The sequence below is a fragment of the Dreissena polymorpha genome, chromosome 14 (genome assembly GCF_020536995.1).
Source record: "Dreissena polymorpha isolate Duluth1 chromosome 14, UMN_Dpol_1.0, whole genome shotgun sequence".
Lineage (NCBI taxonomy): Eukaryota > Metazoa > Mollusca > Bivalvia > Myida > Dreissenidae > Dreissena > Dreissena polymorpha.
The window spans coordinates 39438518-39510606 of record NC_068368.1 but is presented as its reverse complement, the minus strand read 5'-3'; the positions used below and the strand labels follow the sequence as shown (position 1 = coordinate 39510606).

The window sequence follows — 72089 nt, the reverse complement described above, 5'->3', positions numbered from 1 at the left end:
GAAACATTCTACATAAACATGATGAAGTTGGGGTGAAAGAAAGGAAAATGGGCAGACTTCATCGGCGTAGTAACCATGTGCAATGTCCTAGCCACATTTGGCATGTTGATACAAATCATAAACTTATCCGATGGGGCTTTATAATCTTTGAAGGAATTGATGGATTCAGTGGACTTGTGACTGCATTAAGATGTCTAAACAATAACAGATCTGATTCATTACTGCAGGTGTTTGTCGAAGCTACAGGAAAGTACGGTACACCAAGATGCGTGCGAACAGATATGGGTTTGGAAAATATTCAAATTGCAGAATACATGCAAGAAGACGGGGCGATCGTTGTATTCTTACAGGGAAAAGCACACACAACCAAAGAATCGAGAGATAATGGCGTGATGTGTATGATGGGGTTCTATTTCATTATTACTCGTTATTTGGTTTCATGGAAGATGAGCATATTTTAGATGTTTTTAATCCTGTACACCTGTATGCTCTTCGTTTCGTGTATATGCATAAAATAAACGAAAAACTGTTTTTCTGGAGAGAAGCCTGGGCTATACACAGAATTCGGAAGATAGGATCATCTCCTTTGCGAGTATGGACATCTGGCGTACTAAATAGTGCACCAGATTCATTCGACAACCATATTGTCTTTAATGAAATTTACAGCAATCAACAATCGCCAGGTATCAAACGCCCCTTTTTGTGGCAGATCACCCATTATAAGTGAAGAGTGTTTACATCAACTATCGCAAGAGTGCCCTCGTCAAAGGAATTGTCCCAACTTTGGAATCAATGTGTATCAAAATGCTTTAAGGATTCTTACAGAGAATAACATGAATGCGCATTGACGTTATTTAATTGAAGATTGAATCACTAAGAATACACATAGAGGATATTTGTTCCAATCTGTGCAAGATTGTTTGTTTCTTTACGAATGATCATACAAATTTGTTTTCACATCATCACAAGTGAAATAAAATAGATCTTACACTGATTGGAACAAATTTTCTGTTTCTTTTATGCTTTTTTCACCGAAAAATATAAAATGTTATTTTCACCTTGCTGTTGTTATTTTCACGGTGATATACCACTGCAAAAAAATGATATTTTGCTACAAAGTATAAAAGAAATACATATATTATTTGCTGCTGACCCCTATTGATATATTATTTGTTCAGGCTTCTTGATAAATTCTTTACTACTGGATGTAATAATCTTGTTTTCCTGAACAGAACATTTATTAAAAATGTAGAACTGGGTAGCAGGGTCACTTATTTAAAGCGACATGAAGATTTGTTTCGTAACTTTTCATTAATAATTCGATAACTTTTTGGAACACTGAATAAGTGGCCATTTCCATCCAGTCGGAAATAGTTGGCAATATTTTCATGTTTGTTGTTATGATAGGAAATTCTTGCCAGTCTGTTAATATAGACATGAAATGACAGTATCGTACCCCTAAAATTTAATTATTCTAATTACATCGCAGAATAATAGGACGACAATTTGAAATTATATTTAAATAGATTTAATTAAAATAACATGGAAGATCTTCAAAATTACTAGTTATGCAATCTTTTTTTCACGCCTCTTTCAATGAGCAACTGGACGCTAAGTTAAACAAAGAAAATGCTCCTGCCCAGCATGCTTGACAGGAGATATTGAGTCTGCATAGGATCAAGGTCAGACTGAGGTTGCCTGACAAAAATGGATTCAGTTAAAGGCAACAACTGTATCAGTATCAAAGCATTCTACTGAGCAGTATTGGTGATATCAACCAAGAAGTAGCCAAGAAGTAACCATTTTTTGAAACATTATATAAAGTCTACATCATGTCAAGGTCAAATTGAGGTCTGATCATAAGAGGGTATTGATAATAATTCAAGGGAAGTACCAAATCCTTCTTGCAAGCAGTATTCAGGCTAGATAAAATGGTAAAATTTATCTTACCAGAGGTGGGCTGGACGGAAGGCAAATTTCCTTACAAATGGGCATTTGTTGGGTATTTCTTTTGTTATTTTGTACCAAACAAGCAATTAACAAGAGCTCCACGGTTGGAAGCAGACAGACAGACAGACAGACAGACATACAGTGCAATCACTATATGCCCATCTTCGGGGGCATAAAAATGTGACTCCTATATCTGAAAAAATTGTGAAAATGTACTGTAACCAGTGACACACAATTTATCTATGCAAGGCCGTAATGGGCATTTGCAAAAGCGTAGTCAAATAAATTGAATTCTTGTGGTGGTAGTGGCACTGATTCATTTCCACGTTCCAGGTTAGCTGGTTAATGCATGTGCTTGACTTAGGAATAAATTTGTTTTCTACAACTTCATCGAATGCAAGTGTTGGTGACAGCTCGAACCCCAAAGCTGGCTCTTCATCAGTTGAAGTAACAAATATGAGGACATTGGCAAGTGTAATGTTCCCTCTTCTTCCAGCTGAAGATCAAACGAAACAAATGCGAACAAAACAAATTGAGATAAACATAAATGTCACAAACTCTTTTGTGTAAAATTTTTGCACTTGTATAAGTTGAGACTACTGTGTGATTTCTAGTTCCTAAAATAATATGTGATAAAAAAACAAGACTATTGCCAGGCAATAAAAGTCCCCTACCGGGATATCAGCAATATTTGTAGTTTATTTGTTGCCATAGCAACCAGAATTCTTGACGTAGGAACAAAATGAAATGACGTGCATAATCTCCATATTGCCATCTATCCATGATTCAAGTTTCATGAAAAATATGAAGAACTTTTAAAGTTATCGCAGGATCCACCATTTTCAGAAATATTTCTAGTCTTTTTTTTGCCATAGCAACCAGAATTCTTGACGTAGGAACAACATGCAATGACGTGCATAATCTCCATATTGCCATCTGTCCATGATTTAAGTTTCATAAAAAAATATGAAGAACTTTTAAAGTTATCGCAGGATTCAGAAAAGTGTGACAGACTGACGCACAGAGCGCAAACCATAAGTCCCTCTCCGGTTTCACCGGTAGGGGACTAAAAAGCAGAAAAAAGCATAAACGTAAAAAAGCTTTCGATATCTGCTCATTTATATTTATTTGGCTGTCACCGATAGACACATACATGTTTGGTCCGAGGTTTTGAAAATTTAACAAAGCGATACCTTCCGGAAACAAAAGCATTTGATAAGGCTTTTGATTAACTTTTTTATTACCAAAGGAATTTATTTCAATTTGGTAAAGTGGTGAACTTTAATGGGTAAATACCCAGATACCCTTCTTATCTGTAGCTCTGTATTATAATTCTTAAAAGTGACTCAAAGCGGCATTTAAAGCAATCAAAGCATGTGGTTTCTATATACTGTAATCAGGGGTAAATAAAGTTTTACCTGATAACTCTCTGAGATAGTTAATGAACATCTAGTACACATCCTTTTCGAAACGGTTTGCATTGCTTCCCTCCTCAGAAATAGGGGTTTCAACATGTTCGAGACCCTTTTCATTGTTAAGGGCACATTTGATGGAATGAGAAGATATTTTAGCTCTGGAAGTCCCACAAATAGCTGTAAATGTAAATGCAATACTTAAATGTCAGTAACAGGTGGTTAATTGAATACATGTTCATGCAATATTTGCCACAGTATAAACTTTATGTTCTACACCTAATGTTTGTACTATTGGAAATTTCTTAAGGTATGACCCATCTAATATGAAGTGTTAAAAAAGTATTTTAAATTGTGCCATTCTATTGTTTAACCAAACAGAAATGTACAGGTGATTTAAAACAAGGCCTAAACGCAAAACGTAAACGCAAAGTGTGACGGAATTTCAGACGGAAGGACAAACGGACAGTGCGATCACTATATGCCACCCTACCGGGGGCATAAAACAAACTTTTACTGTCAGTTAAGAGAGTTATGTTTATTTTTATTCCCTTACCCTCTAAGTAAAATACTACCTAAAAAAACAAATCAAGACACCCTATGACAAAATTGACCTTTCTCTCTGATGACAGACTAAATGCAAGAAATGTGTTTAAGTCAATGGGTACACATTATCTAGTCAATCCAAATTTTATATATGATGTTCAGTTTGGAACAAAGTTGTTGCAGAATAAATGAAAAATGTAACCCCAAACCCATTCAAATTAAGTTAAGTTTTTTGCCAATTAGTAAAAAAAAGAACCAAATTGATAAAAATCACTAAAATAAATTCTAAAGCATCACTAAACAAACATGTATGTATAATGTCTACACCAAAAGTAAACAAGTTTTACAGTCCGGTTAAAAGAAAATGTGTCAGAAATGCAAAGGTACTTGGTTTTCATTAATAAACTTAAGTTTATTTTTATAACATGGGGTACACTTACTAAGTGTACTGCATGCGATACCCAGTAATAATAAACTTAATCTTAGCTCAGAAATATCTTCAAAATCTGGTAACTAGGCATCACAGAACAATTAATACCATTTATTACTATAAAACACTATAAGCAATATTTTTTTCCTAGGAAAACTAGTTAAGTGCATGCATAAGTGAAGACAGTTCATTTACTTTTATTTTACACTTTTACTTCTAGAAGGTAAATGTACTTGCATCGAACAATCCTAAAACATTCAGGCCTTGTCGGAGATAGTATATGGCAGAAGACTTTGGCTCTGCTACATCAAACACTTCTTCCAACTACTCAGTTTTCAGGAACACGGGCATCTTACCATTGTGTAGGATACTCAAAGCTATAAATAAATAATACAACCTTAAAGACAAGTGGACCATTGTGATATTTCATACCTATCATGTACCGCCTGAATCATGGGGTGGGGTAAATTTAACCATTTCTTCGCTGATACCAGTAGCCCAGTCCCCTTGGGGCCAAGCTTTCATGAGGAACATGAAACTTGTCACAAAGGACAGAAGTAATCACACGTCACATTATATAAATATTGCTCTCACAAGAGGGTGATATGAAAAATGTTCACCCCAAGATATATGAATATCAACCAAGACAAGAAGTGATGTACAACTAAGGGTTCGGCCTGTACAAACTATATTATGTGAAATCAATAATGATAGACAAAACAAGCGATCTGGTTTTCATCGACAGACATAAAAAACATGTTTTTTCAAGAATGTCTGCCAAACGTTTTTGATGGTGCTCGGCTGACAAGAAGTGATGTACAACTAACATTTCTGCGCATTCAAACTGAAAAATTTACTACTTCAAAGAGTATAATTACTTTATACTGTGTATCACGGTAAACAGGCAATATTGTCGCCGTGGCGTAGTGGATATGGTGTCCGCCTAGCGATCTATAGGTCACGGGTTCGATCCTTACAGTGGGAGCGTTCTTTAGATCTCCCCCCAAAGACACCAAGTACTGGTTCTAGTCCCAGGAATCGGACTCGAGAGCGTTTCAAATAAGCCTTAGGCTTTCGATGCAATCGAGCTAAAATAAATAGGTTTAAACTCAACAGGCCATATTCAATTTTCCAAATACATAGAAGATACTAGATACAAGACTTTGTACAAATTAAGAGATCTAACTTCCGATCGGTCCTCAACATCTGTATTATCATAATAAACACGTTTAAGCAGAGCTGTCACAAAGGTACTCAGCAATCCGCTAAATTTGATGTACTGACAGATGAAATAATATTAACAAACCCATAAGGATCCCAACATGATAATAATCAGCATGCAGTAAATCTCTGATTCCATTATCAAAGTACTTCTCTTTGATTTCTTGCAACACCAGTCTAAAAAATTCTTTCCGAGGCCCACCATAATCTGCATAAACCTGAAAAAAAATGAAATTTTGTTTTTGTTGAAACACTTCCAACAGGCATTTAAAATTGCAAATGCCTTTATTCGTCAAAATAAAATTAGAATAAGAAGTGTAATCTTTACTTGTTATCTCTTTCCTCTGTAAGTCAAGCTCCATGTAAATATAATAGTCAGTTAAAGGTATTTACACAGAGAAAACAACTTCTTAATGATAATCAGTACCGGTATTGTTATTTGCAAAATATTACATTTATAATTGTGATGCAACACACAAAAAGGGACAGTCTCAGGGAAAATATTTTATATGCTGACACATAGTAAAGTGTGAGAGAACATTAAACACCTGCACAAATGGAACAACAGTAACCCTTAATCTGAACTGTCCATCAACTGTCCATCATGAATTATTATGATATAAAGATGAAAGATGTGCAGTCTGGCCCGGCTCCATACTGGTGAGTGGTGGCAAAGCCTTTTTAAATAACGCCTCCAACAGGCGGAATTTCCATAGAAAAATAATTTCAATTATGTTTCAAATATGACCCCCCCCCCCATTCTAAAAATTGTCCAAATTTAAGACTACGCAGCTTGATGGTCCCTTTCTGTGCATCACAGGTATAAATATAAATGTCAATTGCAAACGTTGATGTAAGAAAATTGAAACCTAAGGATTCTTTATCTTATTTCTATAAAGAAGATATAAAGGTACGGTACCTCATTATAGAACTGAACTTCTAGTGTATGTCGAAGTTCATGCGGCGTTAATCCACTTATTTCCTCAAGACTTGTCACCAGTACATTATCCCGGTTCACAGTAATAAATGTGGTTTGTCCATCTATACTTGTGTCAGTGTCCTCTATCTCTAAGGACCTGTTAGGACAATCTCCTGCTGACATTTTTTCAATATTTCAACTGGGTTGCTGATGTCCCTCCCTTTGCAATATTGTATAATGTTATTGACAACTTGAGGCAATGCAGGTCTATTTGTTATCATTTCAGGCAAATGTACTTCAGGTTCTTCAGGTTTATCTTCGCTCTCCTGCTCTTCATGTACCTGTCCATCATAGTACACAATGTATTCATTGTTTGCCAATGAATCTGTGCGAATGATCTGATTAATACCAGTAATTGTTGGATTGTTTTCAGGCAATTGATTTACTGTTTTTGTATCACTTTCACCACAAGAGTTTATATGATCTCTAAGTTTGTGAACACTGATTTCAACATGACACGTTTCACACGGAACTTTTACAGAGGGTACTGTGTCTGACAGAATAGGCACCGTTTCAAGATCATGTTGTATTTGCCGAATATATATGCGGGCCTGTGGTCCGACATTAAATTTTAAGTCCTTTGATGTCCATGGAGATGGAATGCATGTTAAAGTTCTCCATTTTGCAGAGTTCTTAATAGTTCAAAGCCACCAGAACTCTTTAACTTACTGAAACCATCTTCACTCTCAAGAAGAGAGATGACCTGTCCTTCTGACATACAGTTGCTTAGTTTAATTTTTTTTGTCCTAACTCACACTTGGGGCCATAAATATGTCAAAATGCTTGATACAGTGGTCTGCTCTTGTTTATAAGTTGGGTCATGTTGGTAAACAAGTATGCAAAATATAAAAGCAATATGTCAAAGGATATAGGAAATATTTGGGGTAGTACACAAAGTTTAACAAAGCTTTATCAATAATATGCATATTCTAAGCATAAAAGGGGCAATAATTCTGTCAAAATGCTTGATACAGTTGTATGCTCTTGTTTATATGTTGGGGTCATGATGGTAAACAAGTATGCAAAATATGAAATCAATATGTAAAGGGACATTGAAAATATTTGGGGTAGTACACAAACTTTAACATTTGCTGCATATTCTATGTGGAAAAGGGGCCATAATTATGACAAAATGCTCGATAGAGTTGTCTGCTCTTGTTTATAGGTTGGGGTCATGTTGGTAAACAAGTATGCAAAATATGTAAGCAATATGTCAAGGGACAATGAAAATAATTGGGATAGTACGAAAACTTAAACATTTGCACGCTAACGGCACGGAACGGAACGCCGACGCCGGAGTGAGTAGGATAGCTCCACTATTTATATTTCAATATAATAGTCGAGCTTAAAATGCGAGTAAAAGTTTTAACGACTCGCAATTTTTTGCTAGTTGATAAAAAAGTTTTTCACGCCCTGTAAGCAGACGTTTAACTCAAAAAAATATTGCCTTTCTAACTTCAATTTGACAATATTTGAGGTACATGTAAAGATGGACTTCTGAACTAAAACTTTAGAGTTGGTTATGTTATTTTGCAATGTTATCAATTTGTTTTCAATTGATGAAAATTTAAACTTTCTAGTTTCCACCTCGTAATTGGTCCATGGCCAATAATATGTTCTAAAGAATTTAGCCTATAAAAAAAGTCTCTAAATTCTTTGCGTGTAAATAATACTAGGCCACTTACATCAGCCTTGCTGTTGGGTTAACCCTTTAGCGAGACAGTTGAGTTATTACGTATATGACGATAAAAAAATGTTTCACTATCAAAGGTCAGTGTAAGATTTCATTAAATAGTTCTTCCCTGAAGTTTATGTGTCAGGTATGTATAAGGTGATTAGCGTCGACTTTCGGCACCATACAGTCAAGTTACCATTACCGGATCATTACCCATAGCGGATCACTTTGATGTTCAAGACATCGTATCGCCATTAAAAGTCGACATTTTAGAAGATTTTTTGCATACGGCATCTTCAAGATCTGTTCTTGAAAACGCATAATGATTATGTCGTAATCGGAGCTACTTTTTGTCAAACATTTCCGTATGTTTTGCTGACATGTGTATACGCCGTTGTTGACTTCCGTCTCGTTTCCAAATCGAGGTTGAACAATATTTGCAGCCACACGCTATAACTCTTGTGGAAAGTAAGAAGTTTACACATTAATTTAAAAGCCATTAAGTAGTCTTTCTGACTGCAAAAGTCCATTTCAGTTTCGAATCGTGTTTAAGATTTTGCTACACCTTAAATGAAATGAAGAATTAGGGCAATAACGGATCAAGCATGATAATATGCGTTTTCATAATATTTTTTATTAAAATATATGAAAATCTTGTTGATTCTTTCAATAAATGATCTCAATCTTAATGTTTTATTTATGTTCAATGTTCAATATCGATGATTAGATATGATTATTCAACAGATAATTCACACAAGAACGTCATGCTTAAAGGGGCCTTTTCACAGATTTAGGCATGTTTTGAAGTTAGTCATTAAATGCTTTATATTGATAAATGTAAACATTGGATCTTAAAAGCTCCAGTAAAGAATCAAGAATAAAATTTAAAAAAGGAAAAAAAGTAGCCCTCACCAGGGATCGAACCAGTGACCCCTGGAGTCCTGGAGTAAAAACGCATTAACCCTCACGGCTATTCTGCCAAGAATTCATAGAGGACGTAGTTTATACGTTATAAAAGCAATCTTCGTAGTTTCATAAAATTTAACGACAACAACAGAACTCTCCAAATTATTCAATCGTTTCGCGTTGCAACGCTTTATAATTTTTAGGTTTTTAAATCGTCAAAAGATGCATATAATGGCTATATTAGACCATGGTAAATGTTCAGTAATACTGATTCCTCATAATTAAAACGAAAATTTGCAAATCTGAAACAACTTTTTTCAATTTTGTCACTTAACCAAAACGTGAAAAGGTCCCTTTAAAGTCTTGATACGAGATAACATATAGCAAATAATTAATAACGAAAAAAATAAATATATTTTATAACTGGCAATGTTCTTGGTCATTGTAAACAACACAAGTCATGTTTCAACATTTCAAATAGCGTATTAGATGCCCTCCTGAATTGTTTAGATCATGTGATCCATTATGGCTAAAACTGATCCGTTAATGCATGGTCTCTGAGGCGAAAAAGGGTATCACAAATACATTTTGCCTTCGCTTAAAAATAAGACTATTCGCTGAAACAGTAATCAAAGGTAATATTTAATCGAACCGGTATTAAAGAAGTCTCAAAGTATTAATTGCTTTTCATCAGAATAACTTTATTACGCTACTGATCCGGTAATGGTAACTGGACTGGGGTGGCAGATGTTTCCCCCCCCCAGACGTTTCCTCTTGTGTTTGCTAATTTCTATTAAAATAGTTCGTAAAAATCTGTTCTGTAGCTTTATATAATCAGATCATAAAAATAACAAGAAATATCTTTAAAAAAGTGCATGATGACTAGGTTTATATATACTGTTTTCTGTAAAACTTATATATGTCATATTTTTGCATTTAAAACATTTTTTAATTCGTAAAGTTATTAATTTTTCCTTCAATTCCACAAATTCATAAAATAAAAGTTTTTTTTTTTGCTTTTTAATATTAATAATATCATTGAGTGAAATTAATAAAATATCAATAAGCTTTGACTTAATTTGCTAATTATATTATTAATAATGCGCAAAGAAAGTGCAATTCTGTTTTAATTAGTCTAAATTAGTTATTAGTAGAAATTAAAATATCAGTGACATCCAATAATTTGATTATAAATATATGAATGCATGTCAAAAATAAAATTGTTGACAATTACATACATGAAGTTTATTTCTCATATTTAACTGTTAAAAGGAAAACAGTTTTGAAATTAATATAAATGTGATTTTACCATTTTTCAATTCACAAATTGATCCTATTTAATTGGATTAAAAACAATAAACAACTACAGATCCACAAATCTGCCCAGGTTTACTCAAACTAAAATAAGGTGTTAATTATGTATTCAAAACAGGTCTGGATTACACATTATTATTAGTTGCATTTGCGCTCCCAAATGAGCAACATGTATAAGATACTCAGTAAGATTTTGAGAATATTCCATTTAATCCACATGTACACCAACATGCACTTACTAATAATATACATGCATTCCTTACACAGTTAAATAAAAAAATATGAATTCTAAAACCAAACAAAACAAACAAGCTGCTTCATAGATTGGGGGGAAACGTCTGCACTAAAACTAAAATGGGGGGAAACGTCTGGGAAGAAAACGTATTGGGGGGGGAACGTCTGGGGGAGGACACGTCTTGGGGGGAAACGTCCGGAAACCACTGGACTGTACCTCATGCTTTCTCCTCCAGAATTACTTCAATATTTAAATATGCTACCGTAGGTAGCAATTACTTAAAGAATATATAAAAAGACAAATCCCCGTTTCAGACAGTGCCAATATTTATATTATTGATAATTTATAATTATTAGTACGATATATTTTGAGTACGAATAATATACCTGTAATAGGTTTGCACTTTCCCTGAGCCTTATACGATCCCCTATGGTAGTGACGCCCAATCTAATCATTTCATCGTCAGAAATATTAATTATCACTGTGGCCCGTCTACCCTTTCTCTGGCAAATCTTCCCACCAAAGCCATGCAACCGGCATGAGACAAAATCTGTTAAATTTCGGCTGGACTGCTTTCCGCTATTTTCGTCACAGGAAGTGGTTATAAACCACTATATTTTGGTCAACAATACAGAAACGAACATCATGAAAGTGAACAACATCACCGATTTGAACGACATCACTGACTTTGACATAATAAGACAGTATCTCGACAAATCATTACACATGTTAACAAAATAACACTATTATTTGACATAATAAGACTGTGTTTTGACAAGTCAACACCACATTTGGACAATTTAACATGACGGTTTGACAAGTCAGCACATGATTTTGACAAGATAACACGACTGTTTGACAAAATAAGACGGTATTTTGACAAGTCAACATCACATTTGGACAAGATAACACGACGGTTCGACATAATAGGACTGTATTTTGACAAGTCAGCACATGATTTTAACAAGATAACACGACTGTTTGACAAAATAAGACTGTATTTTGACAAGTCAACATCACATCTGGACAAGATAACACGACGGTTCGACATAATAAGACTGTAATTTTACAAGTCAACATCACATCTGGACAAGATAACACGACGGTTCGACATAATAGGACTATATTTTGACAAGTCAGCAAATGATTTTAACAAGATAGCACGACTGTTCGACATAATAGGACTGTATTTTGACAAGTCAGCACATGATTTTGACAAGATAACACGACTGTTTGACATAATAAGACTGTATTTTGACATGTCAACATCACATCTGGACAAGATAACACGACGGTTCGACATAATAGGACTATATTTTGACATGTAAGCACATGATTTTGACAAGATAGCACGACTGTTCGACATAATAAGACTTATTTTGTTTAGTCAGCACATGATTTTGACAAGATAACACGACTGTTTGACATAATAAGACTGTATTTTGACAAGTCAGCACCAGTTTTAGACAAGATTGCACGACGGTTCGACATAATAGGACTGTTTTGACAAGTCAGCACATGATTTTGACAAGATAACACGACTGTTTGATATAATATGACTGTATTTTGACAAGTCAGCACATGATTTTGACACGATAACACGACTGTTTGACATAATAAGATTGTATTTTGACATGTCAACATCACATCTGGACAGGATAACACCACGGTTCGACATAATAAGATTATATTTTGACAAGTCAGAACATGATTTTGACAAGATAGCACGACTGTTCGACATAATATGACTGTGTTTTGACAAGTCAACACCACATCTGAACAAGATAGCATGACAATTTGACAAGTCAACACCACATTTGGACAAGATTACACGACGGTTTGACATAAAAGGACTGTATTTCTACAAGTCAACACCTCAAGTGGACAAAATAACACGACGGTTTGACATAATACGACACCTTCTTAAGAAGACAGAAAGAAATGTGACAATGTAAGACAGCTATGGCGTTCCATAGTGTCAATAACTTTCTGTATTTGTTCAGTAATCTGAGTACAATTTAAATTTCTTAATAATATGACGTCTTCGTTTAATGCAAGGCTATTTATCATGCTACAACATTATGAAGAAGAGGCAGCAAGCCCCCAGCCTCACTCCACATGTAAGCTCATGAACATAGTAATCACCGTTTGGCGTGTCGTGTGTTTTGTACGGGGTATTATACAGAGTGCTGAATTTTTAACGCATGATTGGTAACAACAACAATACTTTAACGGATATGCGTATCGCGCAGATCCAGATCATATCTTGAGGTAGGATTTTACAATCCAACGCCAATGATAAACATGTACATATGTTAGGGTATTCATTAATTAATTCAGTAATAGCCCAAATTAAAGTCGCAAAAAAATGCGTAAGTAATTTCTACGTATTTTCGGACGGGCGTTAAGCAGTTCATGTTCTCCTTGAAATCTTCTTAACTCAATAAAAGTTTGGATATGCGGTTTAATACCACAAAAAATAACATTAAATGAGAAGATAATATATATTGCTACCAGAAGATTTTATTGACATTTTTTAACAAAAGGCTTTGCAGAAATCGTTAGGTATGATACATGAACTAAAATATGCTTAAATATGCTTACTATGCTTTTGAGTTAGACCAAATATTTCCAACGGTGGAAGGTGCTCTGAACTAATAAAACATATTTAATATGTTAAATTGGCCGCATCATATAACCCTTCAAAAATGTACAAATAATGATTATAATTATAACGTTAACACTTACTCATAATTTGGGATACGATTCAAGTCTACTGGCGAAAATATTGCGACACAATAATATATAACACTAAAATACGATATGTTTCGAATATCGTTACATGATTAGATACCGATGACAATAACCAAAATGTATTACATTTTATGTTTAATATGCTTGACTTACTAAACATGTAATATGCTTACCATGCGTTTTGGTTTGACCATGATAAGAATTACGATGGGTCTTCTGACTCACCGATTTCTACACATTAATATGTAATACTAAATTTCGAAATGTCAAATGTCTCGGAACATATGAGAAAATACCGATAACTTTTACAAAGCATTGAATTGTATTTGAAGCTTATTGATAACTCATCAACATTTTTGGAAGATCATTTTCTACGTTGTTCTCATTTAATTTATTTTGAAATTAAATTTTGAATATTACAGCGTCACCCTTAATCATATGCATAACTTGACTAGCAAAGTAATGTAATGCATTGTATAATAATTAAATAATATAATTACCAAACGCAATAGTATGGGAGATAACAATTTTTATTTTTGAATGTCAATTGAGGCTTTTACAAGCCGAGTTTTGTATGAGAAACGTATATATATAACGTTGTTGCTGAGTACAGGTTTAATATGTCTTATAAGATATTGTGTAGATCAATTAATTGCGCGATAAAAGCTGGAAATGTCTAATGAGTTATGGTGTAGAACACTGGTTAGATATTTCTTATTACCTACAGTGACGTCACTTTAAAGACACCATAATTTGCAATTATTTAAATACATAATGATAAACACATTTGACCAGAAATAAACACTGCAACATACTAGACATTTGTCTGTAGAAATCGGATGCCCCGCATTCCAAGTTTTTCTTAAATTGCTACTCATCTTATGTCGAACTACTGGTGTTTGAAAGTTCACATAATGGTTAAAAGGTATGTGAAGTTTCATCAATATAGCAGCATTTTTCGAGCTATACACGATCAACAATTCACAAAAAGTCAGTTTTAACTCAATTTAACTAAATGGTCATTACTCGTGTAATGTATAACAAAAACGTGAAGAAAAAAATGGAGATGCGCAGTGTTACAAGCAAGTGTGTTAAGTTTAATTCTTCTACCATCTTTTGAGTAATGCGTGACAAAATGTAGTCTTTAATCAAACGGGCCATAACTTCGGACTCGCAGACAAGAACAGTACCAATATATATAGAGATGCTCAAGTTCAGATGCTCGTTGAAATAAAATTAACATGAGTAAGCCTCATCTTACTAGGGAAAAACGTTTAAAGTACCGAGCGATGCTTTGCCAAAATTGGACCATAAATTCGGCCATGAAAAAAGATATTAACCAAAATAGGGACTTATGTCATTTTATGTGCTAGATAAATATTTCTGAAACTAGAGCAATCATTTTATAAAATAAATCATTATATTTTTGAAATTATACGGTTTTTACATTACCATCTGATTTGCGTCATGTGACAAAATGTATAGACAAAGTATCCCGTATGTTTTTTTTTCACATGTTAATAAAGTATAGAATATAAAAGAACACAAAAATCTACCGCGCAATACATCTTATGATTTTACAGTTGTGTTTTAACATATTTTTTCATATTTGAAAACTTGAACATATTGAATGTATTATTGTTTCAAGGAATGTTTGAATTGGATTGATAGTTAATGCAATGAAAGAACATTTAACGAACAAAGTCCCTATACCTAAAACAAAAATAAAAACTGACAAGATTTTTAAATAATAACTGTTTACACAATGCTCATTTTTATAAGAGAGATGTCAATGTTTTAAGTAAGCTGCTAGCAAAAGACGACAAACAAGAACTGTTCGAGTTCAAGTGCTGTAATCAAACTAACGTGTGTATTTTGAATTAGTGAATATAAATTGCCGCGATGAATCATGTAACTTATTATATAATGCCGCGATGAATCATGTAACTTATTATATAATGCCGCGATGAATCATGTAACCCATTATATAATGCCGCGATGAATCATGTAACTCATTATTAATCATATATGTCAGCAATTATATAAAATGAAGCATAGGAACATAAATTCATGCAAACCATATATATTATATTGCAATAAATTATTTGTTGTGAAAATATTTACACACATGCAATAGTTAAAGGACAGTATATAAATGAAATAACAATAATATAACTCAAAGAAGCACAAATAGTTCGCATAAGTAATGCACTAAAAATAAAATACAGGGTCCTTTGGCAAAAATGTATATGTTTATTGTGTAAATATTGGGTATTCTTCTTACAGGACCCTATGGAAATTTTATTAAGAACCCACATGTGCTTTCATTGAATAGTATTATCTTCAATTAAATAATGAGTTGGGTGTTATTAGTTGGAGTTATAATAATACACAATATTATTTACCAATTAACAAGCATTATAAGTTGTTTATGACAGCTTATGAAAACGCTTGATATATTTAACGCCTGTAAATAGATGTACAGCGACAGATAGATTGACAGCGAATGAGACACGAACAGCTGTTGTTTGTTTACATTTTGTGATTGGCTCCACGCAAATTGCGACACTTACCGTACTATGTAATATAATCGGGCACTAAATCGCACAGCCAATCCAATTTCGCGTAACAATTTTCTGTTCTCTGCATATGGCTGCCGGCAAAACTGCACAAACGTGAAGAAAGTTATAATTGGTTTTTTAAACAAAAAAGGCTACAAATATAAGACGATCGGCGTATGATATAATGCTTTGAACTTTATTTACGTTAAAAAACAGGTAACACTGTGATTAAACGAAATCAAAAGGGTAAAAAATACAAATTTATGGATAATCTTATGTGCAGACCTGTGTCCAACTTGCCTTATTACGTTGATTTACTTTTGTATGGTTTTATACCTAAATCATGTCAAATCCATTGATTGTGATGTTTTTTAAGGAGATAAATGTGTTGACTATCGATATTCTGTGTGCATATTTCGTTGATTGCATTCGTTTGAGAGATATGGACCTTTATTCAGACAAGGGTGTTAAATGAGATTTTTGACAGTTGCATCCCTTGTATATATATGGTATATATATATATTTTATTTTTTTAAAGATCCCTCTGTTTGGCACATGTCTGTCGATAGATCTATCCAGTCGGTAATTTCCGTTACTACTCGTTACATTATAACAGACACGAGTTTGAATCAAAATGATTATGTTTTACACAAATATTCTACCACTTTCTTGCTAATTACTAATACATTAATGATTTAAAGTAATATTCTATTGTTTTCAGCCAGGAACACTGTCTATAACCGCGAAAAAAAAACAACATAAACGTTTTAGTTTACGATATTTATTTTCTAAGTAGCTTGCATGTGGCATGCATTGTCTACACACCGGTCTAACTGACCTGTGTACTAACGCGAAAGAAATTGTGGGTAGCACTTTTTTTACGCGTAAAAAGTGAAAGCGAAAGTATGTCAAGCAATCGTGCTTCTGATAATCGCTATCAGTCTTAATAGAGATTCAAAATCACATTTAAACATATTTAAATACAATTTCTTTAAACAATATTCCGTTTAAAATACGCAATAAAAACGATTTTTCTTTTATTATTAACATTTTCATTCCTACGCAGAACTACTTTTGCGGAAGCATAATTCCCCAAACCAGGGGAACGCGCTGCGTCTTAGTATGGAGGCGACAATAACGTGTGACGTCTAAGGTGTCTTAAAGGTGACATTCACTCCTCTTTTTTAAATTGCACTTCTCTTTTTTCTATCTCGTGGCCACGAGTTAGCTAAATCGGGATCTCGAGATCTCGAAATAGAAAAAAGAAAAAAACACTCCTCTTTTTTCTATCTCGTGGCCACGACAAAGCTAACTCGTGGCCACGAGTTAGATATGTCGTAGCCACAAGATAGAAAAAAGAGGAGTGCAAAACTAAAAGAGGAGTGCAATTTAAAAAAAAGAGCGGTGCAGTAAACAAAGGCAGGGTGCTTTAAATAAAAGAGGAGAGAATTTTTGCGATCTCGAGATCCCGAGTTAGTCAGCAAATCAAATTGTGCGTGACCTGTGTAAATATTCTGTACGCATATATTCTAGTTCCCAGCTTCTACTGTAAACAATTAGAAGCCTGGCATTTGCGGAATCATGGTCGACGCGATGATAATGGTGAGTTAACCAAATATTTAAAAATGTGGTTCGTCGGGGTATCATTTATTTTTCAATCGAAATGCATATATTTCATTCTGTAAACGTTCTTCCTTTTTTCGAGTTCTTCCGCCTATTAGAGTTAATTAATGTTCCATAACCTGAGTATGTTTCGGACAAGTACACAGATAGTGTAATTTCGGATGTTTGAGTAAATTTGTAACATACTGTATTTGTGATGTATTTTTGAGTAGTGTGACAAATATGAAAGCATTGCGGTGTGGTTATCTTTGATTAACAGTAGTAATGCATTTTTATGTATTCAGGCCTTTTTCCAGGTTTACCACAGTCAGAATTTCAGACCTGCTTTTCCCAGATTAGCAAAATGCTTCTAAATATCTTTTCTAAACTCCATTAAAAATGGTTCGTGGTTTTCAAGACAAAGTTGTTCATAATTCATAATTCAAATCATAAATCATATTTCAGATGGATCATACTTGGTGTCAAGTAATTGAGAGTAGGTCTGGCCCAGATCACACATACAGTGCCTGTGCCCCAAAAAGCTCAAGTACCCCTCATAAACGAGGAAGAAAGAGGGCAATATCAACTCCCACAGGAAAAACACCTAAACATAAAAGGATTAACTGGTGATTATTTTTCACTTTCTAGTACTACTTTCTTTTCTATAATAATTCAATTGTATTTTTATAATTGTGAAATCTCTTCAACCAATTGTAAAATTTGTTAAAAACACAATATATCACTTATTAAGTACCAACATTTAGTATATATCACTTATTAAGTACCAACATTTGGTATATATACTATGGATTATATATTTGTTTAACATAGGCTTGCTTAATAGAACACTGTCTTGTTGTGTGTATATTTTATTTTTGCCATAAGTATTAAGTTCTTTGCATTGGGACATGGGCTAAAATGTTAATTCAAAGATCAAATAAACCACTCTTCAATCATATAAACTATTTTGGCACAAGCCCATCAATCCTTTTATTAAGCTTTGCCATTAAACACTCAAATTTTCATGCTTTATCACTGATCTAGGATGAAAAAACAGACACAACAAAGGGTCCATCGAAGAGAAATCCTTTCTGAAAGAATACAGTCAGAAATTACGAAAAGATGGCGAGTCAGAAAACAGTTTCTGGAACAACTGTGCAATTGCCATGAACAACATGTTTGGTGGAAAAAACAGAACAGGTACATAATGATTCTTAAACAGTGATAACATGAGTATATTTTCCTTATTTTGCTGGCAGAGCACTCAATTTTATATTCAGGTATGATACAATGTCATATGAACCATGCTTATTAAATTGAATTTAGAAAACAGTCATTACCATATGTCATAAGCTGTACATATGTACACAACAGATACAGTGGGAGATGATAAATGTAGTAAAGGGGTGGGTGATTTTATAAAATAAAAAATCTAAAACGGCTCTCAATCAGATATTTTGTTTTTGTAAAATATATGACTAATTTTTAGTCAATTTAAACAAATAATTTTTTTGAAATGACTACTTATTATGTATAAAACACTTTTGAAGATGTCTTTGATATAGAAACATAGATTATTAATGTTTGCTAAAATAACATTATATTGTCATTCTTAAAAAAAAAAATTATCAAGCAATATTATCATATATTATTATTTCTGTTTTTTTATTTTTATTTTACTTTTTTGCTTCAATCAGGTTCCAGCTCTCCAAGAGAAGTAGCAGGGCATATATTGTCTTCTCCATTGAGAGGAAGTATCGTTGTAGAACTTTTAAATGAAATTGAATATGCAGCAAACGAAGGCTACAACATGGACAGTGTTTTAGCCCACAAGGATTTCTGTGACCTGGCTGAATTTAAATGGCATGAACTCATTGATGAACTATTAGAGCAACAGCCACTGCAAGCTGATGTGCTATTGGCTGTATCTCTACCAACCTCTAAGATAGGGAATACAAAATCTGTTCAGAGACTAATACTGGTCATATCTACCGTGTTTGGAATGTGGATGAATACAGGATACCAGGAGTTGTGGTTACAACTCGTTAGTTCAAAAGATAATCGCAATGACTTTAGCTAATGAACAAACATGCCAAAAATTATATTTTGTTTCAACTGTGTTTCTTTTTTCTTCAAATGTTATGTTAAAGCCCAAAAGCACAAAATATGAACTTAACACCTTGTGTATAGAATGGAATATTGTAAAGTGTGCAATTTATATTTAATCATTTTATGAGTAACTCAAGAGAAAATTTCATTAAACAGTTGCCAAACTCAGCTGTGAATGAATGTTTGTTTTATAAAATATTCAATGTATGTATTTTAAATATATCTTTATATGTTTTAAATATTTCACAATATCTAAATACACATACAGTAAAAAACATACCAGGTATTTAAAAAAAATCTTTTTTAGCCAGAAATTAGCAATATACATGTATAGTTTCTTGCAATTTGATAAAAAAACAGTATTAAACATTAAATTGTGTATTATTTTCTTCACCTCAAGTTTGTGAAATTGGGCATTTGAATGTTTATGTTGCTGTTCATCACACATGTTTTGTTTCCGAAATTAAATACATCTTTTGGAACATCTATTTAATAGCGCTGACCCAGGCTCTTAAGGTCATTGATGTTTTAGCTCACCTGAGCTCAGATGAGCTCATAGGATCGATGAATGTCTGTTTTCCATCCTTCTTCTTTTAACTACCATTTGGTGTTTTTTCCTGCTCATAGTTCGAGAAACTTGGTCAGGATGATTGTTTAGAGGAATTGTAGGTCAAGTTAAAAGACTGGTCATCAGGGGTCAAAAACTAGGTCACTATGTCATTGACAAATATTGGCTACCTGTACTTAGGTGAGCAAGATAGGGCCATCATCTACCCTTAACACAATCAGGAATAAGTTTACAAATCTTGCAAAAAAAATATTCTTATTTCTTGTCCATTTCGTTTCAATTTTTAAATAATTGTAGTTCTATATGTAATTAAAACACTATTTAAATTTCATTAATATACCTTACGTAAAAATTTGTTTAATTTGATGTCAAAAGTGAATTTCCCAGCAGGATTCTCAGGGTTTGTAATTCTTAACTAATAAATCATGTTTAGCCTTATATAGAAGCAAAAACAATTGGTCCTGTCAATTTCATGAGTCAGTCAGGGATCTCCAAACAATAGAAATTTTAAAGGGGCCTTTTCACAGATTTTGACATGTATTGAAGCTTGTCATTAAATTCTTTATATTGATAAATTTAAACATTGTACCTAAAAATCTCCAGTAAAAAACAACAAGAATACAATTTAAAAAAAGGAAAAAAAAGTTAGCCTCAACTGGACTCGAACCACTGACCCCTGGAGTCCTGGAGTAAAAAGTCTCCCGCCTAGACCACTCGACCATCCATGCTATGAGTGGATGAATTTTTTAATGAAATAAGTAATCCTCTAAGTTTCCCAAACTATAACGACAACAACAAAACTTTCCAAATTATTCAATCGTTTCGCCTTGCAACGCTTTCTAATTTCAAGGTTTTCAAATCGTCAAAAGATGCATATTATGAATATTTTTGAGTATGGTTAATGTTCAGTATTACTATTTCCTCACAAATATCATTGATAAAACGAAAATTTGCGAAAATGAAACTTTTTTATTATTTTTTATTTTATTCAATTTACCAAAAAGTGAAAAGGCCCCTTTAAGGTCAGCCTTATAAAAGATAAATTGCTCTGCTACACAGCAGATGTCATAATAAGAAATAAAAAATGTACCTCGTGACTGTTAGTTTGTTGTTATTTGTTTATACTTTGGTTATGTTTATTTGTTATTTATCCTTAAAGTATTATAGAACTTCACAAATTAAACATACTGAATAAGTTAAAGCTGAAAGTTATTGCTTCGATCTTGTTTTAATATTACTTACATTTTTGACAATCACCTTTTGACCAAATTGTAGAGAAAAACCAATGGAATTTTTCTAAAATGAAGCAAAACCAAGTATAAGATTTTTCATTGGCTAATTCATTCTACAATTGTTTGAAATGTGATGTTTTTATGAGCCTTTAAACTAATTGTTCCTATAGTAAGTTAAGCGCACCGACTTGAAACAGGTGTTGTAAAGTATGAATTATTCTCTATATACATTTGTATATAATGTATCCTTATATAATTTCACTTAATAGAATGCCTTTCAGGTAAATGGAAATTTATGACGTATTACCTAAATGTGTTTGGTTTAGCTTTTCAAACCCATTTTAGTTGATTTATTTAAGGTAATATTTAAAAAAATCAATTGAATTATAGACAAAAATGTTTGATCATTGTAGGTGTATGACAGACTTCAACCTTTGGGTGTCACTCTGAGCCATTCAGGCATGTTGTATACAATGGATCAGATATCGGGACATTTTAATACTGAATTAATTGATTCCATTGCCAGTGGAAAGAAATTCAGAATTGTTGGGGACAACATTTACTTTCATTTAGGTTTAAGCACTGTCCCAACAAGAGCTGTCAGAGGACAGCGCGCTCGACTATTCGAGTGCTTGACAGTATAACGTAAGCCATTATGGGGTAATATTCAAATTATTCAATAAGGTCAAGGTAATAGTTCAGGTATATTTTCCACAATCTATTGAACATTTGTAAAGACATAAAACAAACTAATAAGATTTTATTTAAAGTTTTATTGCAATAGCTTGGGTGGGAAGTTTGGACGGTCCTTCAAAAATAAAGTAAATAAATATATTTATATATTTTTTAACCATGTTTCAAAGAAAAGAATATTCTTTTTTGGGTTGGGGTGGGGGTTGAGATGGGGGTATAATGTGGGGTGAGGTCATTTATTAGATGATCTTTCAAAAATAAAAAGTGGGGGGGGCAGGGATTCTAGGTTGGGGCATGGGTATTGTTTGGGTGGAATCCATTGTGGTATTCAGATAAGTGTTGTTTTGTCAAAGTATTAATAAAATCTGATCATAAATAAAGATGGAATGGCAATTTAACTAAAATTTACTCTTGACCTTCAAAGACAAGGTCATTCAAAGGTCAAGGTCAAATTGATCTTGGCATGTACAGTACCCTCATGATAGTTAGAAAATATTTGAAGTTTGAAAGCAATAGCTTTGATACTTTAGAAGTCAAGTGGATCTAAACACAAAATTTAACAAACTATTTAGTTACTAAGATAAAAAAAGGGCCATAATTCTTACAAAATGCTTGATACAGTTGCCTGCTCTTGTTTATAGATTGGGGTCATGTTGTTAAAGAAGTTTGCAAAATTTGAAAGCAATTTGTTAAGGGACATTGAAAATATTTGAGGTGGTACGCAAACTTTAACATAGATTTATCAATAATATGCATATTCTTAGTGAAAAAAGGGCCATAATTCTTTCAAAATGCTTGATACAGTTGCCTGCTCTTGTTTATAGGTTGGGGTCATGTTGGTTAAGAAGTATGCAAAATATGAAAGCAATATGTCAAGGGACATTGAAAATATTTCGGGTGGTACGCAAACTTTAACATAGATTTATCAATAATATGCATATTCTAAGTGGAAAAAGGGCCATAATTATTAAAAAATGCTTGATAGAGTTGTCTGCTCTTGTTTATAGGTTGGGGTCATGTCGGTAAAGAAGTATGCAACATATGAAAGCAATATGTCAAGGGACATTGAAAATATTTGGGGTGGTACGCAAACTTTAACATATATTTATCAATAATATGCATATTCTAAGTGGAAAAAGGGCCATAATTATTACAAAATGCTTGATAGAGTTGTCTGCTCTTGTTTATAGGTTGGGGTCATGTTGTTAAAGAAGTATGCAAAATATAAAAGCAATATGTTAAGGGACATTTAAAATATTTGGGGATGTGCACAAACTTTAACATAGATTTATCAATAATATTCATATTCTAAGTGGAAAAAGGGCCATAATTATAACAAAATGCTTGATAGAGTTGTCTGCTCTTGTTTATAGGTTGGGGTCATGTTGGTAAAGAAGTATGCAAAATATGAAAGCAATAGTTCAAGGGACATTGAACATATTTGGGGTGGTACGCAAACTTTAACATAGATTTATCAATAATATGCCTATTCTAAGTGGAAAAAGGGCCATAATTATTACAAAATGCTTGATAGAGTTGTCTGCTCTTGTTTATAGGTTGGGGTCATGTTGTTAAAGATGTATGCAACATATGAAAGCAATATGTCAAGGGACATTGAAAATATTCGGGGTGGTACGCAAACTTTAACATAGATTTATCAATAATATGCATATTCTAAGTGGAAAAAGGGCCATAACTACAACAAAATGCTTGATAGAGTTGTCTGCTCTTGTATATAGGTTGGGGTCATGTTGGTAAAGAAATATGCAAAACATGAAAGCAATATGTCAAGGGACATTGAAAATATTTGGGTTGGTACGCAAACTTTAACATTTGCACGCTAACGGAAACGCCGACGCCAGGGTTAGAAGGATAGCTCCAATATATTTATTTCATATATAATAGTCGAGCTAAAAATCCGGTCAAGAAGATAAACACGGAAGAACTGCACACATGGATTTCTCAGAACCAAATTAAGTGTTATTATGAAATTGGACGTTAAAAAATAGGGTTACATTATTATGCTTAATAGTTCTGAACTCTTTATTCAAATTACATAGAATGTTTGAATTTTAAAAACATTGTTATAGACAATGAATTTGTATTACTAAACTGTTTCCCATTAGGCCAAAAAAAAATCTTGTTACTGGTCACCAGATTGACCCTCTTTTTTGTATCCCCACCCAACATTTTTTTATTGACATTTTCTTTAAATGTGTCAAAAGTCAATTATTTATAAGTAAGTTCTAATAAGATAGTTGAGTTTCCACAATAGTCCTTCATTTCTCTGGTCATTGCAGATGCAATGACTGATTTGTTAAAGAAGAGAATGGCCAGGGCATCAACATGGCTTCTTCCTGCTCTGCCGATCTCTTGTATGTAAGCTGCAAATATAATATGTGTGTGTGTATATATATATATATATATATATATATATATATATATATATATATATATATATATAGTATATATATATATAGTATATATATATATATATATATATATTTTTTTTAGCGGAATGTGTGGACCAAAACAAGCCTTAGCGGACTGCACATTCTAAAATGCGATGACACTTTACGCATATGCGTTTAGCTCAGTTTTCTCATAACGCGACTGAAATGCAAATGTGTCTGATATGCCATGTCTTTTGACGTAAATGACATCGAAACAGATACAAGGTAACAACAGCCACAGATCAGGTTTGGAAACGCTGTTTGTTTCCTTTGATGAAATGTCGTCGCGTTTATGCATGCAATTTCTGTATTCGCCAGTACAGTTCATACACCGATCACATGCAGAAAATCATATTCAATTTAATAAAGATTAATATTTCAAGTGAACTTCATTTAAATTTATACAACAATAAAGAAACACGTGTACATGTGTGTTATCAAATAAATATTGTATTACACAGCTAAAGAGGGGAAACATAACTATTTCATCCTGTGTATGTAATAGTTCCCGATAAACAATGAGATTCTCCCAAATGTATGCGTCATTCCGCCTTGCTGCAAAAACTGTATTTTCTTTAAAAAAGAAACTTTCTTTTAACAAAATGTTTCATCAAAGTGGAAGATGACGTCCCTGATTAGCATTTGCAGACTTCACAGGTTAACCTTGGACGACAATTTATGCACATGCATTAAACCCCATTTTACCAGAGCGGCGAGGCTTAGATGTGAAATGCTTGACTATGCTTGAATTCGTGTTTGTTTCCAATGAGGGCTGAAATCACAATGATTTATGAGAAGTCAATAGTGATTCGTAATGCTCTTTAGAAATAAGAATGCCACACTGAACATATTCGATTATAAACACGTCTATCATTTCTAAATTTAGCATGACATGTTTATTGCATGCAAATGCACCGATCTGGTTAGCCCAACAGGTAGTTCTACCACATTTAAATTTATTGCTGCGTTTGTATTTTATTTTATTGTTTGACTTTAAGATCGTTGTTTCAACATAATCTGATAACTTTGTGTTCAACTTTAGAAGCATTAGTAAAAAGATTGTAAGGTTGTTTATAAAAGTTGGCAGAGTAGAAGAGAGATACAAGTAAATTCATCTTCAAGAATGGGATCAAGCTGTGCATTTAACTGGGGATTTGTGTTGACATACGCGCTTCTTATTTCCGGTAAATATATTAGTTGTTTTAACTTATTAACGACACATGGTACTGAATAATTACTTTAAAATATTTAAGCATACATATGTATATGACTTCAAACAGTTCATCATAATTTAATTGTGTTTTCTTCCTTTCGCGTCCTGACTAAAGTGTTTTCTTCAATGTCTTTCGTATCAAAATTAATGATTCGTTAATATTAATAAAAGCACCTACTTAAAATATTATCAAATCATTACAACTTATTGTGTAAAAACACATTTGTGTAAATGAGTCTGATTAAAATCTTGTTGCTTTATCTCTGTTTAATGCAAATGTGATGTTCCGGGTGCCTAGCAATAAAACAACGAGGGCTTAAGCCATTCATATGATCGACAACTATTATTTTATTGGTTGATGTATTACGGGGCGCATTTTGTTTTCGATTCCAATCTAATCTGAAACACATGATCTGATTTGTTGCATTTGTAATGATAACTGCTATATATTTCGTGGTGTCGCCAAAAATCCTTTTGGGTTGTATATTGGGTAGTTAAACAATTCTTCATTATTCTTTATAAAAAAATCATCCATTTAGTAAAACTAAGTAATGCAAGTTGTATGCAAGTCAAGCTACATAAATGGATTTCTATCATATATATACATTGTTATGTGTTATAATTACAATATATATAATAATATAATTTGTTGCAGTTTTCTGTTGTCAAAGCGTCTCAAGTCTTCGCTGTTACTCGTGCTTTGCAACTGGCGGCAAAAACAGATGCGAAGACTACAACACGTATAAGACCGCAATGAGCAGCAAGGGAGACCCGGAAATGAAGAAGAATTGTACGGATCCATTTGATAAAATATGCATCATAGAAACATTTGCAGTTCTGGGTAGGTCAATCGTTCCATATTCTTTCCTTGTATCTTATGCATACAGACAAAACGACCGGACAAACAGTCCTTTCGTAACAATGAGCTTAATACAATCGCAGATTTTAGCGCACTTAAATGAAATCGTGATATTATAAATACAATGTATTTCAATGTTGTTCTTGTTGGCGTCCATTGGTCTCGATGGACAATTGACTTGTGTCCTTTGGGGATGTCACATTTGGTTTCTTGTGCAGCGTTTATTGTGGCTAAAAAGATCCACTCTGGAGTGGCAGTCTCTGCAGCTCTTAACGCATATAAAGGCCGAGTCGGCTGCCGACCGAAGCAATTTTACCCTTCTTATGTTGCGCCTGTCGTTGGCAAGCTTACGGATCCTCTCATCTCCCATCTAATGTCCAACATGCACAGCGCCTCTCCAGTTGCATCGGTACTGAGCAAACAAGCGATCCCCAAGGTCGCGCTTTTTGATATCCCTGTAGCGCTGATGTGGTCGACCTTTTGGGATTCGGCCGTTGTCCATTCGATGCACATAGCCCATTCCTCTCAGACGACGCTGACAGCGAAGAGTGTCCGTGCTAGGGATGGCTTACCTCTACAGCACATCGTTATTAGTCACAAAGTCGCCCCATGAAATTCCAAAGTCGGAGGCAGCGCATATTAAACATTTAATGTATTACTTGCATAAAGAAAAGTGCTTAGCACGCAGGCCTCGAACACATCTATCTTAGCGTTTGTAGTCAGCATGCTGTTATTCCACACTCTCTTTGATAGCCTGGTCAGAGCTTTTGAGGCCTTTCCAATCTTCTGGTTTATCTCTGCATCCAGTGATTCAGTGATAGAAGACCCAAGGTATGTGAACTGGCTTACTGCTTCTAATTCATAATTGTTGATGGTTATGCGGGCTAGTTCGGCATGCTGAGCCATAACCTATGTTTTCAACAGTCCCTTTAGTTCAGTGTCGGCGTGGATGATCTGCGCAGCAGCATCTACAAAAACATGTCTCTGATGGTCACCTTCCGTACTTTGCGTTGTGCCTTTAGTCGAGCCATGTTCAACAGGCTGCCGTCTGACCGTGTGTGGTGATAGACACCGTTGGTTGATGTTCTGATGGCATGCTGCAGCAGGACAGCAAAGAAGACGCCGAAGAGAGCGGGAGCGAAGACGAAGCGCTGTTTGACGCCGCTGCACATGTCGAAGGCATCTTACTACGAGCCGTCATACTGTACTATGCCTTTTATATGGTCGTGGATCAGGCTCAGGGGTCCTGGTGGGCAGCCATTATTTGTCACGACGGTTAAGAATCCATCCCTGCTGACAAGGTGGAATGCTTTGGTCAGGTATATGAGGGCCAGATGAGGGGCTTGTGTTGCTCTCTGCACTTGTTTTCATAGAGATCATATCCGTGGTTGATCTCTCTTAGCGCAATCCAAAATCTTCTACAGTCTGTGCCTTCAATAATCAGAAGGGATATCCCTCTTTAATTGGAGCAGTCGCTTCTTACCGCCCATGCTCTTGTCCAGGGTCATGACGTTTGAATCTCTCAGGTCCTGAGGTACCGCTCCATTTTCGCAGCACTGAGATAAAAGGTTGTGTCGATGTTCAAGGAGCACTGTTGCCGCATTTAAGATCTTTTGGTTGTATACCACCTTTTCATGAGGTTTTTCGCTGAGGACAAGCTGTCGATTGTTTTTTACGTTTTGGTACAGTTGGTTTCAAGTCAAATTCCATCATGAGGGTGACAGTTTTAATTGCAGCAAGGGCATCGTATTTGACCTGATTCTGCTTCAAGTATAGTTTGGAGAAGTGTTCCACCCACCGATCCATCTGCTTGTCCTTGTCATGGATGGTCTCGCCAGTGGCCGACTTCAGTGGAGCAGTGGTCGTCATGGCAAGGCAAATGACTTTCTTGATGTCATCATACATGCCCTTAATGTTTCAAGTATCGGCGTATAGCTGGATGCTCTGAAAGAGCTGAAGCCAGTAGTACATTTGCGCTTCTTGTTGCTAGTCTCTGCACTGCACTCATGGCATACATGTACGCCTGCATGTTCCTATGGCTAGGGGAGTGCATGTATTGCAGGTGGGTTTTGCGGCGTTTTTCTACGGCTGGAGTGATTGTGGAGGAGTAGGACTGAAATCATTAACTGTTTAAGTATGCCCCTTTCCAAAGACTTCCATGGCAGTGTTGTGTACTGTCCCTCTGATGTGATCTCATCGCTCTTTGCCTGTGTCATCAGGAGGTTCTAGGCGTAAAATCTCTTAACGGGCTAGGGTATAATGCACCACCTAGTCGGGGAAGGCGGTCATGCTCACATCAATACGAAGTATTCACTCAGGCCTAGAGCGATGAACCTTCTTAGGCTGAAGCATCATCTTGCAACAAATCAGCGAGTGATTGTTGTCGCAGTCAGCACTGCAAAGTTATGGCAAAGGAAGACACATTTCAAGGCATCTCGGTAATGATCAGGTCGGGCTGATGCGATGGTTTGGTTCGAGGTTTTCTCCAAGATACTTAATGCCGCGGTTTGGTCTGGAAGATGGAGTTGGTGATACTGAGGTCATGGTAAGAGCATACATTGTAACTCCAGGAGTCGCTGCCCATTTTTATTCATCTTTCCAAATGCAAATTTTCCAAGACATGTGGACCACGAGTTGTGGTCGGCGCCAACTCTGACATTGAAGTCACCCAGCAGTGCCAGGTGCTCTTCTTTGGAAATCCTGTTGATAAGCGAGTCTTGCTGGCTGTAGAACTCGTCCTTAGAATCCTTGGTGGAACTGAGTGATGTTGAATAACCACTGATCAGGTTGACTGGTCCAGAGGTGATGTGGAGGCGGAGTGATACATTTCTTTTTGTTCCTTGGTGGCATGGTTTTATGATCCCCAGCAGAGGATTTCGGACAGGAAAACCAAAAGCCATACTCTCTGTTGTCCTCAGCACTCTTTCCTTGCCAAAAGAAGAAAACGTCTTTTCCTCTAAGGGTTCCATAATCAACAAGCTGTAGTTTGTACATGTTTCTTTGTCTTGCATTATGTTTGTTTTAAACATCAACGCAGTTTTGTGTGTCTTTAACAGTGATTCAGTAAGAAAAGTATTAGCTTTATGTTTGTTTTCCGACTGCCATATACAAATTCAAACAAGTGCAAATACATGTTTTGTTTCACAACCAAATCATTTACTGATAATACAAACTACATGGGCATGCTTATGATTATTTACGTAGATGGATAGGAGATTATTGGGTAAATATGATGGAGTAATGAATATACACTTTTAAACTCCTTTTTAAGCCCATATTTATTTCACTGATAAGCGAATGCAGAAAAAAAAACTGATAACGAATGATCAATATTTGCAAGTTTTATGGCTTCATTCTCATATATCAATTTCTTTCTCGACATATTTGATAGCAACCCAAGGGTACGATTTATTTATCCACTTATAAGAAATCAATGCGGGGATTCACGTGGTCAGAATTGAGAAAACATGGCCGCCGATGCCTCGATAAGATGGAAAATTTGAGTGTTTAAACAGGTACATCTTCCTTATTACTTACTTGTTTTTAATCGGATGACGCCTATCATAGGGCCAGCCGGACGCGGTTTCATCGAGTATCAACCGTTTCCCTCTGGTTGGTCTGAGTGTGGAGATTACTCATGGAATATTTTGCGATTTCCTGAACCGTCAATTGCTGCTGTACACTGACTAACAATAATATAACTGTTTTCACACTAGTTAGCACTGTTTAAGTACCAGTTGTTCATGCGGACGCATTGAAACTGGCAAAAAATGGATACATCGATTGCTAATGGCGTTATTTTCAAGGTAAAGTTGAGTTTCGACAACGGACAAATTCTAGAACAACTGTTGTTGAGCACGCACATGTCAGGGAATACCGTTTTCTTCGCGCCGAATAAGTCTAAAACAACGTCGCATTGGCATGAACTGGTACATGTGGCGATACATATCTTATGTGTCCAGCAAAACACACATTTTGGTTAAAAATTGCCATGTTTCTTTTAATGGAAAGTTATAATGACAAGTTTTTTTCCATAAACTGCAAAACAAAACGAAACACACAAAACAACTTTCATGTATGCTAAGCATATAATCAACGCATATAAATATGAAATAGATTTTCGTTGATTCTCTAAGTACAAAACACTTTTCCAATAAAATAGTTCAGTATTAAAACTATCAACATATTAATAACTGTTTTGACAGAGTCAGAAGCTCAGGACAAGTACAATACTGCTCACATAGGCACCAAACAGTATTGAAAGGGCCTTCGTGGTTTGGAAGCGAATTGTTCATGTCCTTCATGGTGAGGTATGTAAGGACATTGTTTATATTATTAATGATAAAATTTATTTAAGATTTTACAATAAAATGTATTTAATCAACAAAGATTGTTAATCGAAATTGACATCATCATATATTTCTAGGCATATCTAGTCTAAGAGTTGGAAACAAAGTTATAAATAACTTAACATTATTTTTGCATGACATAGACACACTTCAGTTCTTAAATTCAACTTACTAATAGACGGAAAATATGCTGAATATTCTAAATATGAATAAATGTAACTGATTTTGACATATTGAACAAGTCAATGTAACAGCAGTATACACTTCTTTCTCGTAAAGTACTGATACATTACTGAATGCCAGCTAAAACAATTAAAACATTTTTAGATATGTTTGTGTGTATCTGTTAGAGCTCATTAGAAATACATAAGATATTAGTTAATTGTAAAACTCGGGAAAAAAAAGTAGTTGTTACTGTTTACTCTGCATCGAGCATTAGGGACAAATTTGACAACATGTTTAACAAAGACTTTTGATGTAACATTATTTTTCAATGTTATTCCTCCGATTTCTGTTTATAACAGATTAGAATGAAGCCTGCCAAGGTCAGCCGCATCATCATTGCCTGTGCTATTCTTCATAATCTGCGGTTGATGTGGGGGAACCAGCAGTGGATCCGGAACCTTTAGAAGAGGTTGCCAATGGAGATATGTTTCAGGCTGTATCGGATGGGAGAAGAGTTAGAGATACCATTGTCGCAAATTACTTTACTTAGGAAATTAACAGATTAAATATAAATGTTTTCATTATATTTGTGCTTGTATATCTCGGAGTCATACACTGATAGTTTGGTTCCTTGTTTTTTTTATGTGGGTTAAACAGCATTGGAACAACCATTCAAAAAGTGAACAAAATATATTATTTCAATGCCTATATAATATTTTTGAAACAATGTTTAGGTAATAACCTCATTTGTACTCACTCATTTTTGGATTTTTGTTTTAATGAGCATATCAGTCTGTAGTGTGATTCTTTCGTAAAACTATTCATGTTTGTACCAAGCTGTTCTGTTTGGCATAATACACCATCTGCATCTCGCTCAGTGACCTGTATATGTTTAAATATTTTTGTTTTTCTTGGTTTACTCTATTTACAACTTACACAAATGATAAGCATTGTTCTGAATGATTTTGATTATTGATAGCCATCAGCTAATTTATTATGGTTATTGTTAAACAATGATCTGATTCTATTGGTTCAGTATGTCCGTTTCATTGATAGCAAATAATTTCAATTTAAAGAATATGACATTGTCATTATATAGTTTAAAGTTGAATTTTTAGCTTATATAAATGAAACAAGGTCCACGATAGTTATATACATACATATACACATACTTAGTCTGAGGCTCTTTCTTGTTACTGTTGCAACTTGGGTGTTCATCTGTATCTGCTGATGCACATATTGCCTGATCTCTGATGAACATACATTATAGAACACTGTTATAGATCTATTATGTTAATATCATATTATTTGTTCCATTGAGTCAACTTTGTTAAAGCAAGAGATATTTTGAAGTTTTTATTTGTTGTATACATGCTGTACAGTAGAGATATAATATTTGAAACTGATTCTTACACTGTTAAAATCGTCAATAATCGAAGTTTAGTCTTAACATAATAAAATCTTGGGCAAAATACCACTTTTGCCCCCGCCAGAGGGTTGGATATGCACACGGAATGAGCCCATTGTGTTCATTCAGTATGTATTCACACCTCTGGCGGGGGGCTTAAGTGTTATATTGCCAAATCTTGACAAATGAATGAACAGTCAAACCAATACAATTTCTGATTGTTACCACAATAACAGCTCGATCAGATAATGGCTTCAGACTGTATAACAGACTTGTTTAACAACGGTAATTTCAAACATAACTTTTTAACCATTTGTTTCGTAGATTAAATAATTGTACCCCACTCTTGATTTTCCCAACGATGGCAGCTTCCAAGTCCATATTAAACCATCTTGCTATTTTGACTAAAAATGTCGTGTCCAAAACATATTTGATACGTATTAAACGTTATTCTATATCTGGTATGGCTTATTTTCAGTACTAATTCATAATTTAATAGCATTTTCAGCCAAGTACTACAGAAATACTTACCTGCGGTCACGCTGGCCTAAACTTTATATTGACACTGTAATGAATTTATAGGATCAAAGCTTATTGATGATTGTTGTTGTAAACTAGTTACCTTGTGAATTGAAATGTGTCTGTGTTGGTGTCTGTAGCTATAAGGTTTTATGTTCGCTTCGAGGTTATATGTACAGTCTGTCCTCTATCCGGCTCATGTAAAACGAGTGCTGAAAAGAGACCAATGCAAGACTATCATTTCAAAAAAATATTCTTGATAATACTAACCTGGGACGAAAAAAAATGCTACTTATCTACAACATCAAATGTGTTAAGTATATTCACTCGAAATAAATATACTTTTGGCAAAATACTTGATGAATTGATCTCTGAAAGCGTAAAACACATTACACAATATGTAGAAAATAAAATACATTATCAAGTTGTTTAAATTCATGCCTAATTCCAAATCATATCCATCCTTTATGTTCTGGTCACAAACTGTATAGTTAGGTAAAATGTTATCCTGTCTTTATAAAGTTTATATGTACTTGTCCCTTTAGCATGAAAAATTGTTCTGAAAACAATTGAACAATCACTTAAATGACAATATGATAAAGGGATTTCTTCAAGCAAACCACAGCAATCCAAAACAAATATAAATAAAACTGTCTAGAGGAAAAGCAACATTTTCAAATACTCGCAAGCCATTACAAAAGGCAGCTACACCGTAAGAGGCTAGCAATAAAATTCTTATTGAAAATAAAATTTTGATGATCCAGATTACCAATTTCGTATAAGAATTAACATTTTCAGTGCGTTTGCATAAGATATGTATCGCTACATGTATCAGAACATGCCAATGCGACGTTGTTTTAGACTTATTCGGCGGAGAAAACGGTATTCCTTGACATGTGCGTGCTCAATAACAGCTGTTCTAGAAGTTGTCCGTGTATAACAGCCATGTGCGTGCTCAACAGCAATCGTCAAAACCTATCGAATCTCAACTTTACCTTGAAAATAACGCCATTAGCAATCGATATATCCATTTTTGCCAGTTTCAATGCGTCCGCATGAACAACTGGTACTTAAACAGTGCTAATTAGTGTGAAAACAGTAATATTATGTAAGTCCGTGTACAACAGCAATTGACGGTTCAGGAAATCGCAAAATATTCCATGAGTAATCTCCACACTCAGACCAACCAGAGGAAAACGGTTGATACTGATACACCCCAGGTGTAACAGTTGCACTTACCTTTTCAAATGACTGCCTTTTAAGTTGTTCATTCTGGTAACATTATGTGACTTTATAAACCAATTGACAAGTGTACACAACTGAGTCTATATAATCTAAACATCACCAGAACGTTCGTCTAGAAGTTAGCCATCCATTTGAATACTTTGTATTTTTCATTGTTTTTCTAAATAAGGCGCCATTATGTCTCATTGTTATGACATTTGGTAAACGACGTCATGAAACGTTCGAATTTCTGGGTCATTATTTTTGGTCAGTCACGTGACTGACCAGTTTTGGTCACTGGTGCCCAGAATTCGGGTCATTAATGACCAGAATCTTGGTCACTGCCCAGAATCTTGGTCACTGACCAATTTTGGTCATCAGTATTAAACAAAAAGTCTAAAACAGGAGTTGAGTTTTAGTCAAGATCTAGGATAGACGTAATTTTTGTTAAGAGTCATTCATTTTTCGAAGTAAATACCTTTTAGTCGTTATCACATGTTTTATAGTAATAATCCAGTAAATTGAAGTTTGTTTACATTAAGTATTTTGGAAGCATTTTTACACTTTTATTGTATTATTTACACATAAACACTGAAAGAACGCAGAACTGACTTATTGTGCGTCACACGCCATTAACTTTGTAAATACTACCCTAGTATAATTACCGGGAAGCTGGCGGTTAGGAATCACTTACATTGTGTTGCTGTCTAACGGGTTGTTTATTGCGATTATTGTCTTTGCACGAAGTTTATTGCGATTATTGTCTTCGCACGAATAAATTATTGTTTAAATGTTTACTATGGACTTGTGTCATATTTCAAAACGGATGGAACAAGCGTAACACTATATTAATAACTATTTGAAAGCTATAAGTAATCAAGTCATTAAAACGGTATACCTCAAAGCAGAGGTACGTAACAATACTCGATGAAACCGCGTCCGGCTGGCCCTATGATAGGCGTCATCCGATTAAAAACAAGTAAGTAATAAGGAAGATGTACCTGTTTAAACACTCAAATTGTCCATCTTATCGAGGCATCGGCGGCCATGTTTTGTCAATTCTGACCACGTGATTCCCCGCATTGAGAAATGCTCACGTCCAAAGGAGTGGACTTTTAATACAGGAAAGCCCATAACGTATTTTGTTTAATACGAAAACTGTATGCCATGTGTTACCGTAACGTTTTGCGCGTACATTTTCCTATCGTTTAAAATGATTGCATTTATTATCATTATAATATGATGAAAAACGTATTATATTTAAGATAACATGTATTTTGTAAGCAGCATTTCTATGATGAATGTTTTAAACACTTTTTGTCTACAGGAGCAACAGTATCTCACATTAGAGATTGCAGTAATGACGCACATTTTTCCTTCTCGTCGAATCTACAGAATATAAGGTAAATGCAAACCTCCATCGTCTCCATTTAGAGTGCATGATTAAACCTCTCGTTTAATAACTGTATGATATTGTATTTTAATCGCGCTATGATAAAAGGGGGTTAAATGCATGTGCGTAAAGTGTCGTCCCAGATTAGCCTGTGCAGTCCAAAAAGGCTAATCAGCGACGGCACATTCCGACTACATGTATACGTGATTTTCGCCAAGAAGAGTCTTTATTGAAACGAAAATTTCATTAAAAGCGGAATGTGTCGTCCCTAATTAGCCTGTGCAGACTGCATAGGGTAATCTGGGACGGCATTTTTCTGACATGCATCAGCCCCCTTTTCTCAGTGCGAGGCTCATTTAGTTGTATCACAAACTATAAGGTAACCACATGGATTTCTTGGAGTGTTTTTTGTAAAGGCTGTTAAATCGTCACAGGTCAACCGTTCGGATGGTGCTACTGTACTACCCACTTGAAGGAAATGAGTTATTGTTTATTTCATTTCTTGATTTACAAATATGAATTTATATGGTCTAAATGTGTAAAGTTTTCCAGTAGATGTCAATTACAAAATGAGTTGAGTAAAGGTGTGTTTGTTAAATGGTTAATTACAGCACGTTATTGAACATCCATTTGTTTTATTGCCAAGCCTTTGACAAAACATCTGAAACAAACAACAAAGTGGAACAATTTAGCCTTTTTTTGGGAAAACTCGGCTTAATGCATGCACGCAAAGTGCCGTCCCAGATTAGCCTTTGCAGTCGTTTAAAGGATGTCTCCTCTAAGAGAAAATGCAGTTAGGCGGAAAGTTTCGTCCTTGATTCGTCTTTGTGTACTGCACAGGCTAATTTGGGACGATATTTAACGCATATGCATTTAAGCCATGTTTTCCCAGACAAAGGTTTAATTGATACTGGTTAAGGGTTTAACGGTTTACACGTTGTAAATAACAGGGGTGCATACTATCGTCTCTACAACCTTGACCCCACCAAGAACGAGACGGCATGTGAATGGGACGGTCAACACCTCGTATGCCTCACGAAGTGTGTCGGTGACTTTTGTAACGGCCCGATTCTGGATGAAGTGAACAAAGCTTGAGCTGCGCAGGAGATAACATTGATCACACTCATGTCATTTATTTGCTTTGCATTTTCGTGGCGTTAACTTGATCCGTATTTAATGGAATTGTAAAAAGTATGCATGGCTTAAACATCATTGTGAATTATCAATTAGTATCAAAATAACAACCACTTCTGAAATTGATACATCGGCTAATAGTATTTTTGACAAATTTATTATTTCCACATGTATTTAACATGCTAAGGGCACGTGAGATTAATAAGTAACGAAGATTTTCGTTGGATATGCCGCAAATTGAAATCGTAAACGGAAATTACACTATTTGCTTTAAAATAGCGCCCGCAGTGTCCACTTTGCCATCCACAATTTGTTTTCGTCGAAGAGCAGTTGTTGTATTACGATTGTTTTTGTAAAATAGGTTAATAGTACGATATGAATGTTAAAAGCATTTGGGGTGTTTTTAATGATCGACTTGTATTGTTTGCCTTTTTTTGCTCTATATCTATGTTTTGTAGATTTATTTGCTCAGCGGCATATGCTTCTGACCATGAAATGGCGCACAAATCGTTTCCGTGTATAAAAAAAGGCTATTAGATTGGTGGTATTGGGCAAATCACATTAAGCGCATTACTTAGTACACATATTACTTATTCTTAAAACTACTCTTCTTTTCAAATGAACTTGAATGAGTGAATGAGCGAATTTTTTTCTCTTGTTTTGCTATTTAATTGAAATGTGATGCTATGATGTTAATGTTTCCTAACAATATAAGGTTTGGTGAATTACTCGGGGACAATTCTGAGGTTAGATGCTCTATTGAAATGGTTGAAACCCTCTATGCTTTGCTGTAGCGATTTAGAGGCTTTGACCTCAGTTGTATAAATGTATGTGTCTGGTTGTTGCGTGTGTTCGCGTGTGTGTGTGCGTGAGCAATGCTTTTGTTCCGCTGTAGACTGTTTGCCATTTAGCCACTTAATATAGGATTTCCGATGTATCTTAAGCTGTCTGCAACCGATGTTTCAGTTCTCAGTTCGTTTATATTTGATTACGTAGCTGTTAAAAGCTATACGAATAACAGTTCATGTTGTGAGTGTTTCTTGAGTTATTTATATATTTATCAGATGTGATGTTTTAAATATTACGCCAAAGTTTTGTCCCCCTCGAATTCAGCAGTCATCAACGCGCACTAGTGATTTGTAACCGATGAATATGTCATGTTTAATAATTTCTCAATATATACACGAATGCTAATTAACTATGAGCACAAAGCATTAATGTTAACGCAAACGACACTTAATTTCATTTCCATTTTATCAGAACACTAAAACGCTCTTAAAAATCAAATCTCGTTGTTTTGAGGCAAAAGCAACGCACAGCAGATAAATGCGAAATTTATTTAATGAACAAGTGAAGTCACCACAAACGAATATTTACCCTTTACCACTTAGATACGCATTTTCACGCATCTGTAGTCCCATAGAAAGTTACATTTAATTTAATACCTTTCTTACTAGATTCAAGTTTTAAAGGCTTCATTTCCAACCCTTAGATACTGATGAGCAGCAAACAGCATAAAACCTTAACAGACTGCGAGTTACTCGCCGACTGTTCTGGCTTTATGCTGTTTTGCACATAGCCTTTTTCATTTTGCTGCTGAGTGGAAAATGGTTAAAATAATGGACTTCTCCGGTTATATTGTATAACATATTTCATATAAAGTTCTATGCTAAAGCATAAGCAAAAACGTGACATGTAAGTAAAGAAAATACCTATATGCTCAGTTCACATGGTTATAATCGTTGCTAGATAAGTTTATTAACATTGTAAGGCAATTAACGTCGGCCATTTTTTAAAAAGTGAACAGCAATATACCCAGTACAAAATATGCCTTCAATTGTCATCATCGGAAAAGAATACAGTCGTAGGCGCATACAATTTAACCTGTCTAAACCGAAGCCTATGAAAAGCGGATACCTAAAAAACCGAATGGCCTAGTCAGTGCGGATTGTTTGCACTCTTATTGTATGTGTCAAAAACTTAAAAATCCAAGCACCGAAACCCGACCACTATTATCAGAAAGTTTATACCATTCACGCCTTCAATACCTGAATAAATCGAAGTATATGTTTTCGAGAGACGTTACACAATTCATCACAAAGGATGTTATCGTAAGTTTTGATAAAAATTACGATAGGGTAGTTCGATTAACGATCCGATGGTAAGTGGTTTTGGTTATTTTGAACATGCGGAAAAATAAATAATTTGGTTTTGTATTATTTTTACTATATCGACGTTTTGTAAATAATTCATATTATTGATTTAAATTAAAAAAGTATGCCAGTTGAAAGAAATAATCTTGTTAGTGATTCTACATTGCAAAACATTTTCTTGATAGTTATTATCCAATTTTAATTAATGTCTATAGCACCACTTCATATAAATACGTTATTTATTTTATTTGTGTGATAATCGTGTTTGGTTGTTAAACAATTTAATATCAGTTTATATAAAAACATATACATATACAGCAGTTATGTTATTGAAAACACGAAATACCTTATTATTTAAAAAAACAACTCACATGGATTATTATATTCTGGAAATAATATTATAATAATGCATAGTAATAATTGTATAGTAAGCGACATGTGTCTTCTTATGTAATCAAATGTCCCTGTTAACTATGGTGTACATATTGAATGACAATCCGAAAAATCGACCCGGCCCTAACGTTGATCGGTCTAGACGGGTTTCAAAGAAGTACCGTGTCTTAGAAAGATCCATATGAAAAGCCAGGACATGCTCTTACAATGCGTTAGCAAACTTGTGGTCTAGCTGAGATCTTCATGTTACACAGCTAAACTTTCACAACTTCTTAATCAAGACGGATATGGCTGTATGTCTTTGTACCACTTAATTTAATTCCTGAAAACGTCTTCAACCACAAGTTACACGTGTCGAGGATTGACAACAACAAGGTAGTGGCTGCTATTGATTTACATGGACATTATGACAACGTTCGTTGTTGGTTTCCACAAATAAATCAGAAACATGTAAGAAATTGTATTAAATGGAATGTCACCGGTCTTGTCCGGTCCGCAAAGACTAAAATGGGTCGAAACTATACGCACACACATACATTACCGTTTTCTCATAGAGCGGTTCATGTGAAGAAAATCAGCACAAACAAAGTGTTTACCAATGTTTGATTATTTTCTTATCGCATCAAGTGTTTTCGAACGTAAATATAACTCAATGCATCCCGTACAAATAAAAAAGTTTTCAGTAGAATACATGTCAATAACATTAATTAGAAAATACAACGTTTGAAAATTGCATTGCAGTATTTCATTATCGGGACTTAAACACATTTTTGCTTTCAACTCTCGAAATGTTTCCATGTACATGTAATTATAACGAACGTAAAAATATTGACAGACGGACGGGAAGAGGAAGAAACAGAAGTTAATACCGATGTAAACAATTGACTGCGAATATCGATAGTGAAATTTGTTTTATCAGAGCGTAAACATAATATCGTGCTTAGATAAAATAACCCCGTTTTCTGTCATCAATGAACGCGACTGCAGCATGTATATATAATATTCAGTTACGGACACACTGAACAGATGATATAACAATGTACTTTTGATTATCTTTGGCTGATAATATTATTACTTATAAGTATAATAATGGAGTTTCGACTAAAACGATTATTTGTCGGAATATTCTTGCTTCGTTCAGGTCGTGCGTGTTAAATATATCACATTATATGGGGTGTATATAATACTCTTCTGCGTGTTGAATTCATCATAGTTCATGTTCGTGTTATATATATATATATATATATATATATATATATATATATATATATATATATATATATATATATATATATATATATATCGCAATTAATTGAGAGTGTCAGAATTAACGAATACATTTTGCTAGTTAAACATATCAAAGTATATTGTGTGTGTTAAAGGGGCCTTCAGCCGCGATAGACGAAAAAAGGAAAAGTTCTAAAATACCGTATTTTTTACAAGTAATTTATATTGATTAAAATATCACGACTGTTATATTACATTACTTGAAAAAAGGTATTAAGTTTTCATATTTTCAGTTTATTTTGTAATAAATTTTACTGGGTACAGGTACCAGGTAACTACCACTTAACTATAAATAAGGCAAATAGATTGTTCATCATCGTCACGTGGTAAACGCAGGAATGCAAATTGTGCATGCGTAGTGAATTGTAGATATAAAATGATCAATCTACTTGCGTTATTTATTGTATGCATAGCATTATGTCACCTATTTTTGCGATGTACTTTGGATTTCACATAGCGAAATTTTATTACCGAATATACTGAAAATATGAACTTTTTTCAAGTAATGTAAAAACCAGTCGTGATATTTTCATCAATATAAACTAATAATTGAAAAAGACACGGTATTTTCGAACTTATCTCTTTCGTCAATCGCGGTTGACGGTTCCTTTAAATACATTTCACAAAAGTTTACGATACATTGTGAGTGGTTAATATATCGCAACTTTCACGGTATCGAAATTACATAAGCGATTAGCTGTGTATGCGTTCCGGTTAGCTCAGTCGGGAGAGCACTCGCCTTGAAAGCGGGAGGTTCCGGGTTTGAGTTCGGACTGGCTGCACATTTTTTTTGCCACCCGGCAGCACAAAACGTTGTGCGTGTTACCTATACCACAGTACATTATGTATAAAAATAACATAGACAGTCCACTATCTATATATTTAATATATCGAATAATCACAATACCAAGTAGACATTATATAAAAAAAATAGTATATAAGTAAATTTCTTTGAAGATTTACCAAATAAAACTTAGTATCTGTTTAATAGAGGATTACAGCAATACAGACCATGTGAACAAAGTTTACAATATGCGTACTCAAAATTCTCAATATTTCTTCGACAACACATATGCTTATACAGTAAGATATTTCGATAAAAATAATTAAAAGATGTTACAACTTCTGATTGAAACGATCCACTAATCCCATGCTTAATTCACTAACATGCAAAGGTCAACGAATCTTAATCTGGCTAAAATATGCCGTTTGTTCTCACTAACACCTGACAAAATTAGGTTAGCTCGGGATTTAATCGCTGACCTTATTCAACCACACTCAAGTTACTTTCCCGTTTTATAGTACATTCAATTACACAAAATCTTCAAACTATCTTTGCAACAGATTTTTCTTCATTATTATGTTGACTTAACTTGTTTGATTATATTTCATAATGATCGAATTAAGAAACAAACATCGAACACTCAACCTGGTATACCACACAAAAAGTGTATGGTCGGCCCCGAAAATTAATATAGCTGAAAATATGAATTGGCGCCACCTTCTGTCATTAGCGCCACCCCTTTGGCATTGGCTCCATCTGTTTTGCAAAATTAGCTATTAGATCGACAAGAAGCCAATGTTGTTCAGAATGCAACGGCTAGTACGTGTTCAAAGCGATGGTTTGATGTCGTTAGCAGTTTGATTTGGTGGAAATGTGCTCGTCACATAGGCAAAATACATCGATTTCTTTTTTTTTAAATCACCATGCCCCAACTTATAAAGGTCATCACGGTTTCAAATGGATTCGAAACAACCGGTCCTTAGCGCCACATCGGAAGTAGCATTTGCTCATGTATTAATGCATCGCAAAAAAGAGGTGGCGCCCGTGATTAACGGCCGTGTTAAATGGCTTTTTTATCCGAACTTCAACCCCACAGTTAACTTCGAATTTTACGTTTTGTGTTATGAAAACAAGGGTAAAAATTATATATAGGCTTAGTAATTGACAAATGCCAGGAAGGCACCATAGCAACCCTTATGTTTTCAAATCTTCTCTTTTCATCTTAGTAGACATAATTTAAGAAAAACAGTATCATTGTAGACTTAATTGTATTGATTTCATTTAAAACATGAACTGTATCCTACTAAACGGTAACATACTTTTTTTCTGCATGTACTCTTAAAACATTTTGACAATATTCACAATAAGTGTAGCAGTTTTTGGTAAAAATTAACTCTTATTGTTCTCTTAAGACATAATCGAAATTTGTTTTGAAAACAAACAACAAATAAGCATGTGACAGCAATTTCTCAAAACAGCTTACGTTTTATTTCAAATATATCCAAATGTCCAATACATGGGGTGGCTTAATCTATAGATATGGCTGAAAAAATAAGAAAATAATAATTTGATGTGCAATATAATTAAAACGTATGTCTTATTACCGTTAATCATCATATAGTACAGCATACAAAAATTTGTATAAACAACAATGCATGTTTAATTTTTCAATACCTGTTTTAAAACACAATTAGGTTCCGTACCCCTTAAACTCTCATGGTAACAGGACTTCCTTAGTCGTATTGAACAATCAATACTATCTTGATTCGAGGTACAAGTGAAGCCTCTCAAACAAAATTAAAGCCAGTGATCTAAAAAACATAATTTTAAAATCAAGAGTATTTTTGAAAATCCAGTGTCTAGGTTGAGCGTTTCATTCTCCGCCATATTATTTTCCCGACCTGTCCAAGTACGTTTACATTTTGAAATTAAGAAGAGATAAATTAATACCAATACATGATTATATTTGTAACACTCTATTGTTTACACTTTAAAACCTTTAATATTTTAAAGAACAATTACTTTTACCAGTTTATTCATCGTTTACAGAAACCCAAATCTACGGTTTGAACTGTTTTTGTTAATTTTGTGTAAGCTGCACCGTACACGCTTTTCAATGAGCTTTGAATGCACCCGCCAAAAATATACCATGAATATGTTTCAGTCAATGTCAACAATGGATTAACCTGCTATTTTTGTGGAGCAACATGGGGCGAAGAACACGTGTGAGCATTATAAAACATACAAGATGGCCGTTCAAGGGAAAGGAGACCCTCATGTTATCAAGAATTGTACAGCTCCTTATGATCAAGTCTGCATGATCGAAACCTTTTCAACATTGGGTAAGCCTTTATCTTTGCGTGAAATAAAACATCTATAAAATGTAAACCAGTATGCAGTGGATCCGCTTGAAATGACTTTGCGAAATTAAAACTAAGGGGTGACGTTTCATGGAAATCCAGTTAAATGAATGATCCTGTTAAATATATGGCATAGCATAACTGTGCCATATTACACCCTACTTATTGTATGAACATGATTAAATGATATTATATACGAATGATGCATTTTTCAAAGTAAAAAAAACATAATTAACTGCTATATTAATATTGCAAACCATGTTCACATATTATACGCATCTTCATCCTGTTGCTTATGAGTTAAGTGTTGCTATGCTGCATATGCTTATGAAGCTCGACTTTGTATTCGTTAAAGATAAAACTATGCATTACCATAAGAATTACAAACACAACTGAAATATACGACGCCACCATCGTTTTGCAGGTAACACCGTTTCGCACATTCAAGACTGCAGCAATGGTTAACAATTCTCCTTCACTGCCAACATTGTCAATGACCGCCGGGCAAACGTAATACTGTATGCCTTGCAACACAACAACGAAACGGCATGTGTTTGGGACGGCAACAATATGGCCTGCCTCACCAAATGTGACGAAGATTTGTGTAACGGACCACAGATCAATGGGTGTATTTCACATAGTCAAATCTCGTTTTCGTTGATTTTTATGTATGCTTTATTCGTAACACGCCTAACCAAATAAGAATAGTTGACTGAACGTAAATTGTATGTATTGTGTTAGGTAAATAACATACATCATTGGGTGTGTCCATAACATATATTATGGCATTCAAATTGCATAATTAAATACATAACGTTCTATTGAGTGTTGTTTAGTTGTAAATTAACAACGATTAGGAGTTCAGATGCGCATGAATTAATTCACGGGGACGTTAGAAGAAATGGTCTTATAGCCACGCACCAGGACGACAAAAAGTGGTTTAATCGACTCGAAATAAAGATATACACATATAATTTTGATTCTTACATAACCGTTCACAGAATGCTTCCATTAAATAATTCAGTTGTTGACTGTGATATGTTGAAGTTCAGAATGTCAGTTTTGGGTATTAAAGCTATAGTTTAACTTTGATAGTTTTTGTTAAACAGGTCATCGAGATTCATTTAAATCTATTTTTAGACTACTTTGTCACTTTGTCATGTAACATTACCATTTCATGGGGCAACCACTTTCTGTCAAATATGCTTTTGAGTATATTGTTAAGAATACTTTTCTCATGTCGAATCAGTTGTTTCAGATGCAGTATTATGACTAAAATCCATGGGAAAGTACGAAAATAACCTTTACTACATAAGGAACATGGCAAGCTGGTAACAAATATAACATTAATACAAAATTAACATATTTGTTTTGTTTAAAAAGGACAATTAAGGGACTTTTTCATTGAACGTTTTCAAAAAAGTGTCACAGGTTCCATAATTATAGCTACCGTGGTAATTATAAGTGAACAAAACCATTTAAAAGGGGCTATTATAATGTGTTTCAGCTTGTAGCTGTCTACATTTGGTTGATACGGAGAGTTCGTTATATTACGCGGCATATCCATAACTGCCAATTAAACTGGAAACATGGTCATGTTTAAGGAAATGGAAACTTAAAATAACGGTTATAATATAAAACAAACTCTTGAAGAATACAATTCAAATACGTTTCTTAACAGGATATAACCCGGATTACACTAGATTTGTAGGGAAAAAAACACACTAATCATACAGTACTACAAACGATGACCCGTTGTATCAACCAATGATAGCTTTGTTCAAATAATAATGGTTGATATTTCATATTCCATCGAATGGAGTTTAAATGTGTCAGCTTTGCTTGTACCAGCAGATTTGTGTAGTTTTTTTTTAACCAAACGCAATTCTTGATACGTCTATTTTCTGAATTCTTCAATTCACGGGTTGGAAAGTAGCTTTCTAGATAATAGTATTCTCTGCGCTATTATTTCCTATAATTATTGCGTTTGAATGATATTTCTGTTGAAACTGAATTCCCAACATGTGATATGAATCTAGATTACGAGAACAGGAGTGCTTTTGTTTTTAAATATGCTTTCGGAAGTGTTAGGTTTAAACAGTTACACTTACCCAGCAAATGTTATTTAATTTATAATGTTAGACACCTTTATTTTTAGAGCAGTGTGGTGACAGAAGTGTTGCTATTGTCATTTTTTTCATGAATATCAATGCACATAGACAATTTTTAATATCAATAAAGTGGAAACATTATTATTTAACATGACTAGACATAAATAAATAACCTTTTGACCAAGATATGTTGTAATAATTTGTGCTCGGCGACATTGAACGCCAATCGAATTGGGCGAATTTACTAATTGGTTAACAACAACTGTATCCAAACGCCCATACTGTTTTGGTCCGCCAACTAACTCAATATAAACAACGTGAAACTTCCATCGCAGAAAATCAATCTTATTATCGTTACGAGATTCTATATTTAAGGCATTTGTAAAATATGCATTCATTTAGGCACACGCACAAAACACATGACGAAAACACAATCACCAATTAGTAAAACTGGAGTCAATGCCTTGTTATTGTCAATGTGAAAGATAGCATGGTGTTAAACTAGTTTAAGATCGCCCAAACCGTGTACTTAGCCAATATTTATACATAAACATTTATTCGTAAATTACCGTAAATTATATTAAAATAAATGTATTATTCGTGAGATAAAAACATTGTTGATGATATAGTAAAACGAAATGAATTTAATTCTGTAATTTATAAAAGCTTCACGCATATCACGTTATAAATCATGTTAGAAATACTTGAAATCACGACCAAATTTTAGTTAGTCGATTCATTAAAGAACATTGAGAATCCGTTAATCTACAGTCCAAAACTTATATTTACTTTATCATTCCCCGACAAATGCGGAGGGATATAGAATTGGCATTGCTCGTAAATCTGTCTGTCCGTCTGTCCGTCCGCCAGTATATCACAAACTTGGCAGGGCTATATCTCAAACAAATATATAAGATATCAACATGAAACTTCATTGGTGTACGGATATCAATGACGGATGTCAATATGATATTTCATTGGTGTATGGATATCAATGACGGATATCAACATGAAACGTCATGGGAGTATGGATATCAATGACGAGAAGTACCATGCACAAGAACCATAACCGTACAATTTCTTAAAAAAGAGTCATTACTATTAATTTTTTTTGTATGATGTCACTTTTCAGAGCTTTGTTTTTTTATGATGTAACTTTTCTCGGCTGTATCTCAGATACGATATTAATTTCAACATTGGTCTCATTTATTTCAATAAGGAAAAGTGCCATGAACAAAAACCATAAACCTACACTTTCTTAAAAATTAGTTATTATCGTTTGTTAATTTCGTATGATGTAAATTTTTAGGGCTATACATCAGAGACACTAAATGGGCGTTTGTGGATCACTGGGAAAAAGTGCCATGCACAACAACAATAATCCTACAATTTCTTTAAGAGTGATTTCCTTTTGTTGTTTTCGTATGATATGTATTGTTTTGTTTTAGTTCTGCATCCAGCTGTAAACATCATTTATTTTGCGGGGGATATCAGTTTAACGAATGTGCCTGTTTATTATTATGAATGTATGAATACAAATACATTGTAGATGGGTCTTGAGAATTTTTCGACTAAAATATTTGACCCAATGACAACAAAACTACATAGCTAAAGTAATTGTTTTGAAATCTTCATAATCGCTAAATTTATTTATTCGAGTTACTTCACTTTAAACAAGATTATTATGCACTTCTCTTACTTTATCAGACGTGTGACGGTTATTTAAATTAATGTTTATGTATCTTACCAATGATGAATTTAGGAAAAATTTAGCTGAACCATTATAATTACAGATTTCATCAATGTGTCCTTTATTAAACGAAAGTGACTAAAATTTTTATTATATACAAGGTAATACAAACAATACAAAACTAAAAAGACATACATGGGGTCTCTGCGTTGGAACGGTGGAGCGCTTATATTAAATCAACAAATATACACGTATGTTGGGAAGATCTAGTGGTAAGTAGTATTAAATCTCTTACTACATATAATAAATATATGAACATTACGAAATAATAATGTATTGAAAACAATTGTTCGCTATTATTTATTAACTATCTCAATTACATGTATTTATAAATTCAGAAAATACAGAAACATTTAACGCTCAACCTAAAAATATTATAACTTCTATAATAGAGTTTCCGTTTGTCGTTGGTATAAGCTACCAAATTAAAAAATTGTTTTTGATTTTTTTAAGCAGTTAGTTTATAAAAAATACAAATTATAATAGAGCCCGTAGTCCGAAAATACCAGTGCAGCTATTCATGTTTGAGGATAGGTTTGAAAAGAACGGAATACCGTTAGTGCCATCGTTGTTACAAATTAAAATCTAGAGGGCGACAATTCGAAAGTGCGATAGTACGATGGCGACACTGCGATAGTACGATGGCGACAATGCGATAGTAAAGAGGGCGACAATGCGATAGTACGATAGCGACAATGCGACAGAGCGATAGTACGATGACGACAATGCGACAGTGCGACAACACGATGGCGACATTGCGATAGTACGATGGAGACAATGCGATATTCATATCGTACTGTCGCCATCGTATCATCGCATTGTCGCCATTGTTCTATCGCGTTATCGTACTGTCGTCATCGTACTATCGCATTGTCACCATCGTACTATCGCACAGTCGCCATCGTATTGTCGAACTGTCGTCATCGTATTATCGCACTATCGCATTGTCGCCATCGTACTATCGCACTGTCGCCATCGTATTGTCGCACTGTCGTCATCGTATTATCGCATTGTCGCCATCGTACTATCACACTGTTACCATCGTATCGTGGCATTGTCGTCATCGTACTATTGTCGCCGGGTGGTGAAAAGTGTGCAGCAAGTCCGGGACTCGAACCCGGGACACCTCGCCTACAGAGCAAGTGCTCTCCTCGCTTTCAGAGCGAGTGCTCTCCCGACTGAGCTTACCGGGACGCCACACATCTTTCCACCAATCCCAGTTCGGTACCGTGGCATTCTCCCTGCCTAGTTGGAATTCGTCCTCGAATTCGAGACAGAGAACAGTGAATTACTGATCTCGACGAACCCACGGGCAAGTATGTCGTAATTGCTACACATGTCCTAAGATAATTCGTATCATTTTATATTCGAGTACTCATATTTGTTTATTAAATCATCTTTACAGAAATTTATAATCGTACAACAACTTTTGATACTTTCAATCACCAACGAAGGTGGCAACTATGACAGCAATGTATGGACACATTGTATCCAATAAATGCACGGAGTAATATTATACAGCTTATTCATCTGTTTATTTTAATAATTATTACGTGTTGTCTCTTGTAAAGTTGTGTAGATAATAATCTTGCAATATTTACAAGAACTTATTTGTTAATATTTTTCTAGCCGTGGCTGTGGTTGCTGTTTATTTTAATTATATATCTGAAAAACACTCATCACACGTTTTTGTTGATATATTGGTATAGTACAAAAATATTTTGAGGCTGATAACTTGTGTAGACTCCGTGTTTCGTAAAAAGGACGGGCATTAATAACTGGTACTGCTCAAGTTAGAATAATTTTCATTTGTAAAACAAGTATTCTTTATATTTCCTATAGCTTCTTATTACGATTCGATCGAATCTTGGCATAAATTTCCCCATTCTAAGGGGCTACTTTTGTTTGTTATCAATTTAGATGTAACTTTTATTCAGCAGTGTAAATTTGCATAGCTTGACTGTTCAACATGGACCGAGCTAACCGCAATATTTCGCTTCATACAACTGAAATGTTGCCCTTTTTACATTATAATTGTTTATCCTGTCACATGCCTTTAAATCAGCCCGATAACCAGGTAACCTAATATCCCAAAAGATATTAGGCTAGTTGACCACGTGACCTCGTATATCCGTCAGTTGCTCTCCGCGCATGCGCATGCCTTTACTATTTTCTATTAATAAAATATACTTTTTTTCTATTAAAAAATACCAAATACATGTGGATTACTGTTTATTTTAACATGTTTATTTAAACAGCTTAATTTCGTTTTTGTATATTGAATTAATAACGATTATTCTCGATTTCTGTGTTGTTTTACAAGATGGAAGCTAGCCTAAGCTCTTTGCATGACGTGACGTCATAATGTTTTTGTTCGCGCGTGGTTTTTCCCATAGTAAATATTTAAACACAAAATACTCGAAAACTATATATTTTAGAAACAATTCAACGAATGTTGTAAATGTGACAGGATAACTAGAATAATAGGTCGATGACGTGGATGGAGAAAACAACGGTTATCTGGCTCGTAGGAGAATCTTATCGGGTGAGCCTCCGGCTCACCTGATAAATTCCTCCAACTTGCCAGATAATCATTCTCCATCCACGTCACCAACCTATTATTCTCTGTAACTGTGGTCGCCAGAGTGCCAATTAACGGTATAGAAATAAATGTTTATGCGGAAGATTTACTAATATTTGTTTTTTAATTATTTTTTTTGTATTTGTTTTTATTGTAGGCTCCTCTTCAAAACATTACAGTTGACAAATACGAGCACTGTTGTTATTTTGTGCAAACTGTAACTAATTTATTAAAAATATGATATTCTTCTCTGGTTTCCATTTCAGTTTAAATATCCATGTAAATGATAAAATATGCTGAATAAGGCGAACAGGAACGTACATTGAAATGCACGCCTCTTGTCAATTTACGATTTTATATGAGCCCGGAGAGCACACTCTCAAAACACTTCACAACAAATAGAAACATAAGCGTCCAAAGTGGGGCGTAATGTGTGCATGCATATGCATGTAGGCTTTTACTTAACAGGCTCTTAGTTAGTCTCAAGATAAGCGCATTAAAAATGAAAACAAATATAAAGACCTAGTTTTTAAGTTGAGCAGGATGTTGCACAGATGTAGAAGACGGATCCTTAAAAACACATAACAAGTGGAGCAGGATGCTGCTAATTTCGCATAAAGAAAGGAATCTACATTTCTTGTTGCACAGTGAAAATGAAGGCGTTAAGGAGATCGATCCTTTTATTGGTGTTTTTGACGTTTTCATTCAGAATTAAGGTAATTTAGTTTTTTGTACATTACAGTTTCTATTAAACATTAAACAAATACATTATGATATACGTTTTTGATTTAAGATTTCTCAAAATCTTATTAAGAGTTTTTATTTCTAATTCGGTCATGTTTTTGATAGTGTATGTATATGATTTTGTTTTTTCTTGCTCAATATGCCATGAAATTGTAGATTTACAAACAATTTTAGGTATAGAAAAAATATATTATGAAATTCTAGATTTAGAAAGAACAATAAATAATAACATTCTGGATATAGAAATTATTTTTTATTTTGGACTATGTTTTAAATCAAAAGAATTGTTAAGATATTTTCACTTTAAGGCATTTCAATCATCGTGGAGAGGCAACAGCTATGAACAATATGCCACGAAATTATAGGTGTAAAAATATGTTATGCAATTCTAGATATAGAAACAACAATATATAATGAAATTATGTACATAGAAATTATTGTTCATTATGGACTATGTTTTAAATTAAAAGAAATGACACGATATTCTCACTTTAAGGCATTTCAAGTATCGCGGAGAGGCAACAGCTATGAACAATATGCACGAGGCAACGGATACAGAACCAGGTTACTATGGCATTTACCACGAGTTCATTTAAAAGTCATTTGTTCACAGTTTGAAAAAAAAGATCTTTGAATAATTGTTATTAAATAGAAAAAATGTAGGCATTATATTTATAAAAGTTTAATTACAATTCTTAATGAGAAAAGTGTAAACAAATATGTATGCAGGGGTCGTATTCCAGAAGCTTATTAAGTAAAATTGTATTCTTATCCTTTAATTGGGAAATTTTCCATTTCATATTGGAATGATTTAGCACCAAGATATACATTTAAATAACATCATTGTGCTAATGTTATTTAAGGAATACCAAAAAAACCTATGTGTTTCCTTATTGAGTAAAGAAATACAAAACATTGTAATTTTGAACTTAAGTGAAATTATTTAAGAAATGACTTAAGATGTTTCTGGAATACCACCCCTGGTCTATGGATAATCAGCAATTGACATCGGAAAAGCAATAAAACGATTGTAACGCTAATATCGTTAGTTTGAACCTACGTATCTTAACTCAATTTCATCGAAAGCATATGCTTATTTAAACACTCCCGAGTCCGTGTCCTGGGCTTACAACCAGTGCTTGGTTTCTTCGAGGGAGACGTAAAGTACACTCACACAGTGGGGACAAACCCGTGACCACCCCATATCCCGACAACCCTGACGCTTATATATTTGATTACGCCTAAAAGTGTATTACCGACGTAGCTTTTATTCTCACCTACTATTGTCCAGGCCTCGGTAGAATAGTGATAGTGTTATAGATTTTGCTTCTAGAGGTCCCGGTTATTACAATTAATTATATCTGTTCCTAATTGCATTATTCAATAACTTCCATTTTCAAAAAATGCAAAATATGTGAACAAGTTATATTTGACTGGTTTTATCATTCCTATAACGTCTTTGTTCAAACAGATTATCCTCAGAAAACATATTCGCAGTAATTACTTGTAAGTTAAATAAAAATATATAGCATATGATAGTCTTTATGTCGATGCTTCATGTACATAGTCTCGTGTTTATAGTGCATTTTTACCTCAACATGGTGTTTTTCATGTTTGTGCAGTTTTAAGTTTATAAATATCGTTTGTCACGTGTAATTAATAAAGGTAACAATACATGATATGCGTTTGCCCTGTACGATTATGTTGAAAATCCAGTATAATTTGTATCTTCTACACCACGTTACTAGCAACGATAGATTCCACCAATCGTCGGGCCAAATAAAGCGTAAAGGTAAATATAATTATTTTATAACATTTACAGTTTTTTTAATAAAGTTCAATGCATGTATGGATTATTTTGCAAATTGTTTAAACAATCAATTGTTGAAAATAATAGTATATGTCAAACATGTTTTTGTTTTGACAAACGTTAAGGTTGGAAAAAAACACGTTTATAACGTACGGTAGATACAAAATGTCATTCATAATTATGTGTCTATGAGTTTATGCTAAAATAATGTTACATGAAATAAAATATACGGTTTTAGTCGATATGATGATATGCAAACACAATTGTATAGTAGATGTATGTATTTACGCCCATAACTATATAAACATTTGAGTTTTTGTTTAATTAAAATGTGCAACTCAATTGTAAAAATTACAGTAAATTGTCAAATATAGCCATTCTGACCACATTCTGTATGCAAACATCCGATCACAGTCAAGTTTGAACAATTGCAACACAAATTTAATCATAACAAAAAGCTGTACAATAACATGTGTTTGTTGTAAATGAATACATGTATCTGTTAATCAAAGATTGTTATGACGGCGATGGAACAAATTACCGCGGGTTGATGGCATACGATGAAAACGGACAGCCTTGCATAGACTGGGCAGATATTGACGGCTTTATTAGTGAATACCCGAACAAGGTCATACCGAAATAGTATTTAAATGAATTGTGCTAAATCAATTTAATATAACCTTGGAATATCGATGTTTAACTATGTTTCTTTTTTGCTTATATGTGATCCCGTTTTTTGAAATAAAAAAGCAAACACTTTATAATACAAATAAGAAAAAAATTCAGTGATTTAAATTCTTAATTAAGTTAATAGTTTATAGTTGAACGTTTTAATTGCTATATATTTTAATTAATGAATGCTACTGATGAAATTTATTAAAATCATGATGTGAAAGGCATGACAATTACACATTAAGTCATGTTTTTAAGAGACTTGAAGATGGTCCTTATTGCCGTAATCCTGTTGGCGCCGTCCGACCGTGGTGCTACATAATGGACCGACAACGCCGCTGGAGTTTAACTTACTGTTCTCGTTCGAGCTGCAGACCAGGAACTCGTACTGCTATTACCAAGGTAATGTTGCATATGATATACCCTTTTGATATGCATTTTAAATCGGCAGTCTATAAATATGTTCGTAATCTAAAAAACGCGCACATATTTCTCTAAAATTGGATATTTTACCGATATTTTAAAGATACCTTAAACCACGTTGAAATGGTAAACAAATGTGCATGCTTTATATCGCACACGAAATATCAGGCAACGCCTCTGTGGTATATACAGTCTATTCCGGTTTTGTACCGTAATCGCAAGTGTGCATAATAAGACGCTGTGTTCAGGTTCGTTCCTTTAATTCAACTAACAATAACATAATAATAGGATAAGACGTTACTTAAAAAACAACGTTACATAAATTGGCGTTACGTTAACGCGCAAAAACCGCGACATTCTGGGGGCTTCTAAATGATTAAGCAACAGGTATCAATGAGTCTGATCAAAATGCTAACAAAAATACTTGAATTACAAATTATTAGTCAAAATAATTATCTCAGTTACTCTCAAAGTATCAATTAATCACATAAACCCCAGAATAGATTGTACTGTCTTTAAAAGTTCACTTTGTATCACATATGTACCACTCACATGTTCAGCACATTGTTTATCAACTGTTTATCGCGCTGTTTCTCACATGATTAATCACAATGGTCAACACTAGTTTCTCTCGATTTCGCTTCCACATAGCACTTTTAACGGATATAGTTTTACGATTGGCCTGATTGTGTGTCCATTACACGTGCGTATTTTGGCGGCACGTGTTAACCCGTCATTTCCGGTTAGCAGCTCCTCAACAACTGCGAGTTTCCAACGTATCCTCGGGGAGTCATCTTGGATTTGTACCACGTCGCCTACTCGAATGCTCTGCGTGTTGTTGCCGGTCGCCCTATGGTATTCACGAAGCATCGTCAGGTACTCGAACTTCCACCTCTTTTGGAACTGACTTATGATGTGAGCTTGTAACTTAGCTCTTTTGTTGATCTGGGAATGGTCTAGGTTTGGGATCATCGTAGAATCGTCAGGGTTGTCGGGATATGGAAGGGTCGCCACTCTCCGGCCGTATAAAAGATGCGCCGGGGTAAGGGGCTCTGGATCGTCAATGCTGGTCGAAACAGGATTATCATTCATCGTAGCCTCAATTTCCGTGACGATAGTTTGAAGTGATTCAATACTAACGTAAGCAAGTCCAAGTGTCTTCTTCATGGAAGTTTTGGTTAGGCCAATCAGTCTTTCCCACCATCCGCCATACCACGGTGCTCGTTTCGGTATAAATCTCCATTCTGGTTCTGGTTACGTAGCGTTTCTTGTAGGGGGGGGGGACTGGAATAATTTCTTCAGATGAGAAGCTGCTGCCATATACGTAGTCGCATTGTCAAAAATCATTGTTGTTGGTAACGATTTCCGGCTGGAAAACCTTCGGAATACGTTGAGGATAGATTCTTCGGACAGGTTCGGAAACCACTTCAAGATGCACTGCGCGTGTACAAGCGCACGTGAATAAACAGACGTAAGCCTTGGATCCACTTCCGGATTTCTCTTTAACGTAAAGGGCTCCTGTAAAATATACACCAGCCATTGTGAAGGGTGGGGAATCGTGTACTCTCATCTTTGGAAGTGGGGCGGATCGGGCGTTCCATAAGATTTTCCAAACGTTTTCAGGCAGGTGGTGCATTTTTGTAGTACTGATTCAACGCATTGACGTATAGCCGGGATCCAGAACTTTTGCCTCAGATGCGGAACTGTTGCGTTTATTCCGGCATGGTGTTGATTTTCATGGACGTGTTCTACTATCAGTCGTGTTACAGGATGTCGTCTTGGCAACAGGAACGAAAATTTCGTCTGGTCATCCAACGGTGCATTATGCATTCGTCCGCCACATCGGACAAATCACTCGGCGTCATGGAAAAGTCGTAACTGTTTCACTAGGGTAAGTTGTGCCGATGACGAGGATCTCATGTTGTGTATTTCTTCCTGAAACGCTGTAGCTTGGCAGTAAACCTGTAGGTAATTAATGGGCTTTCAGGGTCGTTGGGGTAACCTAGCCAGAAAAATCTCGTCGAATCTCGGTCGTTTTCGTGTAATCTCACGTTCAAAAATGCTTTCTCTATATCTGTGACTACGGCGTAGTGGTGTGTTCGAAATCTCGGAAGTATAGCTGTCAAGTCATTGAGGATAGGTGTGGTAGATTTAAGGCAGTCGTTTATCCTCGGGGATTCACGTGCTTGTCGACAGCTGCAGTCGTACACCAATCGGATTGGATGGGAGTAGTGAGGGAATCTTTCTTGACGCCATGGTGGGGTATATAGTTGACTTGCTGGGACTGTTGGGAATCTTCTGCGACCTTCTCTATAAAGCCTCGTTTCTCCTGTTCTTCTATAATCTGTCCGTACTTTTGTAAGATGAAGGGGTCTTCACTAAGACGCTTGATAGTGGCTTCAGTCCTTCTCTTCGTGACACCGTTGTTGTTGCTTGGTAACGATGGGTGATCCTGTTTCCATGGTAATTTTGCACAGTACTTGCCATCGGAAAACGATATGAAGTTGTCTTGGTAATTTTGAAGATATCCAATGGCTGTTTCATCTTTCCCGGCTGCGTTGATTCCAATACTCTCTAAATTCCAGAACCGTTCAAGCGCCATTTCTTCAGATGTATGGGACTGAGGTATCATGACATTTAAGACAGTGTTCATTGGTCTATTGGGATAATTGCAGAAAGAAGATATCCGATCTTTGACTTTACTGCTGTAGGCCCGTCTCCGCGTATAACGTAATCTTCTACCACATTCCAGTAATGGTCTGCTCCTATTAATAGGGAAATCTCAAAATTACAGCCGTCTGTAATAGGGTGGGCAAGTTTCAATCCTCGCAAATAGGGCAAGCTGGACGTAGCTTTTTGTAATCTATTGTTCATGGGCGTGGCAATGAGTGGGACAATCAGGACTTTAAGAGGAATTATCTTACTTTCCTCTGCGTGTAGGTAGATGGTAGCGCTCTCTATGTGCTGTACTTGGTTCGCTGTGCTTTCAAACGAAGATATTCTCTTTTCTTCTGATGAATCAGGGACGATGTTTAATTTCTCGGCCAGCTCTTTGGTTATAAATTATCTTTGGGCACCTTCATCAAACAGAATGTTAGCTTCAGCATCGTTGAAATTAGAACTTACTGTGGCTTGCGCTGTTTTCAATAAAACTTCAGTCTGTACTTTTGTAGTAGTGTGTAGCACTAAAGCATCATGGGAAGAGGTTTCGGACGTGGAATTGTGGGACGCAGATTCGGACTTCCGGTCACATATGCTGTTATGATGTTTTCGCTTGCATTTACGGAATCTTCCGTTTGACGTTCACTGAGCAACAAAATGGGTTCCTAGACAATTAAAACACAGTTGTTACCCTTTGACTATATTCCGCCTTTCGTCTTCGCTTGTGATCTTTTTACATTCCGTTGTATAATGACTGTCGTCGCAAAATACAAATTTCACCTCATCTTTTCGTGTCCGTGTAGAATGGACCGCATTGATAGGTCTCTGATTTCCGTTCATCCTTTTAGGCCTCGTTCCTGTAATAAACGAGGCTGTAGCATCAAATGTTTACATTTCACTGCTATGTCACCGTGGCATTCCCGCTTCTATAATATTGATTTCTTTACTTATCGCCCTTCTAAGATCACTTTGAATCCAATTAGAATCTCCATGATCATGAACCAAATTGCGTCGTATTTCCGCCGGAAGCTTCCCTATAATAACTGGTACCAACAATGTCCCTTATGTGTCCTGGCTCTGTCCTAGCGATTCAAGCCCACGGATATATGCCTCCATCTTATCTTGGAAAATTCTCAAGCTCTGTATATTGTTACTGGGCGATGGTGTTTCTAACAATCCTTGCATATACGCATTTATAATCTTGTGAGTTTTACCGAACCTTTCCCATCTATAGCTTTCATATAGTTCCCGTTGGTAAGTGCAAATCAGTCAATCGTCCATGCGGCGCTACCCTCCAACTGTGACTTCAAATAACTAAACTTCTGGACGTTGGGCAAGTTAATATTAAAATCGACCGAGGACTCAAAGGAATCCCAGAAAGACTGCAGCTGTAGAATATCACCGTTGAATTTGGGTAAGGAAAATTTAGGTAATCTATGAAATTGGGGAGAATTTGAGTTTATACCTGTCAGATGAATGGTATCGACTGGATTATGTAACGCATGTGTATTTCTGTTATCCAGTGTAGTTGGTGTATCGTCGGGATGAAATGTCGTCTATTGAATTTCTTACCTCGTATCCGCTTGATCACGCTGTGCATCTAAGGGATGAAATGTCGTCTGTTGACCTCCTACACCCGTTTCCCCTCGACCACGCTCGGCGATAAGTGTGTCTAATTTCATGCGTAAACCCATCATGTAAATGTCTGTTTCCACAATTTCATCTTCAATTTCTTCAGTTTGCGTGTTTGATAAAAAAATTTCGTTAAGTGTCTCTAGTATATCCAATTTTGTCTCCAAATTTTTTAGAAGTGAGTTGATTTCTATAAGCGTTCCATTTTCTTTCTTTTCTTCGATTTTCTCCAGCAAAATAGCAATTGTGCGTTTAGTACCTCCTCTATTTGATCGTAACTTCTGTAAATTCATCGTACTTCTAGTGTAATAATCACGTCACCAAAATATAAAGACTATGTAAATAATAAGACGCTGTGTTCAGGTTCGTTCCTTTAATTTAACTAACAATAACATAATAATAGGATATGACGTTACTTAAAAAAAGAACGTTACATAAATTGGCGCGACGTTACGTTAACGCGCCAAAATCGCGACAACTTTTCAAAACCAAAAGGTTCATGAGATTATCCGAAGAAATTTCACAATATCTTTGTAATGATCAGCTTGACAAGCTAGTACAATATGTATGTTTGTTTGCGTTTTTACAGTATTTAAATCATCCCTCACTGTACAACAATTATTTAAGGGCTTTTCATGTTTGTGTTTGTTTGTTTTATTTGCTTCCTTCAGCAAATTAAAAACATGATGACGCATCTTTAATAGCACTTAATATGACAAGCCAAAAAGCTACTTACATTCCGTACACATGAATCATGGTTGTAACACATCAAGGGGCGCATTACAGTATCAGCATAATTATACAGTGCATATGCTATCTTAAGATGGTCGTGGATAACTTCAATCGACTCAGTTTTATAATGCGCATAGGTCCCGTTGAATTATGATTGTGAGGGCAAGCTCTGTATGATATTTAATATTGAATTTGGAGAGTAAGTCGATTTACACATTTTAAAGAACGTTTTGTTTGTAGCTTGTCGTTTGAAAGAGTTCACATGTAGTGATGGACAATGCGTTGGCGCCAGTTCCGTATGTGATAGTCATTGCCATTGTGGAATTTGCGACGATGAGCACAACTGCACTTGTACGTTTTTAAGCAAATTTTATGTTTATTCTATTGTCTAAGTGTTTGTAGGAAATGTTTTGGTCTGATGTACATCTAGCATAAGATAATTTTAATCTCGTTAAACAATCGTTGTACCTGTAATCATTTATGTTTTTTTCCGGGATGACTTACACTTTTTAAACTTCAATTTTATGAACTTACATTTTACATGTTTTATTATGTAGATGTGATGTGAATATATTTAATATATGGTTTATCTGCTATAATTGCTACGGGTTTCCATGGCGTTTTCTATATTTCACTTGGCTTCAGCTTGGCGCATACGACTCGTGAATGGAACGCACTATTTTGGCCGGGTAGATCTCACCACCAATAGGCTCACGGGGACGGTCTGTGATCGCTCATGGGATAACAGTGATGCCACGGTCGTGTGCAAGTCACTTGGATTCAGGTTCATGACAGTGTTTTACTTATCGCAAATATCTTGGCATGTCAACCTTGCGAAAGTTCTATAACTTCACACGCAGGATATGTTTTTACTCGGTAAATCATGGCTTGTCTTTTGTTAAGTAAAGTACCTTTGCTTGCATACGAAGGCGTCATTATCAATGTTTTTGCAATTTGACTTGAGTAAGTACGATTGAAACTTAAGGCAGTCATTTATGAGTTTGTTTAATGTCTTAAGGTCATTTTTTTAAATATAACAATTGCACCGATGCGCGTTTGTATTGCTGTTTCGAAATTTGTCAGGTTTGGGCATTCCGTGCCTCGGGGATATTATGGCTATGGCACTGGACCAATCTGGTTGGATGACGTCGACTGTACAGGAGATGAAACCGCGTTGTCGAGCTGTCGGCATGGCGGTCTTGGGGTGTCGAACTGCGAGCATACTAACGACGCAGGCGTCATCTGTATGAACGATATGCCCACAGTACCTAAACAAGTTACAGGTCGTATGTCCACACAAACAATGCAAATATGCCGTGAATAAAATAACGCTATGGATTCTTGTCATCTAATGTCTTAAAACGACAATAGCCAATTTTGTGTACATGATATCTTAGATTTTAAGTAAAGAGCATGGATTTAACTAAAAGGAATAATAGCAATGATCTTAGTTTTTTATCGGGCATTGATGTGTTCATTCCACTAAATCATTGTTTATCCCACCGTGGTCCAAGTTAGTTCCAATGTCCCAAATGTTCATTTTGTTTTCTTTTTAAACGTCATTAGCAATCGCAATCATGCTTTTGTGGTTATTTCTTTATTTTTCGTGACTCTGCAACTTTTTAGTGCTTTTCATGTGGAGCCATTTTTAAAGGTGAATGATTAAATGTAGTGCTATTGTGATATTAACATATTTGGAAGACTTAACCATAAACTTGAGCTATGTATATATAGTTTTTGAGCACGCTATCAACACATAGGTCTTAAGACGAAAGAAACAAATGAGACACAATTAATTAATTAATATATCTTAAACTTGTTCTGACCGGTTTATTCATAACACACGAAGCAGTAAGTTTTAAATGATACCTTTGTGGAATATATGTGAATTTGGGGTAGAAAAACAATATACTTACTTTGTACATTCAGCCAGTAATACATGTTTTAATATATAGTGAAATTGCCATGTAAATAAATACATGTGTTAATATATTTCATATAATGTTATTGTCATGTGCATAAATACATGTACATGTGTATTAATATACTTGATATAATGATATTGCCATGTGAATAAATACATGTTTTACTATACTTGATATAATTACATTGCCTTGTGCATACATAAGCCCCACAGTGAATGTGCTATATAACGAAGATCAAACAGTTATTGCGTCGTATACAGGATATATAGACGGCCCAACATCAAGTGAGCCGTATACAGAACACCCAACAGCTAGTGTGTTGTTTACAGAATTCCAAACTGTAAGTTTGGAGTTAGTTTATGGACCAAACAAATATTCTGGACGTGTGGAAATAATAATTGGTAACCGTCGCGGTACCGTATGTGATGATTCATGGGATAACGACGATGCATCATTCATTTGCAGAATGCTTGGACACGAGTAAGTAATATCTTCATGTTCAATAAACATCTATCCATACGACGTTCCAACCGCCCGTCAGCTCAAACCAACCGACCGACCAACCTCCACATCCATCCATCCATCCATCCATTCATCCATCCATCCATCCATCCGTCCGTCCGTCCGTCCGTCCGTCTGTCTTTCTGTCTGTATATCTATATATCTACATATTTATATATCTTCATATTTATATATCTATCTATATGTTTTTCTCTCTCTCTCTGTCTGTCTCTCTCTCTCTCTCTCTCTCACTCTCTCTCTCTCTATCTCTGTCTGTCTCTCTCCCGTTCAACAATCGAACTATTATTTTAACAAATTAAACAAAAATATGTCCCGCTTTCGTTGTGTTATAACTATGCTTAATAAAATAAAATAAAAACATGGCGCCATATACACTACGATGTGTACGTTTTCGTTATAAATCAAAACGCTGAATTGCATAAACCAACGCAGAGAGTTTGATAGCAATAATTGCGGTTTTATAATAATGCTCTCATCAGTTATTTTTACGTGCAAAGAAATAATTAAACACTGCAATAATATTATATTGATTTGTGCCCAACTCAACATCGCATGCATTGCCCACAATACGCGAAAGTATTCCGATTCAACAGGGCGCAATCGCATATAAATTTGCATATACTTGTCACAGTGATTTGACATAACTAACGAAATTGGCAGTGCTTGGGAACTTTTAAGCCGTTATAGGTTCTATTTAGTAATGTAAGATAGCGGCGATAGCCAGGGTCTTCAGTACAATAAATAAAATACATATTGAATTTTGAGATGAGAATTGCACGGTGTTGTAATTTGTTAAAATGCCTATATTTGTATTCAATAAAACAGGTACAAATCACACGGACTAAATAAATACGACCACGTTTGCTATCAATATACTGCATTCACATTCGTGTGCGTGGTGTGAGCATTAATGAATTATATAGCTTGTATTATCTTTGATTACACTCTCAATATATATTTATTTATGTATTTATTTATTTATTTATTCATTTATTTTTGTATCATAAAACCGCATTGATATCTACCTGGTATAACGTGGCCTGATATATCTTTTACATCATGGTCAACAGGAAGTTTTTATATCAGTCATGTGTGGAGGATGGTCATATTACTCGGAATCTACTATAAAGCAATCATTTTAAGTAAAATCCAATCAGAATTTATATTATGTATGCAATTATATGATTATACCATGAGTGTTTACGATGTTGTTTATTCATATGGATTTAGCATATGAGAATATAAGTTGCATTTGCAGAACATAGTGTGTTATTACAATTTATTTTATTCGGTTAATTGGGTATTTATTTTGAGAAACAAATTAAAAATGTTCAATTACAATGCTGAACAATATTAAGGTCACATATTGCAATAACTTGTGCTACTTCATAAAAACACTTACACATATATAGTACACGTTCGTTAAACGTAATACATGCAACATTGATACATGTTTAAAATGCCAATGAATGATGGAGCAACCGTGTATATATGCGATTGCAATGTATTGTATATGAAATATAACAGTTAACGCACCTTATGGCTATTGCTTTTTAACGATTTTATATTTTATATTTGCTGGATTATGAGTTTGTTCTTGAACAAAGGCAAACCAACATTTACCCAATACCTAAGTATTGCCGCATTCGGAATCAAGTAAGGGAGTGTCTCTCAGTTCTTTAAATTTTCTAATTATCAGTGATTGTTCTTGCAACAACCCGTTCGGGTAACCATTGCGTGAAATACTTATTATGTGCGTGATACTTGATATTCCTGAATATCATGAACGCAATAAACTTAAACCCTGTGTGACAGAATATTAACCTATGTGCGTGTATTGGATCGTATCATGGGATTTCGCGCGTTCTGGGGATTCAGCTTTTATTGCTGGAAAGTCATATAAATTACATTATAAGTATTATATTAATGCATTGCTATACCATACATAGAATTAAGTCCTTACTAAGTAAATTAACGATCAGTCATAGCATGCATGTCAATTAATACGATCATGTTTGATACACAAAAACGACCGCAATATGTAAAAACAATGTCGCTGCAATATACACACGGCATTACGACGATAGTCACCTGTTATGTCAGCAATTATTGCAATCCTTCAAGGTATGTTCATGTTAATTCTTAATCGTTTCCTCGTATTATATTAAATATAAGACAAACACTATCACGGATAAATTGCACTGGAAGAGTCGTTTTCACATAGTAGCGCTAATTTCATTGCTATCTTGAGATTCTCTCTTATCTTAAGGCGCTTAATAGCATTAGTCTTATTACAAAGGCGAAAAGTGTAATTTCAAGCCATGTCACATGTATTGGAAGAATGATCGTGTTTACACAGTACTGCCCATTGCGTTGCGATACTGAAAGATTAATTTTAGGAAATTCAACCTTTGTGAATGCCGTGATAAACAAACGACATTCTCCCAGGAGATTTTCTCTTTTCTTCAGGAGATGACTAGCATTAGTCTTATTTCAAAGGCCAAACGTGTAATTTCAAACAGCGGCACATGAATTGGAAGAATCGTGAAGATTATCTCTTCTCTTTAGGCGCTGAATTACATGAGTCTTATTGCAAAGGCCCAAAGTGTAATTTCAAGTATAATTTCAAGCCGCGTCACATGCATTGGAAGAATCGTTTTTACATAAATTGCCATTTGCGTTGCTATACTTGCGTGATTCCAGTAAGTTAATAACATAGGGGAGCCATAGAAGACTCCAGCTCCAAAAATAATGTAGCCTCCGGCTCGGATAAGACCTCATACACTTCGAAAGACGCGCACGTCAATGAAACATTTTTCAAATGCTGAATACTTGCTTTGTTGAATGTATCAAACACATGTTAACATATTGATTGTCGATATTTTCCTGTCGTTCATGCAGTATATTAGCATACATAACGTGAATAATGTGTAAACATTCGTATGTTCGTTTTATCACGCAGGAGATAAGGATGTTAAATAATGATATAAACATACAATTAATGCATAATAATCCTGTCAACTCACCGACCGAAATGTGACAAACAAACCGTCTACATTTGTTTATTACTATCTAATAAAATTCGACTGCCCGTTCAATTGTTAAAGCAATCAATCGTTATAGTAGCTTTTGAAAACTGTAAACCATGTGATATTATTGTCACAAAATTCACATAAACATGTAGACAGTCTCAAATTTTAAGTATCAACTTTCAGACAGATTCATAATGTGTTTCTACTTTATCTAGCTCTGACGCGTCGTGAGGACTACATTTTAGTGAAATGATTGAGCATTATGAGCTTTTATCTGCCAATTGATTGTACGCAATGTGGACTTCAGATCCAGATTACAATGTCATATTTGCTTAAGAGAAATTTGCCTCAAGCTATTTCCATATATATGTTAATCATTTCCGAATGAACATTCGGTACAATGGCCGGGTTCCTTCCAGAATATCCATGGATACATCAGAACACAACAATAATGATATATGTACATACACGTGGAAATCATTTATGTTTATCGTTTATTTTCAATAAATCATGTATCGGTATATATATGTATACACAACTTTATAAACGTTTATACAATCCGTGAAAATTATATTTATATATATGCGGGACATAATCAAAAGATACTGATTATCTTCGACGTAACTTTGACTATATTGGACTGTTAGAGTTAACCAGCTAAACGGTTAGTCGTGTGTTTATTCTTAATTTCGACTTAGGTAATTTGTGCAATTTTAAATAGGTGAATGTTTATCAATTAAATATATCAAGCCCACTAGAATTGGTTTCGACTCATGATACATTTGAACTGTGAACAAACCCGATGTTGATGTAGCGCCACGTCAAAGTGGTTAAAGCCACTCTCTGGCAACTAATCAAATGAATAAATCAAGTTGGTAATTGTTTCTAAAAAGTGCCAATATTCTAATTTCGCTTAATCGTTTGCATTCTTTCTAACACACTATCTTGGCAGATACAAATGACATGGGATACATTAGTGATAAACCTGCCCTGCGATATAGGAATACAAAGAAGGTGTTCAATCGGCACTGAGAATTAATTATTAAGCTGGTGTTATTCGTTCCGCACATGCTTCGTTATTTCTTGATGTATTTGTAGGAGATGATAAGCATGAATTTTCCCTTTTTAAAGACGCGATTGGTTGCTTTTTATTAAGCGGCATAAAAGTCATCGGCGTTAAATTAATTGTCAGCTCAGATTTACGAGTTTGATACGTCTTATAGCTGATTTTTCCTAAGGAAAAAAAGTTCCAAGATTAATTTGAGCTCTCAGCAATTCAATGTCAAATCTGTTATAAGGATCAAGTTGTGTTTAAGCCCTTTTTTCGAAAATTATATATTCATGTCGGCCTTAGACTCTGAGGCATGTATGTACCGCATTTATTTTAATAGTCCACTGTTTGAAATTGAAACGACCATGGGCCTTTGGTAAATTTATCACGTGTGAGGTGTATCTTGCATCACTTTTAAAAACATAAAAAGGTACGTTCACAAAGTCAAATAATGATCAGATAGTCAGCATGCAATATATGACAGATAGTCAGCATGCAATATATGACAGATAGTCAGCATGCAGCAATTGGTTAATTATATTTACGTAAGTCGAATACCTTGTATGACTCATATAATAATATCATTTCGTTCCATACATTTTAAATCCATCTTTGAACGTTTACAGTTGTTTTACGATGTGCTGCTCTTTTAATCGATGACTTATGAATTATATAAGGAATAACAAAGAAATACGTGTTTCAGTTATAAAGCCATACTCATCCGGGACACTCGCCCAGTGACTCCTAAATTTATCGGATTGAAACTCCGTTGATACATTTGTATGCATATAAATTCTCATTTAGATTTCCATAATGTTAGACATTCAAAGAAATGTCGTCTGAAATAACGAAAACATACGCAAATGTTAATCTATGATATGTGATGTTTTTGACGTGATCAAAGCGTGTTGTATGTAAGAATTGCACCAAATGTTTACAACAAATAACGCGTTTATTAAAATTGCTACGATTAAACTAGTTAATTTTGTACGTGTTAAACACACTGTTCTGTAATTATAATTAAACGTATGTAATATTCCACAAACAAATGTAATGCACCACTTCAAAAAATTTGCATTTCAACACGTTGATTTCAGTGGTGTCATGAGATTACACAAACGCAATTTCTTCTCATATGGTATCGTGTAATGCACATACTGTACCTTCAAGTGTCTACAGTTTGCAAATATGAGACCCATTTTATAAATTTAAGTGTATCATACAATGAATACCAACATTCTTAGTTTGCGATGAATAATTTCGTTAGGTAGTTACGTTGACTGTTGAGACCACATATTTCATGTAATGTTTGTATAGAAACCTATTTGTATCGCATGTGTGAGTTTCATTTAGGCCACGACTTTTATATTTCTTGGTTTACAAAACCGCCGACCCTAATTTTTGGAAAATGGGAAAAAAAATAAAATCGGAAAATCGTCTTTTTTTTATATATTTTATTCCCGACCGCACTGAAAAACGAGCGAAACGAGAAAAAAAAACGATCCGGTTTGAGTACGGTTGCGAATAAAATCAAGTAAGTACAATCAACGATTGGTTCACATATATTACAGAGATCGGGATATTTTTCAATGTGACACAGTATGTACCAGTCCTTTTATGGGCACTTCTCAAAATTTATTTAATTACAGACAATAGGAAAATCAGCGTCAGTAAAATGTCGACCGCATCAAAATTTATTTCCGAGTCTGTGACGCAACTATATTGTTTAACATGTTTATTATATTAAACATACCCGATATTATAGTAGATAAAAAAGTATTACCTTGCAATTTGATAATTAGTATAAATAATCCAATAAAACACTGCCATTATTTACGATATATGTGTTTAGGAATTTTGTAAACACGTCCGCCATAGTTTATAGGAACTGTACAGAAAGTTTGGAAATCGGAACAAATCGGTATATCTCGGAAAATCATTGATAAATGTATTTGTCGTTTTAATGCTCAGGGCCGAGAAATTTCGGCAAATCGGAACTCAACTTGCGTATTAAAAATACTAGCTCAATTAACCGTTAAACTCCGCCTCCGTTCTCTGCAAAAGATTCGAAGGCGGAGCTATGCACGTGCTATTATTAAATTGGAGGATTGCAATTGAGAAACAAACGCACGATTGGTTCGGCATGTTGATTGCTAGACAAAGGAAGCCAATTTTGTCGGCGCGAAATTTGTCGCTTTATTGCTTCAGACAGCAAGCGGCTTTCCTTTGATGACGTCAAACTGTCAATTCACACAGACTGCACATTTTCAGAAGACTTTAACTGGCTCCTTGTTTACAATTCCAGTAAAAACACTTGCTAACATTAAACTTTGGATTAAATTATCAAAATAAAGCAAAAGCCAAGTTGACAAATATGATTGTATTAATTCGCGTCAGTTTAAAAAAGACGTGTTGCGTTGTAAATCAACGAGTTTTCACGACAACAACAACTTTAACAAACATTACCGCGACGACGCGGGGATCGATCTACCTCGATTTTTTTTCATGGACGATGTCATAAGTCCAATAAGAGCAAACACAAACATTGTGTATGAGTAGTTTATCTTATATAAGATTTATGCAACGGGCATCGCATTGCGTAATGGTGCGCATCGAATTACGGAAATGAAGCGCAGTTTTTCGTTTTAATGGGAGAAGAACGCATGTCATTTAATGGAGTGTTTAAAATTGCCTGATGTTACAAAAGGTGCTTTTAGGTGACTCATTTCATTTGAAGATATAGATGTGTTTCATTGCATAATTAGATTTTTCGTCTCTGTGTTAAGGTTATAAAAGATATGATGTCTTTGTACTGATGTTATTAGTATTAACTTATTTTTCCAATGATGTTTTTTTTTTTTTTTTTTTTTCGACCGCCCGATGGACCATTTTCAAAATAATGTTTGTAAACCAATAAAAAAAAAAGTCGTGGCCTTAAGATGTAGCAATAGACTTATTACTCCTGCACGCAATACAAATCCTCTAAGGCTGTTTGAAGCAGTGCGCTGATAATTGCCACTTAAAACAAAATGGTGGTATTTACATATGTATGTCTACATGCAAGCTAAGTCTTTCAAAGGCTAATGAAATGCATCAGCGCTTGATATATTTGAGCGTTCTTGACAATTCAAGCTTAATGAACGATACATTTAATATCGATTATATGATACAAGCAGGATGATAGTACATTCAATCGTTTACATGGTCAGTCGATTGTAATTAAATACATTACTGTATCACTAACCTACGGTTATTATAAGTACGTATGGTTGATCGTAGTATATGTTTAGTTATCCAATAAATCATATCGCTTGACAACATTAGTAATCACGTATATTGATTAAGAACAATCGTATTCACTAACAATAACACATCTCATTAAGTTGTCTGTTTTGTGTAAGAAGCTCTGATAATTGAATACTATGAATAATATTTTACACACGCACCAAAGCACAGATTATATAATTCATTCGAGCGAGATGTTAGAAAAGTATTAGTTTAACGTCTGTTACATGATTACATTTTACCACCTTACATGTAGTGAGTGGTTACGTTTTCTTAAAACAATGTCGATTAATGGGTATATGAGCTTCTAATATTTGGCGTACAGATCGATGTACTGTATCGCTTTTGATATGAAGTATAAAATTTACCTTTTGTGCAAACATTACAGCTTGTGTTTTACTATTTAAAATGCATATTACGGTATATATAGTTAATTTTGCAAATAGTATTTGGGGTTTGAAATTGATTTATATAAGTAACACTTGTGTAACTTCAAAATCAATTTCTTATGATATATGTGTTCGTTTAAATTACTGAGAGATTTGCAAAAGATATTTCCAATTCAGATGAATCGGATTTTTTTTTATTTTTAAATGTCTGGGTTCATTCTATGAAGAACGGTTGCAGTACAGATCATTTAATCGTCTCGCTTGTCATATATCTTGCATTTACCTTTTGTGGAAACCCTGTCCACTCTCTAGTGTTCATTTGCACATGAAGGCCAATGCAATATTTCTTATATCTAATCATAATTATGAATTGCTCCGATGCAACATGTTCTTTTGTGATTCAAAATAAATGTTTTATTAAGTTCTGTATTCACCAACTACGCTTGCATGTGTCCATACTGTTTAGTGGACATACGTTCACACTCGTGATATTTTTTATTGCAACCTGGCTAGATGTGAAACTGTTTTAATTTTTTAATCATTGTGCATTCTCTTGTTACAAAATATGTGTGAACTAGTGTACTGATTCGAATACTCATTCCATTCTTATTCATTTTATGTTTAAAACGATATTATCATTACTTTGTCTAGGTCGTTATGGCTATATTAGATTGCGTATATACAATGTGTAACCAGAGCTATGGGCTGTGTATGTCGTGCCCTCAAATTCACTACATACTAGTTGACCTGTGTTTACATAGCTGTGAAATACTTTAACGTAGTGTTTTGTTTTAACATTCTGCTTAACATCGTTACCCTGGCGTTCACTAAGTATATTTAATTACTTTATAAATAACGTTTACGAAGTGTCCCCCACGAATGTGATCAGTTGTGTTCACGCAAGGGATAACGGAGTGTAAATATTCACACGTATTAAAACAGTTGTAACTGAACTTGCCGCAGGAAAATCAACTGAAATTATTTATGTTCAGGGTGCAACACAGTGGTCATAGTACATACAAAACATCGACAACTTGTATTAACTGTATCAACGATTTATTATTTAACGATATATTGAAATGGGCCTCAGTTATAACGTATACATGTATTATGCAGTTATTTGAATAAAAATGGCCAACAGTATTAAGTAAATCATATGACAAATAAATAGGTATGCAAACTGATTTTCGTCTTTGCCTAATTTCCTTAAAAAAAACTGCACGTTCAATTTTGAATGCTTCCATTCGATAACGTAATTTTAGTAAACGTATACATTGATTTATTATAAGCGTCTCAAAAATAACAAAATCATTTCAATTTTCTTAAATATTCTCTGCGGTTCTTATTATGTATTTAGGAATATGTTTTACGCGTTGTACGATATTATCTAGCTCTTACGAGAGGTGAGAAATAAATCTACGTGCAACAAACTAAAATAATGTGATAGTATCTGCTAATTAATCGTAGCAAATATTGATTTAAGATATTGATATCTGATATATATTTGCATCAGAAACATATGCCTCAACCTTATTCCCCTTTTTCATCATGTCTGAAAACCATCCGGTACAATAACCTTCCTTCTTCCAGAAAATGCGTACATGCAACCTATAAATGACGTATTTCAACAATAAAGACATGCGTATATAAACGTCAAACTCACGTAGTTGTATCATGCATTCTACTTACTGCACCGATCGTCGCCCACAGTTATCGTGTAATAAATGTATTTAGCAGATTTTCTTAAGAAGCCTCACCAATTATCACACTAAAATGCAAACGCAAACCTAATTGGTGATCGATATTGCACTGTGATTGAAACCAATTAAACTGCAATGTAACACATCAAACAAATTCATTTTGATAAACATGATTATACTATTATAGTTAAACATATGCCGATTCATTCCGTGATAAATCTTAAGCTCCGATCTTAACAACTAATTTGCTAAGCTGTAACGTTAATAACCATTTCATTAGGGAGTCTTGTCTATATTATCTAAAAAGAAAAACAAAAATCATAAAGTGTAAGGCTTTTTATAACGTCCGCCTCAAACAAAATATGGGTTAAACATAAGATTAGCAGGAGCCGGATGTAAATTAGTTTTATTTGTATGTATGAATCTCTTTTGTGGTTCGTATGTACATGAAACCACTCTAATTGTCCTTTTGGTCATGAAAACAAGCATACGTTTTGGAGCATCAAATAAGAACAAACAGGGTAAGCCACATCTCTTATGTATGTACAAGAACGTTGTCGTGTCGTGCTACCTTAACAATTAATTCATGTGTTCAAACAATTCAATACATGACATGACCGGAAGAAAACCGAAAGTAAATTGCATCAATTGAATCAGTTCTTACTAATTAAATATCCATTATATTATCTAGAATCTTACAAACTTTCAAGAAAATATTATTCCTTACGGACGACCGTTGCAAGGAATTGGTAATTTATCAGTTCAAATCTTTCTATAGCCGTCACTTATGTACTCTGAAATAAATGAATAGGTGTTGGACGATACAAACGGAGTAAGTTTCAATTGAACAAGACATGTCTTCATGTCTTCAATGTTCTGGAATCTTTTCTTTAAAATGTATATCCCATATAGCTCGACTCACGGACAACAACACATAAAATAGGTATGTATGCAAGTCTATATGGCACGCATTTAAGCATTGCACATTAATTTCGACCAATAAAGTTGAATTCACCTTTTATTTGATGTGTATTGCTCATTTGACTCCGTATCAGAAGGTATTAAGTGTTTTTAATAATATAATTAATCAACTGCATATACATTATTAAGTATAACACGTAAAAAACTGCCCCGAAATGTCATTGAGGTTTAAACATATTGTAACGTATGTCCTCGGAACGATTGTCA

At 34.6% G+C, this 72089-nt stretch overlaps 2 protein-coding genes and 1 long non-coding RNA gene across 4 annotated transcripts; all 3 read left to right on the top strand.

Moving 5' to 3' along the window:
* The first annotated feature begins 25573 nt into the window (after positions 1 to 25573).
* LOC127859052 (uncharacterized) lies at positions 25574 to 37937 on the top strand. The gene is made up of 4 exons (XM_052396457.1): positions 25574 to 25824; positions 26509 to 26694; positions 35705 to 35780; positions 36721 to 37937. Exons 1-4 carry the CDS (start codon positions 25764 to 25766, stop codon positions 36863 to 36865), a joined length of 468 nt encoding a protein of 155 aa, XP_052252417.1. The 5' UTR covers positions 25574 to 25763; the 3' UTR covers positions 36866 to 37937.
* Positions 30067 to 33052, top strand: LOC127859053 (uncharacterized). The gene is made up of 3 exons (XR_008039247.1): positions 30067 to 30227; positions 30918 to 31022; positions 31586 to 33052. It is a non-coding gene; the product is annotated as an uncharacterized LOC127859053 (long non-coding RNA).
* Positions 37938 to 50909: 12972 nt separating the features above from the next.
* Positions 50910 to 61297, top strand: LOC127858228 (uncharacterized). Of its 2 annotated transcripts, XR_008038818.1 has the most exons (8): positions 50910 to 51039; positions 51564 to 51631; positions 52816 to 52859; positions 53390 to 53505; positions 53808 to 53951; positions 59238 to 59348; positions 59643 to 59781; positions 60081 to 61297. XR_008038818.1 is itself a non-coding variant. In XM_052395210.1 (4 exons), the coding sequence occupies exons 1-4, from the start codon at positions 50977 to 50979 to the stop codon at positions 53518 to 53520; spliced, it is 306 nt and encodes a 101-aa protein (XP_052251170.1). In that variant the 5' UTR covers positions 50910 to 50976; the 3' UTR covers positions 53521 to 53623. The 2 variants fall into 2 exon arrangements, 1 of the variants encoding a protein (XP_052251170.1); XM_052395210.1 differs by lacking the exons at positions 53808 to 53951; positions 59238 to 59348; positions 59643 to 59781; positions 60081 to 61297 and having other exon boundaries at positions 53390 to 53623.
* The last annotated feature ends 10792 nt before the right edge of the window (positions 61298 to 72089 follow it).

Excerpts from the sequence above, each read along its gene's own strand:
- LOC127859052 (XM_052396457.1), top strand. The coding sequence starts at position 25,764 with ATGGGATCAAGCTGTGCATTTAACTGGGGATTTGTGTTGACATACGCG. Across the intron at positions 26,695-35,704 it reads AGAAACATTTGCAGTTCTGG|GAGCAACAGTATCTCACATT; the intron begins GTAGGTCAATCG and ends TTTTGTCTACAG. Across the intron at positions 35,781-36,720 it reads TCGAATCTACAGAATATAAG|GGGTGCATACTATCGTCTCT; the intron begins GTAAATGCAAAC and ends TGTAAATAACAG.
- LOC127858228 (XM_052395210.1), top strand. The coding sequence starts at position 50,977 with ATGAAGGCGTTAAGGAGATCGATCCTTTTATTGGTGTTTTTGACGTTT. Across the intron at positions 51,040-51,563 it reads CGTTTTCATTCAGAATTAAG|GCATTTCAAGTATCGCGGAG; the intron begins GTAATTTAGTTT and ends TCTCACTTTAAG. Across the intron at positions 51,632-52,815 it reads GGCAACGGATACAGAACCAG|CAACGATAGATTCCACCAAT; the intron begins GTTACTATGGCA and ends CCACGTTACTAG.